The following is a 71,146-nucleotide window of genomic DNA, read 5'->3' as shown; positions in this document are numbered from 1 at the left end:
TATCTGTCATCTAAGACAAATGAGCATTTCTTTGTTAATTATGCTTAAAACACAAGTATAAATAGCTCTACCTCGACTACATAAAACAAATATTTGATGCACGCCGAAAAATAGAGATGGTATCTCAATGAGATTCCTTCGTTCCTTTTCCTTCCTTCCCTCTTTCCTTGTTTTTTTTATATTTCTCTATTTTCCCATTTTAAAAACTTGACTAAATATTTCTCTTATAATCTAGAAACATATACATACATTAGTTTAAAATTCAATTTAAAATAACATATAAACATAAACAGTTTTGTATGTAACATATAATATGCCCACATATAAAGGTAAGACAGTAAATTTTAATGATGGTTATCTTCTCTGGCAGGATAAGAACCTGTTTTTTTCCTTCTGATTTTCAAACTTCAGTGGCAACATTTTAGTACTTCTTCTTCTTCTTCTTTTTTTTTTTTTTTTTTTTTTTCATTTTAGTCCTTCTAAGTATTAAGTGAAGTAAATAACGTTTTCCTTAAAGACAGTGCTGGCAGCTTCTTTCATTTTAACCCAAGTACAGCAAGCAGGAAGTATGTGAAAGGGGCTGCTGTATGCAGGTAGCCAATAACAGCAAGTTTACTGGGACTAGGGCTATGAGTGGGGTTGTAGGATTTCTTCCAACTTTAATTCTTCTCCTGCCCACTGTGTGGCAGCTGGTTTTGATGGGATTTACAGCACCTCCAGCCTCAGGGACTGGTCCTGGTGTGTCAAGTTGATGAGGATGATGCCATTTCCCTTAGCACAAGCACTGGTTCAGAAACAGAATAACCCAGAGCTGAGCTGGTCAATGCAGGGCATTCCCCGGCCACAGTCATGGCTCAGGGGTGGTCCAATCGCCTTAGGACTGGAATTGTGTTCCTGGTTTCTGGAATAGCATTTTCTCTCACTGTGGGGATCCTGGCAGCCACCTTGAGAAGCTGGCCCTGAGGCATAACCAAAATGGGGGTTAGAACCACAGGAAAGTAAAACCAAAGTCCTGTTTAAACCTGATGCCGACCACAAGATCTAAAAGATCTGTGACTTTTCACTTACCTGGAACAATAAGTCAGCTTTATTGTTTAAGCAGAGGGAGTCAAATTTTGCAAACCTAAGAGACACTTAGTATCTCACCTGATATGATAGGAAAAATTTCAGTGTTTATATGCCAAGCATATTCTATAGTTCTCCTATTTGATCTACACAAAACTATGCTGTTACATTTTATCACTCTGATTTTAAAGTCAGGAAACTAGTGATGTTGGTAAATTACCCAAGGTCAAAACCGAGTAATAGTTTTTGCTAATTTTCATTTTTCTAAGAACATTTTTAAGAAGTACCATGTTTTTACACAACAATTTCATAAAAGGAAGAATATGCCAGCAAAAAATTAAGATGGCAATGGTCTGAGAACTAAAGATAGCCCCTTTCAAGACAATACTGTTACCATTATCATATGGATATTTTCACTGTGGACAGGTGAAAGCTCCATAGGTGGTTGCTGGGTCAGCTGCATACATCATATTCTGCTTCAGCAGGACTTGAGTAGGGTCTGGAAATGGACTTTCAAAAGTACTTCAGGTAATTCTGAAGTGTGACCACCACGGAGAACTATCATTCTAGTAGATATAAGATATGCTTCAAATGGAACAGCTGCCTACTGCCCTGCTCCCTACTTTCCCCAGAATTTTCTTTCCTGTTTCCAGGCTGCTTCTATTGAACTTCAGGCCATATTCCCCAGCCTGGCACACCCATGAATCATGTCTCTTCTGGCCCTCGGTTTCTAATGGTTAAACAGGTTTTCTCTTTTTCTTGTTTCCTCTGTGACTACTTAGTTCCATTTGACTCTTGTTTTCTCATTCAGAGCTACCCAGGAAAGAACAAAAGGCTTCTCTATGAGCCATTAACCACAAGCTTACAGAAAGGAAACATTGGCATGACTATTCCTGAAGACTGCACATATTAGATACTTACCCTGGAAGGTAGAGAGTAATTCAACTCAATTCAAAATAATGTATGATTGCAAACTTCATCAATAATTTTATCTGAATATATTGTATTACTTGGGGCAACAGAATTCCGTTGCATTTTGAAAACAGACGCAATAATTCCCATGGTCTGATGATAATGATGATGATAATATGATCCAGGTCACTACAGAACTATTCAATAGTTGACACTTTCTGTGTTCTTCTTTTTTCTTTTTAACCCAGTTTCCAAGATCAAAGGCTTCTTGTGTTAAACAGACTCTTAACTACAGAGAAGAAACTGATGGTTACCAGAGGGGAGGGGGGTGGGGGATGGATGGAATCGGTGATGGAGATTAAAGAATATACTTGTCAAGATAAGCACCCAGCAATGTATGAAATTGTTGAATCACTATATTGTATACCTAGAATTAATATAACACTCTATGTTAACTACACTGGAATTAAAATAAAAACTTTAAAATTTTTTTAAAAAACACAACAAAAAGCCAAAGACTTACTATGTTAATTGCTAGAAGTCAGCTATTGCTCACTTTCCCTTTCTCTTTTTCTCTCTCTAGCTCTCTCTCAGCACTTCTCCCTCCTTGGCACCTTGTCTCTGCTATTGACACTTCTGGCATTTATCCCTCACTCTGTTAACTTTCCCACTATGAGAAGATCAGATTATATGGTCTGTTATTACCCAACAAGATTCTGATCCCTCGGTCTAATACACAATGATCAAAACAGCAGTTTGAGTTTTACTCCAAGCATTCAGCTATTTTTTTCCCCAAAGATTTTAGTAGAGGAAATATAGCAGTAAAATCCTCTGGGGCTCCCTAACCATTGAGTACAATCTGGTTTGGCAAACAGCTGAAAAATCTCCAAGCCAGACTTAGCTAGGCAGAGAGAGAGAGAGAGAGAGAGAGAGAGAGAGAGAGCAAAAAGATATCCTAAGTAATGACTCCTCTCACTTTTCTTCTTCAAAATAGGGAGATAACAGTGTCTTCCATAACGTCTGGGTTTTCTTTGTCACATATGGAGGGAAAGCCCAGATAGGTATTTATTTGCTACTTTAGCAACCTCAGAATGAATGCCTAAAGATGTGAGAACTTGCTTCCTTGCTTCCGCACTGCCTTCATGGCACGATTCCTGCCAAACTCTGCAGTCTCTCCTCTCATTATTGTATGTGCACAGAATGCCCAGCTATATCTAATTATTTGCAGTTCTTTTTCCATACAATTTCATAAGCTGCTTTCTCATCCTTTTCAGCCTTTCCAAACTTTATTTACCTGGCCAACTTCTACTTGAATTCAAGATTCAACATAAGCATAATTCCCTTCTTAAGCATGAATGGTCTTGGTAGCCCTCTGTGGAAGACACTATTCTTTACCCATGAAAAAGCCATTCCTATTTTTATTCCTTCAAATCAAACCCCAAATTTGTTCAGAAATGACATAATGGTCCCTAGTTCTCAGGAAAAGTGGCTCTAGCAGTTGGTCTAAGCACTGTCAGGGGACCAATTTGTAGCCAATAAGATATAAAGAGGAGTCCGTTGAATGGCTTTCTCTCTGTGATTAGTATAAAAGGAGAAACTCACATGCACATACCACATCCTGTTTCCGGCATTTAAACACTTTTTAGCTAGGACAAGTGTACCAGACACATCTGCATTATAGTCAACATTTGATTTTTGAGGGGAAGGCCAGTAGAACTGCAGAGATGGTAGCCTTATTGTCATTAAGCCACTGAACCCAAATTTGTTGAAACCACCGCTAGTTGATTCTTTTGTTGCCTGTAGCTGAAAGCATTCTTTACTATTACCTCCTCTGTGTGCATAAATGCGATCACTGAAGTGTCCCAGTCATCTCCTCTGAATCAATTCTGCCTAAGAGTGAAAACATCTTTACTCAAGCCGTCCTACATTATTGACAACAGGAAAGCATCTGTAATTGGGTATATTTGGATACATATTTACTATGCTGATAAAAATAAGGCAAGCTATACTGGCAAAAAGATCTCATGTGATCATTGAGTGGTAAAGTTTAGTATAAACCCATATTGACCAGAAATTGTCTTTGCAGTATGCCTGCATACAGAAATACAAAAAGGAAAAATTTTAGCTGTGTAGAAATAAAAAATGATTTCTGGTCTAATGATTTTCAGTCTCCCAATAAGACCAAATCTCACATTATGGGAGCCAAAATCATCCATCATCAGCTATATATGTTTCTTGGTCTATATTATTTCTGTCCCAGACACTGGAAGTCTGGACTTCTCCCAGAGAAGAGAACTGTCATCCTGTCACATGATTGCAATTGGCAAGTCTTACCAAGAAAGTTTGGCAGATTCTTAGAACAGGACTAACATATGTTTTATATATGTGTGGGTAGGTGTATATATAGCCATCCATCTACATACATATATGTATACTTATTTATTTATAAGCCTTAGTTAAAGTTAGAAAAATTAATTTAGATGCATATGGATAAGTCACACAAATTAGCAGTAGTTTAAAAGGAATTAGTATAACCCTAAAAGAAATCATTCCGATTTTTTTAAAGTAAAAATGCCAATGCAAATCTTACAAGTAGAACATCATATTAATAACTTTTCTTTAGGTTATTGCTCATTTATATCAATGATTCATTCACCCATTCAACAAGTGTTTATGAAACCAATTACAAAGACATGTAAGACCAAGTCCTTGCCCTTGAGAATCTTAGGTGTAGTAGTAGGAAATAGTTCATTCATTCAGTCACTCAAAAAATCATTATGGAGGACTCTCCTATGTCTGTCTTCTATGCTGAAAATATGGAGGCAAAAAAAGAACTGCTTTCACAGAGCTTATGTATTATTGAGAGAAGAAAAACAGTAAACAAAAACCATCAACATAATACATAAAAGGGAGTGATACATGCAATATAGAGACTTCAAGTAGAATGATAGGATACGTGTGACTACTTTTAAATGGGTGGACAGGGAAGACCTCTCTGAAAAAAACTCTACCAGAGATCAAGAGACCACTGAAAGAGGAGGTAAGGTGAAGTGAGGTTCTTTTGCTGCTATTGTTATTGTTATCCTTGTTAATAGTGGTGGTACTGGTGGTGGTGGAGGTGTGTGTGTGTGTGTGTGTGGTGTGTGTGTGTGTACTTTAAAAAGGAGTTACTAGGGTTGCTTGGATGGCTCAGTCAGTTAAGCGTCCAACTCTTGATTTTGGTTCAGGTAATGATCTCAGGGTTGTGAGATGGAGCCCTACATTGGGCTCCATGCTGGGCACAGAGCCTGCTTAAGATTTTCTCTCTTTCCCTCTGCCCTCCCCTTTCCTCTTCCCCTCTCTGTAAAAAAAAAAAAAAAAAAAGGAAAGAAAGAAAAGAAAAGAAAAAAGGAGTTCCTAGAGTCCTAGAGGTGGTTTATGATAGTGGGAGTAACTGAATAAAGAGTAAAAGATTCAGGAAAAGATGAAGATATAATTGAGAAATCAAGCCTTTGAAAAGGTAAGGGGAATGGGGATCCGAGCACAACTGCAAGGGCAAGCCAGTGATAGCAGCAGAGACACTTGTTCTCCAATAAAACAAGGCAGGTAGAGAATAGATATAGAGTGAGGTAGGCAGACAGTTTTAGGTTGAAAAGGTGAGGGAATTGTTGGATTGCTTCCATTTTCTTAATGATTAATGAAGTGATGTTATAAGCTGAGAGCATGGAGAGGAAAAGCAGTTAGGAAATTTAAAAAGACAAGATGTGAAATGGTCACTTTGGAAAATGGGAACGCAACAGTCCTATGGAAGAAATAAGATAGCTCTTGACTGCTGCAATGGTTAATTTTATATGTCAGCTTGACTGGGTCATGAGGTACCCAGATAATTTGGTTAAACAGTATTCTGAATGGGCCAGTGAGAGTATTTCTTGATGAGATTAATATTTGAGTAGGTAGACTGAGTAAAGCAGATTGCCCTCCCCAATGTGGGTGGGCCTCATCTAATCCACTGAAGGCCTAAATAGAACAAAAAAGATAAGGAAGGGAGAATTCACTCGATCTGTCTATCTTGGAGTTGAGACTTCAGTCTTCTTGCTTCAGACTCAGACTGGAACTGATATCATTGGCTTTTCTGGTTCTCAGGCCTCCGGGCATGGGATGAAACACCATACTCTCTGGGTCTCTCCTTTGCTGGCCAGATCTCAGACTGTCATAATTACATGAGCCAACTCCTTATAATAAACCTATCTATCAATCAATCAATCAATCAATTGATCATGTCCTATTGATCTGTTTCTCTGGAAAATCTCACCTAATACAACTACTCATTTGAGATATATAGCCAGCACTTAAAGTGACAGTAGCCAGCATAGTTCTTGTGTCTTCATCAGTATTCAGTTGTTTTGGTGCACAGGGACTATCGGGTGTAACCAGGGTTGAGGCTTGGGCAGGTGAGAGAGGGCAGCAGAGAGAAGGGAATGATAATAAAGGGTGGAGACATCCAGAAACTGAGAGTCTAAGATATTAGCTGTATCATCCACGTGGTTTTGAAGTCAGTAAAAAGGAAGTCTGTGAGAATAATGGTAGAATAATAAAAAGACAATAATCCATGTGCTAAAGGTATCAAATAAGAAGGCAACTAAGTTCTCCGGATGACAACAACGAGGAGGGGTAGTAGTGACCAAGTCTGATGACATATACTTCAAAAATCTGGGCATTTGGAAGGATAAGGGAAGAGAATAGATTTCGAAGTGTCACTGGAAAGCAAAACAACCCTCCCAAGATCAGCCCTGTAGTTACAGAGGGTGTAAAAGAAAACAGCTTACACTGACTATAGTCTTAGGGATGATTTTAACAGGGCACATCTGGGTTTTACTAACAGTAAGAAAGCAAAGGCAACATTCAGAAATGAAGTTGAAGATGTAGACAAGTTCGCTAATGATGAACTGTTAGCTCCGGGTGTCAGAGTGGAAGGGCTTGAGGTGGCAATAGAAGTGAAGGAGCAGGTTAGATAAGTGGACATACACAGTAGTATGAGAATGAATGTATACGATAGACATCAGCAAACTTTTTCTAAAAAATGCTCCAAAATAAGAAGTTTCTGCACAGCAAAGGAAACAATCAACGAAACTAAAAGGCAAACTACTGAATGGAAGAAGATACTTGAAAATGACTTATCTGATAGAGGGTTAGCATTCAAAATATATAAAGAACTGATACAACTCAATAGCCAAAAAAAACCCCAAATAATCTAATTAAAATAGGCAGAAAATGTGAACAGACATTTCTCCAAAGAAGACATCCAGATGGCCAACACACACATGATAAGGTGCTCCACATCACTCATCATCAAGGGAATGTAAATCAAACCTACAATGAGATATCACCTCACACCTGTCAGAATAGCTACAATCAACAACACAAGGAACAACAGGCAGTGGTGAGGATATGAAGAAAATGGACGCTTGTGCACTGCTGGCGGGAACACAAATTGGTACAGCCACTGTGGAAGACAACATGGAAGACCCTCAAAAAGTGAAAAATAGAACTACCCCACAATCCAGTAATTGCACTACTGGGTATTTCTCAAAAACAAAAACATTCAAGGGATGCATGCAACACACCTCTATGTTTATTGCAGTAGTATTTACAATAGCCAAACAATGGAACCAGGCCAAGTGTCCATCGACAAATGAATGGATAAAGAAAATATGATACATATACACAATGGACTATTAGTCAGCCATAAAAAACAATGAAAGTTTGTCACTTGCAACAACATGGATAGCGCTGGACAGTATAATGCTAAGTAAAATGAGTCACTCAGAGAAAGACAAATACCATATGATTTCACTCATTTGTGGAATTGAAGAAACAAAACGAATGAGCAAAGGAAAAGAAAAGGAGAGAGAGGCAAACCAAGAAACAGACTCTTAACTATAGAGAACAAAATGAGGTTATCAGAGGAAAGGAGTGTGTGTGTATATGGAGGGGCGGAGGTTAGTAAAGCAGGGATGGAGATTAAGGAGTATACTTACAATGAAATGAAATGAAATGAAATGAAATGAAATGAAATGAAATGAAATGAAATGAAGTGAAATGAAATGAAATCATTTAAAAAAAAAGAAAACAACAAAGGCCAGATAGTAAATATTTTAAGCTTTGCAGACCAGATGGCCTCTTCAGCTATGGCATTTTTAGCGTGAGAACAGCCATAGAGAACATGTAAAAAAAACATGTTTGTGTTCCAATAAAACTTTATTTACAAAAACAGGCAATGGCCTGGATTTTGCCCATGGATAATAAAAGGAGCAGGTAACAAAGTGAGCTTGGGCTCCTGATTATGAGCTAGGTAAGAAGCAGAAATGTGGGTCAAAATAGATGTTTGATATCTTCTAAGAGGAGAACAGCCAGTTTAAGATGAAAGATGTGAGGCTACCAAGTATCTGTTTTCTCCTCAGCTCCCACACGTTGCAGTGAGAAATGTGGGAAGACCCTGACATGGAATTGCTGTGGTGGGGTAAGAAGCATTAGTTTTGCTGAGTGCATGTGCTTTTAAATGGCCCCAGTGTAACACAGGATGATAAATGGCTCTCACCTCAAGTGGAAGATTTAGGAGTACCCCTTCCCCAGGATGCTCAGTGTTGTTAACTCTGGCGACTTGACTGCAGCTCAAGGGAAAGGACAAGACAAGGCTTCACATAGGTAGAAACGCACTGACTATTTTGAAAGAAAGAAGATGCAAGAGTGGGTAAATATGGGAAGGGGCAAGGTTTTCTTACTCCACTCATATCTATATCCCAAAACTCAGCCACTAAGAGGTTTAGTTTCTTCAATATTTAAAAATGGTTCAATAGCTTTCAAACAATCAGTCTTTTAGATTTTGTTAGACATCAAATTATCTAGTTGAGGGCCTGGTATTTTCCATCAGACTCATTTAGTCACTCACTAGTCACTCATTATGACAGTCTCTTGCACTCAATCCCTGGGTTGAATTCACTGCAGATGTTAAGTAAACTCTATACCTGGAGATGGCCTCTTGGATGCTCACTTTTACTGATTCTTGAACAAGGTTTTCACTTCCATTTCTAAAGGATTTTTTTTTAACTCCCAGCCCTAATTATATGCTACAGAATTGGACCAAACATCATTGATGCTGCTGCTGTTTTGTTGATATTATTTAAAAGGTTCCCTAAATGTTTAAATTATTCCTTGATAACAAACCAGGGCACTTCATAGGGAGATATTAACTCTTTTTAAGACCTCTGGAGTGTAATTTGGTATATTTTGCTAGTAATCTGAAAGTATCTAATGTGCCTCTTGATAGTAAATGAGGCCCTCGGATACTGGTTTATTGCTTATACTTGTGAGGTTTCTGTTATACTGATGACAGAAGGGATGGGCCTGTCTTTTAAGAGAAAGCGTTATTTGATCTTACTAAAGATAAACAGAAAAAACTATTTGATTCAATTAAAATATGTAAGTGTGAAAACTAATCCTGTTTCTTTATTTGAACCATTTCTGCCTTATAGTAAATTTATATTGTAATCAAAGATATTGCATGGTTTGAATAAAATTTAATATTTATGTAGCAATTATTCTATGCAACATTTTGGGGAAACAAAGTTGAACAAGGCTTGATGCCTTACATATCCCTGTTAATTTACAAATATATATTTATATATATGTATATATCCCTTATATAGGATTATATAGAGAGACATCTACATATAGATACATACTCTATATTAGAGATGAAGAAAAATCAATAATTTAGAAAGAATATTTGAATTATATAATATCAATTACATAAGTAATAACTGCAGTTTACAATTACTGAACCCCTACTATTATTCAACATTATAGTAATCATTTCACATGTGTTAATCCATTTACTGCTCACAACACCCCTAGGAAGTGGGTATAGTATCACACCTTAATGCTAAGTAAAATGTGACTAACAGCTAGTTAGTGGCAGAGTTGAGTTTCAAAATTAGATCCATTTGACTTCAAAGCCCTTGATCTTAATCTCCATCTCATTATGCTTCAGCAACACACATTTTAAGCTGGGTAAAATCAATAAATAAAAGCCAGTTATTGTAGGATATGGATTTTTGCCACTCTTGACAGACAGAAAAATGTGACATTTCAACTTCTGGCAATAGGTCTTCAAGAGTCCCTCTTAAAATGCAAATCTATACTCCTAGAAGGATAACACACCTAAAAAATAAACATTTTCAACCTCTTAACACACGTATCCTTGCAAAATCTTTAGCGGATGGGGCAAAAGACAGGTAAGTTGTGATAAAGCTAAGGAGTGATAGATATGGAATAAGAAAGGGGCAAAGCAGCACAACAGCTAGGAAGTACTACCTCCAGGAAACAGCATGAAAGAATGGGGTATGTGTGGTCAGGGCTCCTAAATGCGACCAAGACAAAAAGAACATCAAAGATAAGATGTTATAGGTACATGATTTTACATGGAGCCATTACTGCTGCCTCTCAAAAAAATTCAACGGTAAAATAAAATCTTTAAATTTAAAAAACCAGGGGATCCCTGGGTGGCTCAGGGGTTCAGCGCCTGCCTTTGGCCCAGGGCGTGATCCTAGAGTCCTGGGATCGAGTCCCACATCGGGCTCCCTGCAGGGAGCCTGCTTCTCCCTCTGCCTGTGACTCTCATGAATAAATAAATAAAATCTTAAAAAAAAATTCAATGGAAAAAAAATTCAATGCTACACCATTGGCAAGTATGATAAAATGATTTGTATGAACTCAAAAAATTACAGTAGCTGGTTTAAGCAATGATGGAAATATAATTTCTATTGTCAAAGTGCTCATAATCAAGGAAGCATTTTTTTCCTTCTTTCACACCTATTTGCTCAGCATTCTTTACATAATGTCAGAAGATTTTACTCATGATCACTTGCAAAATATGGTTGTGAAATAGCCTTATACCCGAACTCGTCGGATGCTAATAGAATTGATTGCTAGGGATCCCTGGGTGGCGCAGCGGTTTGGCGCCTGTCTTTGGCCCAGGGCGTGATCCTGGAGACCCGGGATCGAGTCCCACGTCGGGCTCCCGGTGCATGGAGCCTGCTTCTCCCTCTGCCTATGTCTCTGCCTCTCTCTCTCTCTGTGACGATCGTAAATAATAAATAAAAATTTATTAAAAAAAAAAGAATTGATTGCTAATTAGCTCTGTTGCTCCTTTCACTGCAGTCACATTCTTTTTTTTTTTTTTTGCAGTCACATTCTTAAGTTAGTATAAGACTTGTCGATATATGACTCATTCACAAAACTTCCCTGCAATTTCAGTTAAATACTTAGTTACCATCATCGTAATGCTAATAATTATAAGGATGATGATGATTATAATAATAATAAACTGAAGTGGTTTTAGGGATAGAAATGTGAGTCTAAAAATGATATCTTCATGATCTCCGTTTATCCTACATCAATAATTTTGCATCAAATTTGCTCAATTTACAAATCAAAAATAGATTTTTCTGTCAGCAAAGATCAGTCTTGTATCTGAAAATCAAGCACAGCTTGTACATCATCATTAACCGTAAAGGCTCTGAAATCAGAACTTAGCTGCCAATTTTGTTGATGATGCATAAGACGAAATCGAGTACAGCTGGCTCTTCTGTCCTATGCTAGCTCTGCAGTACTGACATTAGTGAAAAATCTGTTTGTTTTTTGCTTCAGGAAATTAAATAGCTATGACTAAAACGAAGCAGAGGGAACAGATATATCTGGGTAATAAACAGGTGCCATTTTTATTTTTAAGGTTTTTTTCCTTGCAGATTCATTTCAATTGTTGCAACATTAATTTGACCAATTGCCATGACCTCAAAGAAAATGTATGAAACTTCTTCAAAAAGAGCACCAAGTAGAGCCCATTTTTTTTGATAAATGGGGACCAAATAACACAACTTATTTATAATGTTAAATCCATCATAAGTAAATACAATTTTCTAAATGATTATTCCTTCTAATAGAGTGTCTATAGGCAAGTTATATCTTAAAATAAATAGATTCATTTGCTGACATATCAACTGCTTTTTCAGAATGGACACTTCATGTAATTTAGGACCAAATATTAATGCCTTAGTTGTGGAGAAATAAGCCCACTTCTAACTATTACCTTGAAATGAGGAAATGTGAGAATTTTCAATAAGACAGTATTAAGTTAATAGCATAAAATTAATTTCTTTTTTTTTCAGAGAGGGAGATCAGGAGAGGGGCAGAGAAATATACATAACAATACAAAAAATATGATACACCAATGTTTATAGCAGCATTATTTACAATAGTCAAAAAATAAAAACACCTTAAGCATTCACTGACAGATGAATGGATAAACAAGCAGATTCCAAGCCCAGCATGGAGCCCAAGGCCACTCGATCCCAGGACCCTGCAATCATGACTTGACCTGAAACCAAGAGTCAGTTGCTCAACCAACTGACCTGCCCAGTTGCCCTTGGCACAACACTAAATTTTACATCTCTAAATCATTTGGAAGTTTGGTGAATCAAGGAGATACTTCTCTTTTCCAGACAAGCATTAAATATGCCATGTTAGTCCAGGGTTAAAGAACTGAACACATACATCATAAGAGTTACCACTTCAGGAAATCCTGTGAAAGCTATTTGAAAGGCATTTTTTTAAAGACACAAAAAGATGGGGAGGAAGAAATGAGATAACAGCGACATGCTTTTGAAAATTAGAAAATAGGTGGATGAAATCTGACTGATTTAACAGACCTAACAATAAAAACTAAGCTGTCATGGGAGAAGCTGGGAATTCCCATTAACACAACAGAATCCTCAGAAGGTTCAAGAAATGGTAGCACCAGATAATTGTGGAACTCAAAGTGAAAGAGGCAAGGTCAGTACTGAAGGACAGGGTAAAAATCAATGGAGAAGCAATTATCTCTTTAGATTCTCAACTCCACACCAGTAGGAGACTGAGTCTCCCAATCTTGGGTAAGTCCATGGTTCTATTTTGGACTCAGAGAGGCCAGGCACAGTTGAAGATTGGAATATTCTATCGAAAACATCCCCTCAAACCCTTTCCACAGTCAGTTCCTCCCAGGACACTGGCAGCCAGATCTCAACCCTCTATGAAGGAGATAGATGGACTTTTCTCGGGTAACCTGTCCATCCCAACCAGAAAGACTTAAAAATACTGCTAATAACGATGCCCAATACACAGCCTTCCCAGACTACCTTTACTTTACAGTAAAGCTCAAGGTCAGGAAGTCCCATATACATACATGCATTCAGAGCTCTGTATCGGTTTTCAGACTTTCATTCTTTTTTTTTTTTTTAAAGATTTTATTTATTCATGAGAGACACAGAGAGAGAGGCAGAGACACAGGCAGAGGGAGAAGCAGGCTTCATGCAGGGAGCCCGACGTGGGACTTGATCTCTGAATTCAGGATCGCGCCTCGAGTGGTAGGCAGATGCTCAACCACTGAGCCACTCGAGCATCCCTAGACTTTCATTCTTAGTCAAGAGTAGAAAATCAAAATTAAAAGACATCTGAAAAAAAAAAAAAACACTCTAACCTGGAAAAGATAATAAAATAAGCTAGCAAATAAATGCAATTTAGAAGAAATGAGTAACATGCAGGGAGATATAAATTTATATATATATGTAATATGAATATACTATACACATACACTAACATTCATATCTTTAGAGAATTAAGATTTCATAGCCTTAAAAAAAAGAACAAAATATAAGTGGAACATTCAGAAAACTCCTGAAAAATATACATAACAGTACAAATAAAAAATATGATACACCAATGTTAATAGCATCATTTACAATAGTCAAAAAATAAAAACACCTTAAGCATTCACTGACAGATGAATGGATAAACAAAATGTGGTATAGACATACAATGGAATATTATTCGGCTTTAAAAAGGAACAAAATTCTGATATACACTGTAACAAGGATGAGACCAAAGACATTATATCATGTGAAATAAGCCAGAAACAAATGGACAAATATTGTATGATTCTCCTTAAATGAGGTACTTATATTTACCCACATCATAAAGACAGAAAATAGAATGGTGGTTGCCAGGAGGCTTGGGGAAGGGAGGAATGGGGAGTTATTATTTAATGGGCAGAGAGATACCATTTTAGAACATGAAGAAGTTGTGGAGATGGATGGTGCTGATGGTTGCACAATAATGTTAATCTAATTAATGTCACTTAACTACACAAAAAACTGGCTAAAATGGTAAATTTTATGATATATATATATATAGACACCATAAAAATAAACCAAAAATTTAAAGTGCATAAGAATGTCAGTTAGGGGGTACCTGGCTGGCTCAGTCAGTGGAGCATTTAACTCTTAATCTCGGGATCATGAGTTCGAGCCCTAGGGTGTAGAGCTTACTTTAAAAAAAAAAAAAAAAAAAATATATATATATATATATATATCAGTTGGGAAATAAAGTTGAGAAATTTTCTTTAAAAGCATCACAAATTCAAATATATATACACTTGCATATACTTGCGTGTGTGTGTATATATATATATATATACATATGCATAGACATACACATACATATACATGTACTTGAAAAAGAGCAAAAGGGTAAAAAGAGCATTCAAGAGGAAATCATTAGTGAAATAATAATAATTAGTGAAATAATTCAGGAAAATTATCCACAGCTATATAACATTCATTTCCAGATTGAAAGGCCTATCCAGCCAGTGCTCAATATAATAGATGAAAATAAAATCACTCAAGGCATATCATTAGAAAATTTTTAAATACCGGTGTCAAAGAGAAGATCACAAAGGTTTCCAGAGAGGAAAAAATGGGGTCAGAAATCACAATGCCATATTATTTCTTAGCAGTAAGACTGGAACAATGCCTACAAATTTCTGGGGGGGAAAGGTATTTCCCACCTAAAACTCTATTGTCAACCAATGGGAGGGAAGAATATAAAGACTTTTCAAAAATGCAAGATCTCAAAAAATTTACCTCCTAGACAATCTTGCTCTCTGACTATTGGAAGATATATTGTGAGGGAGAGAATGTGTGGTTGTGTGTGGGGGTGGGGTGGGGGGAAGAGAGAGAGAGAGAGAGAGAGAAGAGAGTGAGAGAGAACACTAAGAAAAAGAGGATTACGTGGGCTAGAGGAGCAGGGGATCCAACATGAGAGAGAAGCCCTTGACGAGGAGGATAGGATTACAGAGTAACTGCTCTTTACCAGGCATACAGAGCGAACTCCAGACTGGATCTCATCAGACAATTTTTGGCTGAGGACAGTGCAGGGCTCTTTATAGCCTCCTTTCCCTCTACACAGAACAGATGTGCATAGAGAAAATTAGTGGAATTATCACTTTAAATGATGATGGTGTATGAGGCAATAAAAGAGCATGTTCCTAACTTAAATGGTTACACTGAATCCTTTCAGCCATTTTTGCAAGAGCCTTCTGTTCCTGGTGGACTACAGTACATAATTAAATACTAATCTGACTAAACAAATCAAATTCTCCTATAGACACATTCTTGCCCATACAGAGTATGTATGTGCCTGTGCTTCTGTGTGTGTAAAATCTCTGAAAGGATATATAAGAAGCTGGAGGCCTATTTGCTTCTGAGGAAAGGAAGAATGTGGCAAAGAGGGTATGAGAAAGACATATTTTTCAAAATGCATTCGTTTGTTCCTTTTGAATTTTTTATCACAATTCAAAAATGAAAAAATTATGTTCCTTAAAAGAATTATAACATATAGTTTTAACCAAGAAATTAAACTTCTAGAGAGTTTATGCTAAAGAAGTACCTGTCCATAGGCAAAATGATGTACGTATAGGGATACCTTATAGGAATACTTAGCAAAAGATTGGAAACCACTTAAATAGCCATTCATGTGGCACTGGCAAAATTTTATATATATATATATTTTTTCCTAGAACGGAATAGTACGCAACCAGAAAAAAATTACTAAAAAGCCTTATATGTACCGATACAACACCATCTCCAAAGTAAGTTGTTAAAGGAAAATAGACAAGCTATATGCTTAAACACATATGTGTGTTCACATTTGCTTGTATATACATAGACTATCTATGGGAGAATATAGAAACTTTTTATAATACTAGGTTAGCCCATTAGAACGGATGGCAGGGGAACACGGACATGACAGTGTTTATTCTCTGTATATAATTTTGTACCTTTTAAATTTTGACCCATTTGAATATGTTACCTTTGACAACCAAATTGAATCATAATTTTGAAAATGTGGGGCATTTTTAAATAGCCTAGATTATTTTCATCTCGATTCTTTCTTTTTTCTCTATTGCAAAGCCAGTATGAGATCTTTTATCTAATAATAACACTCTGGTTGTAGTTCTGCAATGCTTAAGAAATAAAATCTGTTACTCCTGCTGGGATCAGAACAGTTGTCAGCATATGTGGGCAGCAGTGGGTGAAGAGTTTTTGAATTTAAGGCATATCAACTAAATACCAAAGTTGAATGTATTATAACATCATTGTTGATCTAGGAGAAAATTTATATTAATGACATGTATGAAGACGTCAGTGGTGTACTTCTCCGCAATATAGATGAGGACAAGACCAGCTTTATGCTATCCATTCAAACACGACAGACAAGGCATATGAAAAGAGAGGGATAATTGGAACTCCAGACTGGATTTCAAAGCTGCGTCTGGGCCCCTTTTCAATGGCATGACTTACTGGGATGCATAAAGGGGCATATTTTCTGGCTCTTCCTCTCTCTTCCATGTGTTTACAAAATCAGCCTGCATATTAAAAAATTCAGGCATGAACTTAACTTCACAGAAGACTTTTTAAAATGCTATAAATAACTAATTTTCAGGAAATGAAGTGGGTCATGTATGCTATTAAGCCCCTGATAAAGATGAGGTGCAGAGGTGAAGAGCTCTGCCCAAGAATTAATCCACTTGTATCCAAAATCTGTATTCACTGACCCCATCACTGTCTCCATCTTATCACCATTTCTCTCCACCCAGATTCATTTAGGACTGGAAATCTTTGATGGTATTCTAGAATTGTTAAAGAAGCATAGCCTTTTGATCATTATGTGAACATTTTTCCTAAACAAAATAGACAGATTTTCAAGGACATCACTGCTTCTACTGTGGTGCCATCTGTCTCAATACTGAAAATTTGTGTAATCTTTAAATGGGTAAATCTTTAAACGGAATCCTTTTAGCATGGCAAGTGACTTGAATGGCACCTCTTACCTAAACAAATATCTATTAGTTTTGAATACCTGAGTTGCCAAAGGAAAGGTGCAACTTTTCAAAAGAAATCCCGAGGACAATAAACAGGTGAAAAGAACGCTTTTTTACTAGAGGTACTGGTGGAGCACTGGTCATGGGCCAGCACTCTTTAGAAAGATAGGCATGGTGATGCGATGTAAGGGAGGAGAACCAGACCAGAGCAAGGAAGCAGCTGGTGGCAGGAGACAACGTTGTTGTAGGTAGCTGTCACCGAAATCCAGGTAAAAAGTGATGAAAGCTGAAACAAGAGGGAAGAAATAGCCAGATTTGAGGGGAGCAGGGGAGGCTTGGTGAAGTAGTATTTCACAGTAGAATGGACAGGAAGCTCTGATTCCTTTGACAAAGAAGGTTTTTCAACCCAAACCCCCAACACCCTGTCCCCCTACCCCACCTCCATGTCTGCTCCTGAGTCATCTGCTCTTCCACAGCCCTTTTGGGATCCTTCTCCATGCTCTTTCTCAGACCACTACTCATTTCCCCTTTCCCCACTACTGCCAAAGTTGGGACCACAACACAATGGCCTTGGGGAGATGCGATGTACAGAAGGTTATAGTAGCCACTGCTGTTGTTTGCCTTGATTGTCCCAACCCCACCACCCTAGCCTGTATAGGGGTTAATAACAACTAAAGGTCAGAAATAAATGAAGAAGAAGAAAAAACAAACAAATAAAAAAGAAACAAATGAAGACAATTACAACATAAAGGAAAGATTAAAAACTGTTCACTAAACTTCCAATAGTTCAAAGGATAAGAGAAACAAATAACTTACTGTAAAATATTTACATAGAGATCCCTAAGAGCATACTCTGATTCCTAGCTTGGCTCCTTGTCTCAAGGCCCAACATTGTTGACTTTTGCCTTGGACAGCACCTTCCTTCTTTGTTGCTCTCCAGTTATAAATATTTACTGCCTTACACTCTATTAATGATAGTTTAATCTCATGGAGGGTTCATCCCTCTTTCCCAACCAGTGCAACCCACAGGTTATCATTTGCAGCAATACTTTCCCCAAAAGGTTGAGTCAAGTAACACAAGTCTCTAACAGCACAGTCCCTAGAGTGTTTGCATTTCAATTTTTGCCCATTTGTAGCAGTGAAGATTTGCCATCTCATTCTTCTTGATCACCTACTGGGTTCTACACCATACATATCCCTCAAAGGCAAATAATAATTATCAAAGACAAGTTACATTAAAAAAAGAAACACTTCCCCAAATATAATCTGTACTAAGTCTACCCGAAATGGAGACAACTAGCTACATTTTTACATAGAGTTATGTCGATTCCCACTTTGTTCATCCTCCTCTTTCTAACCATGTCCAGATTCCTATAGGTCTGTAAGAAACAGGATGCATTACTGTAACCTTTTCAAGTGACAGCAACTCTCTTCCTACACAAAGATGTTGAAATCATGGAATTATTAAAGAGTATGTCTAGGAGTGTGTGTGTGTGTTTGTATAAAGTGGGTGGAGGGTCTTTTTCCAACTGTAGTTAGCTTGGCTCTGTTACGTATCTGACTTCATGTGCTATTTGAACTGATATTTTGGTTCTTGGCCGTAATAAAATATTATCTAATCACAAATATTGTGTAGGTGTGGGGAGCAAACAGATAATGCATAGGAAACAAAACACTTAAAGAGAATAGAAAAATATTAAATTTAAAGGAGAAAGGAAAGGTAGCCAAATTTAAAGAACAAGAATTCTTAAATTTCATAATATATTGCTATATTTATGCAAAAGTAAAATAAAGGGTGCTATCATATGATGAATTCTAATGAAATTTAACATTCCACTCTCTTACAGTTTATAACTTTACAATTCCTATTATTGTGACAAATATTTTGATCACAAGTGAACTCTCAGGTCTGGGTTATAAAAATGTATAATTCTTTCTGTTTCTACATTCATTTATTTCATGTACTCAACTATTTCCACTATTCACAAAGAATAGTTGGGGAACTATTTTTAGTTGGATAGGACTGGCTGCTAGAGGCAGGGTGTAGCAATAAAGAGGTGAGAGATATATAGGGACTGCTATGTTTCATGTTCTCCTGTTTCGACCATTGAAATCTATGTTGTACTGATCGAAAGGTTTAATGTCTCTGGGGTAGGAACAGTTTCATTCTCCCTGGAAATTTAACCAACAGTGGGCACTTCCACTTGATTTTGACATGCCACTTCCTATGTGATCATATTAAGTACCCCCCCCTCCCTTGCCCTGCCCAGTAGCAGTAGAGGAATAAATTAGTATTACACGGTATGCATGCACTATTAGTCATCAGGTAACTTCTGTATTTATGTCCCAGCACCAAGGCCTTGAAAAGCCATTAGGGACAAGTGTATCAGTTGGGACTCTTTCCAATGCAGTTGACAGAAAATTCAATCTTGACTTTAGCTAAAAGTGAACTGATTTACTCACATAACTTGAGAATCTGGTGATAGGTTTAGCTCCAAGAATAGCTTGATCCAGGCTCAAATGTCTTCAGCACCCAATTTCTCCTTCTCCATCTCTTGGATCTACTTCCTCTGTGTTGGCTCTATTCTCCAGCAGACTCTTGCTGTGTGGTGGCAGTTTACATCTCTCCATGTTGAAGTGCAGAGAACAAAAAAAAGAGAGAGATCCTTCCTGGTGGCTCCCACACAAGTCCTGGCCACTCATTGTGGCTACCTGTGTGCTAATGGTCAATGGAAAAAAAGGAGTAGTATAATTCCTGGTACAGATGAGTGAGGTCCAGGGGGTATTTGTGCAATGATTTGTCTCCCATGATACACCTGGATGCTAGAAGCATGACCTCATAGACTCCTCTGCCAACTCCTGATTCTCTTCCTGGGGAACTTCTCCAGTATCATCTCCCAGCTCTGTGTTTCTTCTCAAGAAATACTGATTTAAAAAAAAAAAATACTGATCATTCTGTTTCTCTCTCCCCTTGAATTTATTTGCCCAAGAAAATCCTTCTTCCAGTTTCAAGAATATCCTTTTCCTTTTGAAGTTTCTTTAAGATATTTAGGCTATGTCCTGGAATTTTTTTCCCCTTGAAATTTCAAGATTTTATAAAACAAAGCCAGAAATACTCAGATCACTTTTGTTTGCCCTTCCTTTTGCCTCTTTCTGGCTATGAATAACGAACACCCAGAAGGAGACCTGTTTACAGGGGTGGAGAGGGAGGAGAGAAGCAGTAGTAGAAAATACAGGGAGAAAAAAAGATGTAGAGATTATTTAGATTTTGAAATATTATCCCAAGGATCCACATACACGATATTCCAAATTAATAACACAGAAAGTTTTTTCTTTCCTTTCTCTTTTCTTCTCTCTTTCCTTCTCCCTGTCTCTCTCTCTAAGATACAAGGGGACAGAGAAACCACTGACAAATAAGCTGGTGAATGAACGGGCCTTATAGAAGATGTGTGTTGTAAATTAAACCTTGGCAGGTATTATATGCCACCTCTCTTTTTAGCATGGAATTTATGTATCAGGCTCAGCTAAGTATTGGCCCTGTTCTGACTAATGAACAGTAAAACAGTTTAAAAACAAAATTTTAAGAAATTTTCAAAAATTCTTCTGAGGACTGGATCCTTCATTAGCACAATAAAAAAATTTCTAGCAAATGAAGATGAAGGAATAGTAGATTTTCCCTGTATATCAGTCAATAGTGTCTTTCACTAGGATGTATGGAGTCAGGCTTCAATCTGGAAAACAGAAACTGCTCTAAGTACTCAACACAGGGAGAATTTAATTCAAGTAATTTGTAAAACAGGTGACAGAAACAAAAAGAGGACAGTGATTTTTCAACAGGACAAAGCCACCCAAATACTAGAGGAATAAAGGGAAAAGGCAATGTTACTGGAACCCAAGGTCAGAGGTCCTGAGGCATTTGGCAGGAACGAGAGCCTGGGGGGCAGGGTGGGATGTCCCCCTGCTCTGGCTTTCCATTGGTCACACGTGTGCTGGCAGGCAGCTCCTAAAGAAGGGAGGGAAACCATAGCTGGCTGGATCGGCCCTCCTGTGCTAAAGACAGAGAAGGGGAAAGAAGCAGGAATGGATCAAAGGGCTATTAGGTCTAGGCCCTGAACCCCACACAAGGAATTTGTTAAAACTCACTGTTCACAAATCCTGCTTTGATGCTATAATTTTTACTGGAAGAAAAAAAGTTGTTTGCAATAGATGCCCATCAATGAGTTACCAAAGTGTGTGCAGTTTGGGGTAAGCCATTAAAATCAGGACAACCTTGGGTGCCTGGGTGGCTCAGCTCGTTAAACATCTGACTCTTGATTTAGCCTCAGGTCATGATCTCAGGGTTGTGAGATCAAGCTCTGTGTGGGGCTCCACACTGGGTATGGAGCCTGCTTAAGATTCTCTTCTCTCCCTCTCTCTCTGCCCCTTCCCCTCTCCACCACCTAAAAAATAAAATCAGGGCAACCTTATCAGAAGGGCTGATTATGTATTTATGTGCATTTTTTTAAACTATGTTGGGATTCCTGTTAATTTTGCTGATTTTTTTAAAACTTGTTTTAGATTTTTTTTTTTTAAGATTTTTATTTTTTCATGAGATGCACAGACAGAGAGAGGCAGAGACACAGGCAGAGGGAGAAGCAGGCTTCATGCAGGGAGCCCGATGTGGGACTTGATCCTCGGTCTCCAGGACCAGGCCCTGGGCTGAAAGTGGTGCTAAACCGCTGAGCCACCCGGGCTGCCCTATTGCTGATTAAAAAAAAAAAAAAAATTATAAGAACACTGCCTGCCTTGATTTCTTGGTTTTTTAAATTCAGAAAACACCTAGGTCTATAACTTTGGTTGTTCCTTGCCTTTCATTTGGAATGTTGAGAATCCCTCATCACTTTTCTTGCTAACCTTCTATTTATCCATTTGAAAGTTGCTGAGATTTGCGTATACTGTAACTTCAATGATATTTTCTGAAATGAATTCTATCACCAAAACTATACTGCATAGGATACGGCAAATATTTGTGCTCATTCCTTTGAAGCCTCAACCTAGCTGGCACAGTTCTCTAAATAGAGAGCAGGATTAACTGAGTAATAAGGCAAGAGTGCACAGTAGTTTCTTTAATAAAATCTTCAATACTGTTACTGTGAGGAGTCTTTTAAAAAAGATTTAACCTCAGGTAGACAGAAGTGTCAGAAATATTGAGAAATGTCCGTATTCTAAAACATCCGCTATGTTTAAAAATTGTAACAAGCTTTATGCTATCAAAGAGATCCAATGAAAGATCTTCCATATTTTCATTCTTTTATATCACAAATTTCAACGTGGTTGTTTAGGGGGTTTGTTTGTTTGTTTTTGTTTTTCCTTTTTATTTTTTAAGGAAACTGGTTGTTGCACGGTATTTCTCCTGTGTTCCAGAGCTAAGCTCCCACAGCTCCCCGCCTCATAAAATTTGGACTTGTTTCAGTTTTAGCCTAATTCTCATTCTGTTAAATTTTTAAGGGTAAGGGTAACGGAAAATGGAACTTGCCACATTAAAAAAGGATAAGAAGGGGGATCCCTGGGTGGCGCAGCAGTTTGGCGCCTGCCTTTGGCCCAGGGCACGATCCTGGAGACCCGGGATCCTGGAGATCCTGGAGATCCCGGGATCGAATCCCACGTCGGGCTCCCGGTGCATGGAGCCTGCTTCTCCCTCTGCCTGTGTCTCTGCCTCTCTCTCTCTCTCTCTGTGACTTTCATAAGGTAAAAAAAAAAAAAAAAAAAAAAAAAAAAAAAAGGATAAGGAAGCAAAAGAGTTTCAATTTAAAACTATGTGAGAAGCTAGAAGTTTCAGGAAAGTAATAGTAAAAGAAAAATACCTCTTTGTCAGCTACAGGAGAAAGAACTTCAAGATGAAATCAGAGATATGAAACATTTTATGGGAAAGAGAGACAGATGTGCTTTTGGAACCGGGAAAATACTGGTTAACTTTTAGTTGCAATCACACTTCGGTGGTGTCTACGTGAAGCAAATGTTTTGGCTCTAAACTTGTTTCTGCCTTTTTTTATGTTTTCTGCCTTCACCAACCTGGAGACAGAAGATGAAGGCGGATTCTGACAATGCTGGGGATCAAGCAGAAGAAGACGTGCCTGGCTCATAAACACCACTCACTGATAAACAAGTTTGTGTGTTTCAACTCAGAACCCCTTCCTAAAAACTATATAAGCCAGATTTGGGGGTAAAATTGGAGACAAGTGATCCTAGTACATTTAGTTACTCATAATTCATTCACTTGTGGGAGAGCACATGGTGTTGGAAAGGCCCTAAGACATCATCAGACTGTAATTATGTCTGCTGTCATGTAAATGAAGCATGTAGTGACAACTATTTTTTCCTCTTAAAATAGTTTTAATGATATAGTTGAATTCATTCTTTTTCTGAAGTGGCCCTAATATATCTTCTTTTTGAAAAATGTACAAAGTAAAAAATTGTCAGAGGACCAAATTATTGTATATTTGGTTATCTTTTTTCCATGAGACACAGGTACTCATATCAACAGCTTTATATACCTGAACACAATGTGTCCTTTTAGCATCCTAGAACATTAGCGTGGAAAGGGTCTTAGAAACCACACTTTCTCCATTTGGAAGACCAAGGAACTGAGGCGGAAGGTGACGCTGTAATTTCTGCAAGGTGGCACAGAGAGGCACAATGAAACCGAATGAAGACCCAGATTTTCTCGTCTTCCAACTCCCAGCCACGTGAATCCCTCACAACCTCACTTTGTCTTGACTGTAAAGCAACCACCATTTCCTCGGCGCTGTTAAGTCCCTCTATCCAGGCCAGGTCACTTAAAAACTTCATTTCCATCGACAAATGACATATCAGCATCCCAGGAATTTTCGAGTTCAGGTATCTGAGACCTCTTGCTCAGCAGGAGCCAGTCTAGCCGGTTAGTAGCCGGTTCCAAGGAAACAGACGATGTGCGGCGCGCGTGGGGCCGTCGGGGCGCCAGCCTCGGTGGGCCTGGGCAGGGCGGCGGGAGGGCAGGAGCCGGAACGGCAAGTGCCCGCACAAAATTTACCTAGAGAGAAAGTCCCTTTAAGTGTAAGCCTTGATGAAACTCCAGAACCTTCCACGATGGTAGACTTTGGGAAAATGCAAATGTGCTGTGTGCAAGGCCTGTGCGAGTTCGAGGCCACAAAGGCCAGCGCCCGAGCCCGCGAGCCGGGGGGCGCGCTCTTGCTGGGGGGCCCGGGCGCGACTCCAAATCCAGACAGTCGAGATGGCCCCGGCTCCGCCACCACCGCAATCCCTAAAGCCGGTGGGGTCTGAAGAAGGGGAGGCTACGATCCGCCCAGAGGGGGATGGATGCAGGCGGAAGGCCGCGGCGCGCACTCCCGCAGAGGCTTCGAGGAGGCCGCGTCGGGACGCCCAGCACGGACGGCTTCGGTTTGGCTTCGAACCGAGGATCTGCCCACAAACACATCCTACCTGTGCGAGGGCGGGTGTGGGCGAGCGGGGAGGCCGGGGCCCCCGAGCGGGGAGGCAGGAACCCGGCGACCCCGGCCCTGAGCCCGGGGGCTGCGCTCGCCCCGGCCTTCCCACAGCTTTGACATGTCAGCATGGGGGGGGGGGCGGGGGGGCGGGGGCAGGGGAGGAGGGGAGGGGAAGGGAGTGTAAGGGAGGGGAGGGGGGAGGGGAGGGAGGGGGGAAGGGGAGGGGAGGGGAGGGGAAGGGAGAGGAAGGGAGAGGAAGGGAGGGGAAGGCAAGGGGAGGGGAGGGAGGGCGGGCAGGGCGGGGGCGCGGGGCTGCGGGGCGGCTCCTGCTTGCCCCCGCGCCGCGCCCCGCGGTCCCTGGAAGGCCGCCCGAGCCGCCCGGCGGCGGGTTATTTATAGCGCGGGCTGCGCGCGTCACGGAGCCCGGCCCGGCTGACGGGGCCGCTGACGCGCTTGGCCGCGGGGCCGAGTCCGCGGGGCTGCGCGCCGGGCGCCGGCGACAATGGGCTCGTGTGTGTGCAGCTGCCGCCGCCGCTGGGGGTCGGGGGAGGGGGCGGGCGGCCGCTCCCTGCCCCCCGCCCGCCCGCCCCCGACCCTCCGGAAGGCGGCCGGCCTCTTCGGCCCCGGGCCGGGACCCCGCGCCCCCCACCAGCGGCTTCGACCTTTTTTGTTTTCCTTTGCTTCTCCCAGTAAGTGTCCGGGGCCCAGGCTCCCCGCCTCCTCCCTCCCGCCGCCCTCCCCCCGCCCCCAGCAGGACGGCCGCGGGCCTCTGCGGGCCGGGACGCGCCTGCGGGGATGCGGTGACCGAGGGGCCGGGAGCGCCTGCAGGTAACGTATCCGGGACCCGGAGCGGGGCCTGGGGGGGCGGGGTGGGGGTGGGGGTGGGGGCGCCGGGCCTCCCTCCCTGTGGGCCTCGCTGCCGCCGAGCCTCCGTCCCTGCCGCCGAGCCTCCCTCCCTGCCGCCGGGCCTCCCTCTCTTCCTCCCTCCCTCCCGGCCGCCGAGCCTCTCGCTCTCCCTCCCTCCCGGCAGCCGAGCCTCCCTCCCTTCCTCCCTCCCGGCCGCCGAGCCTCCCTCCGTCCCTCCCTCCCGGCCGCCGAGCCTCCCTCCCTCCCTCCCTCCCGGCCGCCGAGCCTCCTCCCTCCCTCCCTCCGTGCCTCCCTCCCTCCCCGCCGGGCCCGGGCCTCCCGCGCAGGACGCCAGCGGGGCTGTAACGCCGGGAGCCGAGAGAAACTTCTGCTGACGGACTGGAGGAGGCTCCCCCGGACGCCGCGCCGAGAGAGGACCGCGCCCCCCCGCCGGCACGCCCCCCGCTGCGGAAGGAGGGGGCGGGCCGGCCTTTGGGGGCGTCCGGGGCGGCGGCGCCCGGCTCGGAGGGGCCCGTGTCCGCGGCGGGCGGCGGGGGCCGCTCGCTCCGGGGCCTCGCACGGGGCGGGGGACGTGCTGCGCCTTCCAGGAAACCGCGGTCGATCTGTGATGCGGTCGCGCTAATTGGGAGTTCAAAATTAAACTTTAATAAAGCATTTGTGTCGTGTCGTGTAATCGCGAAAGCTCCCCCCGCCCTGGCGGGTCGCCTGGGAGCCTCCAGTTCCTGGCGCTCAGCTAGGTGCCCCCCAAGAGCAGTGGCGGCGGCCGGCGGCGCAGCTGGATCTCCGAGAGCTGCAGATGTTGCTAATGGCAGCTTAAGCACGGATGGGCAGAGAGCAGACGGAAGGCAACACGTTGCCATATGGTTCCTTTAGCCTTTCACCTCCAGGGACATCAATCACGTATATTCTGGGAGGAACTTAATGACTCTCCGAACGGCAAAACGAATTACCTGGTACAATTTATATCCCTTGACCCGGTACGTTATAACAACAGGGAGCTAGCATCTCGCAGGTTCTGTGGTATAAATTGCGCTACGGAGCTACATTTCAAATTCTCTAACATCTACTTGTGGCGTGAGGGGCCCGTCAAGTCACGCTGGCTGTAAAATCTGGTTTCTGTATCGCCTTCCTCGTCCCCCTCCCACTTCCGAACCATACGAAGTTCAGAAAGTCCAGCAAAACTGTTGCCTTAGGAATTGCCAGTCAGCCAACCTGATAATACTAGTTGATGAGAGTGTGGAGAAATGGAAAACAGGATTTCCGATCCTAGTCACTTAAGGTTTAGTGATACTTAGGAACACCATACTTTAGGAATCCAGAAAGTTAAAGAACTCCTGCCGGAGATATGTGTGCTGTGAGTTGTTTCTGACTCCTAAACCTGTCAATTAACTATTTGAACTTCCTTTTTAAAACATAGACTTCGATTATTCTTCAACTTCAGAAAGTGACTTCTAGGAAACAGTCCTCGGAAATATGAAATAGAAGAAATATAAGGAGCCAAACAATTCTATACACAACCTCCCTTCCCCCCTACACAGTGTGTGTGTGTACTTGGATCATCTGTGTGGTGGTTTTTCTCCCCCAACATGTCAGTGACAGCATACTAAAGTCACTGTTTAGATCCTAGTGGAATGTTTCTGTAATATTTCACAGGTCTTATTTTAAATATCCTGGTGACTAATAAAATGGTTGATTGCCTCTAATTTCAGGTTATAAACAGGGTTGTCTCTTAGTGTATCCCTCCTTTTTCTTCCACTAACGCAGGGAGGCAACACTGGAAAACAAGAAATAAAGGTAAAAAAAAAAAAAGTAAATGACTTATGGAAACATTTTTTTTTTTTTTTTACTTTTACCTATTAAGTAATATCTGAAAGCTAGGAACGTACTATCTTTTAAAATATTTTGCTTCCGGGAGCAGGTAAACCACGTTAATTCATGTGAACTGACAGACTAACAAAATATACAAGATAGACCTAGGCAATGGAAACAAGTACATATGTTCATTCATGTCACATTTCAGAAAGTTAACATTTCTGAAAGTTTTTCTGTACATCATGTCCTTTCAGAACCTTTTTGAAATTACAAGATAATATTTCTCCTTTTTTGGTCCCCTTTTGTAAAGGATGATAATGTGTTACCTAGTGCTTGGGTTAGTGCAATCATGTTGGTAATTATTATCAAATAATACAAGACCTTTTGTGTATTTATATAGCAGAAAATCTTATACAGAACACATTAAGATATGTATCTTAGTTATGGCAGCTGTTGCTGGGGGCTGGTTTTGGTAATCTTTTAATAGCTAAGCTTTTCTCTCTCATCGTAGTCAATGTGTTTTAACCCTGATCAGAAGTGAGCTTGTCAATGATGAGTCCATCTCCATGACTTCTGAATAGGCAGTGAGTGTGTCTTTTTCCTTTAATCAGCCACACAGAACTCTCCTTATAAAGCTGTTATTGTCATGAGCAGATATTGCAGCCTTTTGTCAGGCCCCGTGATTATTAACGTGTTCCTCCTTCAAAGCCAGGCCGAAAGTCCTGCTGTGCTTCATTTCAGAATTCAAGTCCATTAGTAAATAAAATCCTAAGCAGCACTATTTGCTTTTTCTCAAGTTATAACATTACACGTAGTTCATGAATGATTTCGGGCCCTTTTGTAGGCATAAGCTACGTATGTTTTTGGTATACATATACAGTAATAAAAACAAGATATGTATCTTGCATCATGACTTATTTTAAACGAAGATTTGATGGATGTCCATTGTTACTCTAAATGAGGTGGCTGGCTGCCAAGGCGATCCCTATAGCTGGAAAGTACTAGCATTGTTATTGTCTACCAGGGAATCACTCTCTATTTTTTTGAGCTCTCAACTTCACCTCCCTCTTTCAATATTGCCCTTCCATATTGCTAATCTGAGAATTAGCTTGAAAATGAAAACTTTTGAAAATGTGTTTGTATTGCCAAGAAGATTTTCACTACTGTTTCTGGTTGCCTGCTGGTTTACAGCCTTTATCTTGAGCTGGCATGTTTATTTTAACTGCAAATGAAGAAATCCTCCTAGGACAGGGTATCTTCCCCGTGTTCTATGTAATTTTAATTGTGATGTAATCCTAGCTGCTTTCTTATTTTTTACTCATGAATGTACTTTAGAATATGTAAGATAGGCCAGATTTATGTGTTTCTCCTGGTAACACGGGACAAGTTATGGATAGGCATTAGGCCTCTAATAGAACTCTGCATTCAAGTGAGTGGGGGTGGGGAGGAGAGCCATCAGCAAAGAGTATATAGTCCCACTGCACTGGCCCTGTTTGCTTTTCAAATTTAAAATCTACATTGCTGCATTGGAAACTTGTTTCTCTCTTTTATAGTGTTTCATTTTTAAAAAATTCTTTTAAAACTGTCAATCTGTAAATATTTAACCAGCCAAGCAGGAAACAGTCTTTTATTCTCAGCTATATGCAGCTTTGTTTTTATCTGGGTTAGTGTGAGTGCCATGTAAATACCACATAAAAATTTGACTTGGTTTTCCTTACTTTGACTGAAGATTGACAGGGGCTTCTTTAATTAATCTTGTTCTCTTTCATGTTCTGTATTCAGATATTGAAATACAGTATTTTTATACATTTATAAGATTGTGTTTGCATTTATTTAATTTATGTTTCTTTTTTTAAAGCATGTAGCCTTGAATGTTTGTTCTACTTTTTTTTTTTTTTTCTTCACATCATTACTCTGGTACTGCTTGATGTAACTTGATTAGCTCCCTCCCCAGTCATGATTGGTAATTAAAATAGGCATTAAAATTAGTCACTTAGCAATTTTGCTGTTCAATTGGCAATTAAATTACTTAATTGCAATTAAAGTCCTAATTTTAATTGGCAAAATGATAGATGTAGATTTAAGATAATATGTATAAATACTTTAATAAGTGTCTATATAAGGATTACTTAATTACTCAACTTCAAGTTTATGCTGTTAACTTTAGAACTTTTAAGTGAGCAATGAAATTTATATTACATCTATTCAAAGGATATGGTAATTAGATTTATTACTTATCACTATAAGGGTCCTTGCTATAAGTTACTTTTGTAGTGTTAAAATTGTAGGCTTGATAATTGCAGAATTATGATGAGGAAAAGGGCATATATGTCTTTGTCATAATATATCAGTACAGGATCTTCATTCTTTATGAAATCCAGAGGTTCCTATCCACCAGTTAGTCAGGAAAAAATCAAAAGTGGTTATTTTGTCATTAAAGGTAGAACAAAAACCAGCCAGTTGTGATATAAATACAAAGACTATGGCAAAGTGTATGTATTTTATCTAGTTAAAATGCTATATAATACTGTGATAGTTACTAATGTTATTGGCTACTTTTAGAGTTTCAAGTGTCCATGATATTTTCTTAGCAGGTAGCAACTCATTTTCAGAATTTTTAAAAAGTTCTCTATATAATGTAATGACCCTCATGTTTCCTGAAATTAGCAATGAAATCTGAAACCAAAATTACCCTCCCTTGTTTAATCAAAAAGAATTCTTATACAGAAAATATTGGTGGTTGCCAGAGGCTGGAAGAGAGGAGAATGGACAGTTATTGTTTAATGGGTGTAGAGTTTCAGTTTTACAAGATGAGTTATGGAGATGGATAGTGGTGATGGGTACACAACAATGTGTATGTATTTACCATCACTGAGCAGCACACTTAAAAGTGGTTAAGGTGGTAAATTTTATGTTATCTATATTTTACCACACACACACAAGAAGATATTAAGTGGTTAGTAAAAAGCAAGAATGTTTAGGAGATGGTTACTGAAGAGTCAAGCATTAGAGAAAAGATGGAGGATTTTTATTATGCAAAATACTTTTTGAGTGGCATGAGGCTTTACCATATGTTCAGTTTTATAATTTTAATTTGCAAGTAGATGCTTCTAGAAAAAAAGAGTGCTGTTTTCTTCTGCACATCTTTACACATTTCTAGAACTGAGTTCTGAATTGAAGTAAGAAATAATTTTGCATTTAATGTTTTTTTTGGTAAAAAAAAAATGTGCTGAATAGAACTGAGTAAAAAGCCACAACTACCCAAAATGTGAATATCAGGTAAGCAGTTGACATGTTCTGTAAGCATTTTATAGGAAAGGAACAAATGGTTGGTTGATTAGTATCCTATTAATGCAAATGAAATGGTAAAAGGAAAAAACAAAAACTTTTAATATTGAAAAATGATGTTATAGTTCCATAACTGATTTTTTTTCCGAAGTGAAAATTTCTCTCCTCTATCTCTTATGTAAAATTTCCTGCTGAATGGCAACAAATACCATGAATGCAAATTTGTCCAAATAGAACTTGAAATATATATCTCATTTTAATGTTTAAGATAGTTTCCGTTAGGTAATTTTCTTATGAAATATCTTAAAGTTATCTCAACTCCTGGAATATATAACAGATATATCTATTCACTATATCTGAATTGGAAGGGCTACTGTGAGTTCATTTTGGGAGAATCGTGAACGAAATCCCTAAAGACCCGTTTCCCATGCATTAAGATAGAAAATCCTATGGGATTACATCCATGTTTGCTTTCTAAATTATACCAAAAGCTCAGTTTTATTAAGTATAATCTGTCTAGCCATGCATAAAATAAAATACTTTGGTTTAGATGTGAGTGTATGTATTATTTATGTTGATTTTTTATAAAAATGTTTTTCTATGTATGTGTCAATATATTCTGCTTAATATTGGCTAATCTAAAAGATAATATAGTAGCACGACTTGTCTAAATGCTTTTTGGAGGTCATCTATTAATATATATTGATAGAATTAATATTTTTGTCACTTAATTTAGTTGGTTTCAAAAGAAGGAGCTCTTTATATATAAGGCCAATTTTTACTCCTATCTATTTTAACTTCTTAAAATAGACCTTCATTGGGAATAACTTTACACATTTATACATGGCAATAATTTAAAGTTGCATCCTGAGTCTGGACCCTGAAAAAACTACTGCTGTCATTTTAATTGAGTTATAGTTTATAGTCAAGAATCTATGTTTAAAAGAATCTTGAAAGGCTGCAGTCATATAAATACAAAAGTTCAGTTTCTTTTAGCCTAAAGATTCATTTTAACACTTTCTACAAGGTTGTTCAAGTCTACATTTTGATTCCATTATATGTGTAATTAAACCTCTGTGCACAAAAGCATTCTCTTATGTACTAGCAAATATACCCACAGGAATCCTCTTCTAAACTATAATTTATTTAAACATGTAATCATAGGATTTTAAAACATGCTTTCATTTTTCCAAACTATATGCCAATTTGAGCTACTTGGTGATAAAATGAGAGATTTTATTACTATTTTGATCCCCCCCCCCCCCCCCCCCGCTGTGACCTAACAGTGAGTTAAACATGGGCAGGAGGAAAAAAAAGAAAATCTATTGTGAACCTAATTTCATGTGTTCAACTGTTTCCCCTTTTAAGAAAAATAGAAAAGAATAAAAGATTTGTAGTTATTTATGAATTCCAGCACAGTTTGAATATTTGGGCCTGCAGCTTGCTCTCCTAGGGTTTGGCCCAAGTAGTAAATAGCTAGCTGGTGAGTGAGTGAGTGAGTGAGTGAGTGTGTGTGTGTGTGTGTGTGTGATCCTCCGGAACGCTGTGGAGTCAGGCCCCCTACTGACAGGATCAGTCAATTACAGACATTGGCGGTTCTACAGAGACTTCGTTCCAGCACAATCTGGTGGGGACACAGGAGTTTGGAGTTTTAAGCGGGGTCTTTTTTTTTTTTTTTTTTTTTTTTACACTTTCTGATGCTTGTGTTGCATCCTTCCCACCCGAGCACATCCGAGCCCTACCAAAAAATGCTAGCCCAGGAAATAGCTTATCCAGTAGTTGGCTTATGAGTCCTGCATCCAGAGTGTCTTCCCAAGAAATAACTTCCCAGGAACCAGAATAGGAATTCGATGAAGAGCGAGAACTCACTCGCTCTTGCAAGTTGTAGGATGCAAGGGGGAAAGTCCCCCTTTTTCTCTTTCTAATGTCGTATCTAAATTCTCCATTTCCAGTTACTAATCATTATAACAGCTGCTGTGAAAACTGCCTGAGCCTTGGGTGCACGAAGACTTGGGCGGCGGTTAAGCCCGACGCCACAGGTTGCTGTTGTAGACGAGCGCACCACCCTGCAAGGCTGCCTTCCTCCGGGCCCCCCCGGCGCCCCCAGACCGCGCTCCCGCTCCCAGGGGAGCTCTCCGGCCGTCCGCAGGCTCACCCCGCGCGGACGCCGGGGGTTCGAGGCTCACACGGGAGGAGGAGCCCTCGCGGAGGGAAGGCATCCACTTGGCTGTGCGTCTGGGCACGGAGGGTGATGGATACGCCTCGAAGTTCTCCCGGCCCCGGCTTTCCTAGGAGTATATTAAAAAATAATAAGCGCCGCCCGGGCGGGGCTGGGCCCGAGTTTCCGAGAGCCCGAAAATAGCTGCGGGAGCCGGGCCGCCCGCCGGGATCAAGGCGCGCTCCTGCCGGCAGCGCCCGCTCCCTCGCGGAAGGGAAGGCAGCCGGGCGGCCGCCGCCTGCAGCCGCTGCTATTTTGGGCCGAGCCCCGCGGGTGCGTCAATGCCTGCGCCCCTGCGTCACCGCCACCCCCACCCCTTCCCTTCTCCCCGGTCTCCAAACTCTCACTTTTTCCCTTTCGTTCGCGTGGAATCGCTCCTGCCCACGGGGCGCTGACGCTACCGGGCCCCTGCTAATAGGCTATTCCTCGCCCCCCCGCTCCCCCTACTCACACCCTCACTCGCGCAGCCCCCCCCGCGCACACGCGCACACACGCGCACACACACACTCGCACACACACTTCCTGGTTTTATTTGCACTCGGGCCGCTGGGGCACCGCCGAGCCGCGGAGGCGGCGGCGGCAGGCGCCACATCTGGGGGAAACTTAAGGTGGCCGCGCAGTCCCCGGAGGCTGCGGCGCGGAGGAGCCCGGGCCCCGCAGCCGGGACAGCAGCGCCGGGCGGCGGGCGGAGCTGGGGCGCCCAGCGGAGCCGAGCGGGCCGGAGGGCGGCGGGCGCCCGGCGCCCCTGGCCCACCCCGGGAGCGGCAGGATTGGGGGCGGGAGTCGCCCAGGGGTTCCCGCGGCCTGGAAGCGCCCCCCCCCCCGCCTCCGACCGCGCCTCGGGACCGGGTCTGGGAGGCCGCCGTGCCGGGGCCGGGGCAGGGGGGGGGTCGCCCTCGGGCCAGGCGGCGCGCGCCTCAGCCTGGCGGGCGCTCCCGCGGCGCGCCGGGTCCCTCTCCTGGGAGGGCTGGCACACAACTTCACGCTCGTGCAGCGACCCCCCTGCGCCTTCTCCCCACGTTTTGTGTCTCCCTCTTGGCTCTGAGGCTTCGAAAGCGCTGTGCTCGGAGGAGGGCTGTTCCTTCTCTAGCCCGTGTTAGGGTAGTGTCGGCGGGCGCCGGCAGCCCCAAGGACTGAGGGTTGCCCCGCGGCGAGGTTAGAGCACCTTTCTGCGGAAGGCGCACCTGTTGCCTGCTGCCTGGCTGTAGTGTCCGCGACCGGAGCGTGGGCGGCGGCGCGCTCTGACTTTTGGGAGCCCTGACAGGCTGCCGGCCCCCTGCCCCCTGCCCCCTTCCACGCACCGCGTCCTCCCCTGCACGTGGGCGCTGCAAGGGAAGAAGGGAGCCTTGCACATGGCCCCACGCCCCTTCCACCTGGGGCTGTGCGTGTGCGTGAGGGAGGCAGCGGGGGGACACACACCGGGAGGTGCCAAGGCCAAGCCGGAGGCCGCGCGCGGCAGGGGCAGGAAAGGGGTTCCGCGTCGGGCTAGGGAGATCCCGGCCTGGCCGCCTGAGCCCCGGAGCTCCTCGGGTCGTGGGACATCGGTCCGCGCTCCCGCCAATGGGGGTGACACTTGCGAGAGGGTGAGGTTAGGACACCGCCGGGCACGTCCGGCCCCTCGCCCGTCCAGGTGCTGGCCACCTGGCCCCTGCCGGCGGTCCCTGCCGCGCGGGCTTTTGTTGCTCCCTCCCCCACGTGCGGGCGGCCGGGTGGGTGGGGGAAGGCGAGGTGACAAGTCGCGGCCGCCCGGGCCCGAGGGCAGAGGTCGCACCTCTTTCGGAAAAAAAAAAAAAAAGAGAGAGAGAGAAAGAAAGAAAGAAAGAAAAAACCCCAAGCTGGCGACCAAGGTGAACCCAGAACGGTTCCCACCTTAAAATCTGCCCTGCTCGTGACGTCAGGTCGGAAATATACCAAAGCGAGCGGCGGCCAGGAGTCCGGGGAGCGCGGCGGCGCGGCGATTGGGCGGCGGGCGGCTGACGCGCGCTGACGCGCGGGGACTTTAGGTGCATGTTGGCAGCGGCGGCGCGAGCCACATAAACAAAGGCACATTGGCGGCCAGGGCCAGTCCGCCGGCGGCCGCGCTCGCTCGCCGTCCCGCTCCGCCGCTGCCCGCCGCTGGGGACCTGCGCTGCCGCCCGCCGCCCCGGCCCGGCCCCGGCGCGAGCGCCTCCCGGGCGGAGTTGGAGGAACGAGGAGAGGCGCGGAGAACTCCTGAGTGAGTAGGTGCGGCGCGCCGCTCCGGCCCTTCCTGCCTCGGCGCCGCGCTCGTCCCTCGCCCCCACGTGCGTGGCGCGGGCGCTCCGGCGGCGGGCGCGGGGCGCGGGGCGCGGGGCGCGGGGGCGCGCGGCCGCCGCGGTCGTGGGTCCGGGCGCCGCCGCCGTGGCCCCGGGGCGCGGGCTCCCCGGGCTCCCCGCGGCGGGTGGACGCGGCCGGCGCCGCCGACCCGCGCGCGGGGCCCGAGCCCCAAGTTTTCTCTTAGGGCGGACTGGATTGCGACCACGGGTCCGAGGGGGGGCGCGGGCGCGGCCCGCACGGGGCCGGGGGGAGGTTCCTCAGTGTACGTGTTGCTCGGGGACTGTGCCCCGGAGGCCGGCCGCCGCGCCGGGGTTGCCCGGGCACCACTGAATGAGGGGCGGCGCTGCCGTCGCCGGAGCGTCCTGTTACTAAGTTGCCTGAAATTTCTGGTTTTGACACATGCCGGGCTTGGGTATGTGCGTACGTCAGAGACACAGACACAGAGACAGAGGCAGAGCGAGACAGAGTAGAGCAGCCCTGAAGCCTGAAGCCGCCAGGTTGCCCGGAGGCCGAGGTCCGGCACAGGCAAACCTCCTAAGGGCTGTGGTCGTCCTGGGTCTCCTCTCCCTCTACTTTTTCTGATTAGCCTTCCTCCCCGGGCAGCAAGAGGACGGGGAGGGGAGGGGAACAGACGGGGTGGAGGTCTGGCTTTCTTTTTCATTAGTGCTGAGATTGTCTGTGCTCTAGAATGTCTTCCAAGTGGAAACATCTGAAAATTCCTAGGGCGCAGGAATGCCTGGCTCTGGCAAGTAGGCAGACTGTGGCAGGCGGGATAGGCAAGGTGTTCGCTGGGCTTCCTGTGTCGGGAAGCGCCTCCAGCCTTGCTGCCAATACCGGATAGCAGGGCTTCTCTGCCTCTGCAACTGACCTAAGGTGCTCCTGGAAGAGTAGGGTCTCCTCTTCCCACCCCTTGGCCATCAAAGATGTTGAAAGGCAAGTTTCCCTGGAGAAGTGAATGGCAATTCACCTGTATCCTCAATCCCAGGGTTCTGTCAAAACCACTTAGGAAATCCAGATGCTTCCACTCAGATTGCCTCCGGGGCTGCCCAGGCCTTGCTGACATTCTGTAACGCGTCGGGGTGGAGGGAGAGATGGGGTTTTCATATTATGCTTTTGACTTCTACTTTCTTTACCCCTCCCCAAAGAAAAGCTAGCTTCACCACAGAGAAATTTAAGATTCCAATGCTATATTTTATTTGACTCTAGTTTATTCTTGTTTGAGTCTGAATGAAACTCAAATGGAAACGACACTACCCCCAGCCCTATCTCCACCCCCACCCCAGCCCCCCCCATCTTAGCAAAGGGTCCAGTTTATTACATCATAAGTCATAAATAAGTACTCCTTCAGAACCCTCTGTCTGCAAGGATTTACACAGTGCAACGGGGGGCATTCCGCGTTGTTTACAGTCCTCTCTCACACACTCCTTGTAACTGCTGAGTTTGGTAAAGGCTACACACCAATTTCCAAGGAAACAATCAAGGAGGGCAGAGAAGGGCTTGCCTGGGGACTCTACAGATGCCCGACTGAATCTGTCGGGGAAAGTCACCCTGAAGCTTCCTGTGTCTGTATTTCAGGGAGGAGATCCGACAGGCTGGACTCCCCATTGCTTTTCTAAAAATCTTGGAAACTTTGTCCTTCGTTGAATTACGACACTGTCCACCTTTAATATCCTCGAAAACGCCTGTAATTCGGCTGAAGGTTAGTGCAACTTCATTTCTTTCTTTCCCTCCTCCGAGTTCCCTGAACGTCAAGACACAGGGCAATGCGATCTTCCTCAGCAAACTCTGTAACTTAAGGTTTTCCCGGGCCAACGTCTTCAGGGAACAACATTCTTCTCATTGTGCAATTCAACCTCATTTCTAGAATGAGCTTGCTGCACCCGAGCTTCAGAGGAAAGGCTCCTCTGAGCGGGACCATCCGTGTGAGGGGCTGAAGGGGAGGCGTCTGAAATACCCGGGAACAGAGACCCTCCCTCGATGGCCTTCTGGCTCTGGCTCTTCCCGGGGGGCCAGCCCCCCGGGGCCAGCCTCCCCAGGCCAGCCTCCCTGGACCAGCCTCCCGGGGCCAGCCTCCCTGGCCAGCCTCCCCGGGCCAGCGTCCCTCGGGCCAGCCTCCCGGGGCCAGCCTCCCCAGGCCAGCCTCCCCGGGTCAGCCTCCCGGGGCCAGCGTCCCCAGGGCCGCAGTGTCTTGCTCCGCAGCACTCGCGCTCTGCACCCTTCCTCTCGCGGCCCCAGGCTCCCTGACCGCCGCGGGCTGCCGGTGTAGCTCCAGGTGTACCCGAGCCCGGGAGAAAGTGTTCGGTTGACCAGGCTGAGTGTGTATCACCCTGTTTCATTTCCAGCCATGCCTTGTGTTCAGGCGCAGTATGGGTCCTCGCCTCAAGGAGCCAGCCCCGCGTCTCAGAGCTACAGTTACCACTCTTCGGGAGAATACAGCTCCGATTTCTTAACTCCAGAGTTTGTCAAGTTTAGCATGGACCTCACCAACACTGAAATCACTGCCACCACTTCTCTCCCCAGCTTCAGTACCTTTATGGACAACTACAGCACAGGCTACGACGTCAAGCCACCTTGCTTGTACCAAATGCCCCTGTCCGGACAGCAGTCCTCCATTAAGGTAGAAGACATTCAGATGCACAACTACCAGCAACACAGCCACCTGCCCCCCCAGTCCGAGGAGATGATGCCGCACTCCGGGTCGGTTTACTACAAGCCCTCCTCGCCCCCGACGCCCACCACCCCGGGCTTCCAAGTGCAGCACAGCCCCATGTGGGACGACCCAGGCTCTCTCCACAACTTCCATCAGAACTACGTGGCCACCACGCACATGATCGAGCAGAGGAAAACGCCCGTCTCCCGCCTCTCCCTCTTCTCATTTAAGCAATCGCCCCCCGGCACCCCTGTGTCTAGCTGCCAGATGCGCTTCGACGGGCCCCTGCACGTCCCCATGAACCCGGAGCAGGCGGGCAGCCACCACGTGGTGGACGGGCAGACCTTCGCGGTGCCCAACCCCATCCGGAAGCCCGCGTCCATGGGCTTCCCCGGCCTGCAGATCGGCCACGCGTCGCAGCTGCTGGACACGCAGGTGCCCTCGCCGCCGTCGCGGGGCTCCCCCTCCAACGAGGGGCTCTGCGCCGTGTGCGGCGACAACGCGGCCTGCCAGCACTACGGCGTGCGCACCTGTGAGGGCTGCAAAGGTTTTTTTAAGGTGAGCGAGGACGGGGGCGGGGGAGGCAGGTAGGGGCCCCCTAGTGCCGGGAGCCTCGGAGCGCGCGCTCCGCCGGGTGCCGGCCGCCCAGCCCCCGCTCCACCAGCGGCCGGGTCAGCCCAGGCTGCCCTGCGGGCGCCCACCGCCCGGGGCGGAGGCCTCTGGGTACCGGAGGAAGGGAAGGAGCGAGACCCGGAGACCTGGGGTCGCGTCGCCCCTGCGCGCAGCCGACCCCGGCAGGCCCCAGCCCCAAGTTGCAGGAGCCGGAGTAGGAAGAGGGTCATTTGCATGTGCTGGGAGCTGTCTTCTCTGTTCAGATTGAAATTGGTTAGGACAGAGAACCGTGTCTGAGCTAACCAAGTGGAACAGAATTCCCTATGGTCAAATTAAGTGATCTCTTTATTTCGCCATCCTGATTGAATAATCTTATCATTTTAAATAGAGAAGGTCTCCAAGGAATGTAAATAATATGAATGCCCACGGATTTGTATTTACTGAGCGTCTCCTTCTCCTTCTCTTGGCATATAAAACACAGCAAGGAGCGGCAAGGTTAGCTCAAATGTTAACGCTATCAATTTTCTCCTGTTAAATGCCCTGGGGGAGGAAAACGAAAAGAAAGAAAAGGAAAAGGAAAAGGAAAAAAAATTAAAAGGAGTTGTGTGTATGTGTTTGTTTGTGGGGAGGGAGTGTAGATCGCAGCCTTTCAGAAATTGTTCCTGGATTCCCTCCCTGGGTTGTTGGATTTTCAAAAGAAAAAAAAATCGGTCTATGTTGTCTCCTTTTGCAGCGCACGGTACAAAAAAACGCAAAATACGTGTGTTTAGCAAATAAAAACTGCCCAGTGGACAAGCGGCGCCGGAATCGCTGTCAGTACTGCCGGTTTCAGAAGTGCCTGGCTGTTGGGATGGTCAAAGAAGGTAGGTCGGGCCGAGCAGCCCACTTCGCGGGAGCCCCCTGCTCCTAGCCCAGTCCCATTTTCCGCCTCCCAGAGCCGGGGGCCGGCGGGGTTATCCTCGGGTGCCCCCCTTCCGCGCCCGGCCTCCCTGCCCGGCAGCCGCCTGCTTGCGCATCCTGCCCTGGGGAAAGCAGCCAGGCCCTTCTCGCCGTCAACTATACGACCCATCTGGAAGAAGACATGAAACAACCCCACATTTTTTTTCTTTTCTTTATTTTTTTCTTTTCTTTCTTTCTTTTTATTAATGTTTATCGTCAGTAAAGGCTTTACAAGCAGTGGGACCCTGCGCGCCGGCCGGGTGCCCGGGGCTGCGGCCTTACCCCTGGGAGGGGCCGAGGCGGCAGCTGGGTCCCGCTAGGGGGAGCGACGCTAACCTATTTATGCCTTTGCAGTGGTTCGCACGGACAGTTTAAAAGGCCGGAGAGGTCGTTTGCCCTCGAAACCGAAGAGCCCACAGGAGCCCTCTCCCCCCTCGCCCCCGGTGAGTCTGATCAGTGCCCTCGTCAGGGCCCATGTCGACTCCAACCCGGCTATGACCAGCCTGGACTATTCCAGGGTAAGAAGCTGGCGGCGGTAGCATGTGGACAAACCCACGGCCGGGCAGGACCCCTTCCCACACCCTTCACTAACCCCCAGACTCAAGCAAGGCTGTGGCTTTACATCTCTGGGCAGAGCCGCAGGAGACAGAGCGACAAACAAACCATGTTGCTGGGAGTGTAGACACCGGGGCAGACAGAGGAAGGGCGGACAGGCCACGGTGATCACCTCTCTGGGAGCCCTCCTTCTCACTGCCATCGTGCACACATATACTCATGCACTAATGCCTCTCATGCCCAAACCAGAGGCTGTGCAAAAATGCTCCCCACTTGCGTTTTATCCCCAGCCTTCCATAGAGATGCTTTAATCCTCATCCTCTGTGGCACTGTCTGGGCGGGGGGGATGCCCGCTTAGGGGTCGGGGAAGGGAAAAAGAAAGGTATGAGGAATGGCTGTGGCATGGGGAATCAAGTGGTCAGGTTCCTTTTTTACCCCAGCTGTGAGAAATGTGTGGGCTTTAATTGGAGGAAGTGTGTCGGGCAAACCTAGAAGCCACTGCAATTTTATTAAGATTTGCAAAGGGCGTCTCTGCTCGAGACCCACTCTGGGACTGGCATGAATACTAACGTGTCAATTGTTTTGTGGAGATAAGAGTGAACGTTTCCCAGGGCTGGATGGCACTGTATTTAGTCTGTATGGAAATGGTAATTTACATATTTAAAGCAGCGACCTCATAGCACCATCCCTAATTGAATTAATTGCCCCGGAACATCTAATTTCCTTACTGGTCAGAGAGAGGTTTAATTGTTATAAAAACCTGGCTCCCCTACTAGAAGCGGGGTTAGCAATTTCACGGGTTATATATTTTAGAGAACCTCATTAAGTGCTTTTTAAAATGAAATTCCAGTTCCAGGCGAACCCTGACTATCAGATGAGTGGAGATGACACCCAGCATATCCAGCAGTTCTATGATCTCCTGACTGGCTCCATGGAGATCATCAGGGGCTGGGCTGAGAAGATCCCGGGCTTCGCTGACCTGCCCAAAGCCGACCAAGACTTGCTTTTTGAATCAGCTTTCTTAGAACTGTTTGTGCTTCGATTAGCGTACAGGTAATGGAGGAGGCAATCCAGGGAGGCTGGGGGAAAGGAGGAAGAGAGGGATCAAGAAGGAGAAGAAAGAAGAAAGGGGAAATAAAAGGGGGAAAGAGAAAAGGACAGAACAGGAAAATGAAAGAGGGAAAGAAGAAGGAAAGGATAGTAGACAAAAGGAAGAGAAGGGAAGGAGCGAGCCCAGAAGCCTTGGATGAATGGAATGGAAGTGGGATAGGGGGCGTTCTTCATTGTTATGAAATTAAACCCTTTCAAGGTCTACTGGTCTACATTTTATTAACTCTTCCGTAATTAGGTACCTCTTAAATCCCTCATTTATTGCTCTTCAAGTAATTAGTTGTTTAGCTTTTCTCTCTCTCTTTTTCTCCCCTCTCTCTCTTTGGTATTAATTGCAGGTCCAACCCAGTGGAGGGTAAACTCATCTTTTGCAATGGGGTGGTCTTGCACAGGTTGCAATGCGTTCGTGGCTTTGGGGAATGGATTGATTCCATTGTTGAATTCTCCTCCAACTTGCAGAATATGAACATCGACATTTCTGCCTTCTCCTGCATTGCTGCCCTGGCTATGGTCACAGGTCAGTACCTCAAGTGCAGGGCATTTCTCCAAAACTGCCCAGCAGGATTTGTCCCGGTTTTCCCTTGCCACTGATCCTCCCTGGTCCTGCCAGCTAGCTAACTGCTTTGTGTGTTCCTCTTTTGTTTCTGATTGTGTTTCCTGCAGAGAGACACGGGCTCAAGGAACCCAAGAGAGTGGAAGAACTGCAAAACAAGATTGTAAATTGTCTCAAAGATCATGTGACTTTCAATAATGGGGGGTTGAACCGCCCCAACTATTTGTCCAAACTGTTGGGGAAGCTCCCAGAACTCCGTACTCTTTGCACACAGGGGCTACAGCGCATTTTCTACCTGAAACTAGAAGACTTGGTACCACCGCCAGCAATAATTGACAAACTTTTCCTGGACACTTTACCTTTCTAAGACCTCCTCCCGTGCACTTCAAAGGAACTGCAAAGAAATCTAAAACTATCCAGAGGGGCAAGTCACAAGGCAGAGATATCCCCTTGAGCTGCCTCAGCTCTAGCCGGCCCCCACCCCATCCATAAAACCCCAGTCCCCTGATCCCTAAAGAAAAAACAAAACAAAACAAAACAACAAAAACTGTTGCTATTTCCTAACCTGCAGGCAGAACCTGAAAGGGCATTTGGCTCCGGGGCATCCTGGATTTAGAACACGGACTACACACAGTGCAGTGGTATAAACTTTTTATTATCAGTTTAAAAATCAGTTTATTGTTCAGAAGAAATATTCCTAATGTATGATGGGAAATGTTTGGCCATGTTTGGTTGTTGCAGTTAAGACAAATGTAACACACACACACACACACACACACACACACTCACACATTGTTTGGGGACCCACAAGTATTGCCCTTTAAAAGACTTCAAAGTTTTCTGCTGTAAAGAAAGCTGTAATATATAGTAAAACTAAATGTTGCGTGGGTGGCATGAGTTGAAGAAGGGAAAGGCTTGTAAATTTACCCAATGCAGTTTGGCTTTTTAAATTATTTTGTGCCTATTTATGAATACATATTACAAATTCTAAAAGATAAGTGTGTTTGCAAAAAAAAAAAAGAAAAAAGAAAAAAAGAACTACACAAAAAAGGGACAAGCATGTTGATTCTAGGTTGAAAATGTTATAGGCACTTGCTATTTCAGTAATGTCTATATTATATAAATAGTATTTCAGACACTATGTAGTCTGTTAGATTTTATAAAGATTGGTAGTTATCTGAGCTTAAACATTTTCTCAATTGTAAAATAGGTGGGCACAAGTATTACACATCAGAAAATCCTGACAAAAGGGACACATAGTGTTTGTAACACCGTCCAACATTCCTTGTTTGTAAGTGTTGTATGTACCGTTGATGTTGATAAAAGAAAGTTTATATCTTGATTATTTTGTTGTCTAAAGCTAAACAAAACTTGCATGCAGCAGCTTTTGACTGTTTCCAGAGTGCTTATAATATACATAACTCCCTGGAAATTACTGAGCACTTTGAATTTTTTTTGTTTTTTTTTAATGTCTAAATTGTCAGTTAATATATTATTTTATGTTTGAGTAAGAATTTTAATATTGCCATATTCTGTAGTATTTTTCTTTGTATATTTCCAGTATGGCACATGATATGAGTCACTGCCTTTTTTTCTATGGTGTATGACAGTTAGAGACGCTGATTTTTTTTTCTGATAAATTCTTTCTTTGAGAAAGACAATTTTAATGTTTACAACAATAAACTATGTAAATGAACAGAATTTTGTCTTTTTTTTCTGGGTCAGGAAAAACATGATGACTAAACAGCAATATACAATACAGCTGGAGATTGATTTAGGATAGGTCATTTATTCATTTGAGTTTCAAACTGACAGCCTAGATCTATTCTAGCAAAAGAACCTGGAGAATTGAACTAATTATCCAGAAAACCCAGTACATTTTTCCTCCATCAGAAGTTTTGAGGGTGGCAACCTGCCTTTATCAGAATCAATTGAGAATACCTTAACTCTTTCGTTAACTTTGCTCTTAAGTGCAGCTTTCCGAAGAGAGGTTCAGGAGACCAGAGATGGCTTTTGAACTTTTGCAAAGTCTCTGAAGTCCTGTCAAGTTTTTATCTTGCAGAATGTTTAGGGAGTATCTTTTTAAGACTCAGGAAGTTAACATGGATTTGAAGCGTGTTGTACATTATCTCTGATTTTTCCAATTCCTCTACTTATTGCTGTTGTAAAGCGTCTTGAAAGAAGGGCCAAGCATTTTGTGCCCTCTGGGCTTTGGGTCAGTGGTCTTGGCACACAGCAGAACTCAGTAGGGGCATTTCTTACAGCTTTTTGTTGTCCTCCTTCACTGGAGAGTGATGAGGTACACTTGACACTTTTAGCATCATGTTTTTAAAGTTTTTCAGGTAAATCATAAAATATTTCATTTGTCAGATTCTGGGTCTAGTACAAGTGAGTTAATCCACAGCCTCTAGGATTCCAGGCAGCATCAACCTTTAGCAAAGGAGCAAGCGGTGCTGCGGCCGCGGCTCAGCCCCGGGCCCTGGGCAGTCGGGGTCCTGCCTGCGTAGCTTCAGGCCCGCGGGGCCTGCGGGGCGCAGGGTGGGCACCGTCTTCCTCGCCGGCCCTGGCCGCTTACGGAGGCCAGCGGGTCGCTGAAACTTAGAGACGTATTGTTTTTAAACCCAAAGTTAGAAATTGCCGGTGAACTGCCACAAGAGTTCTTAGGTTGTTCTTTTTTACTTTGCTTCCCTCCCCCCCCCCCCTCCTGTTTTTATGGGGAGAAAAGAGAGAAGGCAGGTTCCGTGATAACTGAAGCTCATTTTAAACAGGTGGGTTTCTCCGCAGGTATCTCCGGGGGCAAACGCGGGTGGTCACAGAAAGGATTAGATAGTGAGCGAAGCATCCAATTTCCTGCCTTTCTTGAAAAGATGGGACTTGCCATTTCCTTTTCTTTTCGCAACTTCCAGCGCAACCAAAGCCTCCCGCTAATAAGCCGAGAGAGAAAGGTCTTCAGAGAGGCCGGTGTCTGCGGAGCGCCCGGCGGTCCCCGGTGCTGAGGCCCCGAGGCAGCCACTCGGTCCCCGACAGTCGAACCCAGAAACCGCCTCTCCCGCGGGTCCCCCCTGAGGAGGCTGCGCACCCCGAGGCCGTGGCGCTAGGTAGTGCGCCTCCCGGTCCGGGTCCCGGTCCGCGTCCGGGTCCGGGGGGGGGGGGCGGGGGGCGCAGGGCACCGGCTCCCGCACGCTCGGCGGGGGTCTCCAAGGGCCCGGAGCCGGCGCCTCCCGGGCTTCGCGGGTGCGGGTCACCCCGCCGCGATCCCGCGCCCCCCGGCCCCCCTCCCCCCAGCTGCGGACCCAGCCCGCGGGGCCACCGACGCGCTGCACCGCGGAGCCCGGACGCCGCGCGGGGCTTCCCCAGGAGGACGCGGGGGCTGCAGGGGAGGCGCCGTCCCGGTCCCCGTCCCCGTCCCCGTCCCCGTCCCGGTCCCCGTCCTCCCCCCGTGGGTCCCGCGCCCCCGGGGGCAGCTGCCGAGCCCGGCACCCCGCGCTCCGCGCCGGAAGGGCCCGTTTTGGGTCTGGGCGCGCGGGCGCCTTGCGGGGCGGCTCCTGGCGGGCGGGTGGGCGCTCTGGGCGGGGGGCGCTGGGCCCCGCCGGGGACGACCGCGGGGGTCGTCCTGGGGCCCAAGGAGCTACGCCTGAGCCCCGAGGGCGGCAGCGCCCGGCGGCCGCGGCGGCCCCGCCCCCGGCGTGGTTCCTTCGGGTGCGGCGCTGCGGCCCGAGGCAGCTGGCGCCCCCGCCCCGAGCGCCCCTCACGTCTCACGGGACAGGCCCGCCGGGAAGCTGCTCTCGCCGCGCAAGGACGTCACCCGAGGGCTCCATTTCACTTCGCCTTGGGCCCTGGGGCTCGCCGCTGTGGGGGCGTCTGCGCCAGCGGGAGCCCGGCCTGGGCGTGCGGGCTGGCGGCCCACGGACGGGCCCGCGGGAGGGACCGGACCTCCCCGTGCGCTCCCGCCGCGGCAAGGCCGAGCCCCCGCCCCCGGCCCCTTCGGTCCCCCCCAGCCCCGCACGCGCCTCCCTTCCCGGTGCGCAGCGCGGAGGGGGCGGCGGGGCGCGCGGGCCGGGGTCTCCCGCCGGGTGTCCCGGGCCTCGCCTCCCGGGCCCGAGCCGGCGGAGCCCCCCGCCCCCCGACAGCGTCCCGCAGGGCGCGCGCGGCCCGGAGCACGTCGCGTACTGAGGCTTTCAAAACTTCCTTCGTGGTGTTTCGGGGCCGCGCGGAGGCCGGGGCCGAGCAGCTCCCTCCGAGGCCCCCGGAGCCCCCCCCGCCCCCCGGGAACAGGAACCGTCGCTCGGGGGCGCGCCCCGGGTTTCGCAGCGCCCCACTCCCCGCGCCCGGGGCCCCACGCGGAGGCCGGGGTGGGGTCCGGGCAGCTGCCGCCCAGGCCTGCGCGGGTCCAGCCTCGGGAAGGGGCGCCCCCGCGGCCGCGGAGCTTGGGGCCGGCTCGGCCCGGGCCGCACGGAGGGCGCAGCGCCGCCGGCAGGTTCCCGCGCGGGGCTCGGGCCGGGCCGCTCCCGCCCGCCGACCGCACGGCCGAGCGGGCAACGCCAAGCAGCACACCGTGCTGTAGTGATTCGTTTTTAATAGTGAAATAGACACAAACATCCGCCTTTTTCATTCCTACTTTTAAGTTTCTCTAGAAACCCTCCTGGGACCCCGCGTGTCCGCGTCCCGGGGAGTGAGGCCGCTGCGTGTCCCTCCCGAGCGCGGCGGGGGCGGCCGCGGGGCCCGCAGGCTCCTTCCTCCCACGGGAACCGGCGCGTTCTCCGGGCGAGTCCGGCCGGGCTCGGGGCGCCGCGGGCGGGGGCGCGGGCGGGGGCGCGGGCGGGGGCGGGGGCGCGGGGTCCCGGGGCGCCGGCAGCGGCGGGAGGGCCGCGGGGAGCGAGGCTGCGGCCGCCGACTGCCCCGCGCTGGCCCCGCAGGCCCCGTCGCGGACGGCGAGGCCCGGGACCGCGGCAGGCCCGGGGAGGGGGACGCAGGGGCCGCCGCTGCCCCTGCGCTCTGGGGCGGCCGGACACGGTGCCGAGGGAGCCGCGCTCGCCGGGGTCCCCGTAGGTCCCCCGCCCCCGCCGCCCCGGGCTTTCCCGGCGGCTGCGGCCGCGTCGCCTCGGGCCGGGGACCCGGCGGGTGCGGCGGGGCGCGAGCAGGAGCGCGAGCAGGAGCAGGAGCACGAGCACGAGCGGCCGCGCGCCCGGCTCTCCCCGCACCCGCCCGTCGGGGGCCGCGCGGCTGGCGGGGCGTCGGTCCACACCGCGGGGCAGCACGGAAGCGCGCGGCGGAGGCGCGTCCACACCGCAGGCAGAGCCGCCCGGAGTCCGTCCGCACAGCCGCGCCCCGCGCGTGCCCCGCACGTGTGCGCTCCCCGCCGGGCGCTGGAGCCGGCCCTGAGCCCCGGGCCCTGGCCCCGCGCGGTCTGCGGGCGCGCTCGGCGGCCTGGACGGGGCGCCCGACCGGGACCGACCGGGCCCTCGGACAGACTGACCCCCCCTTCCTTCTCCCCCTCGTTAATCTCTCTCACCCCTACGTCTTTGTATTCCTATCCACACTTGGGCCTGGAGACCCTAGGGTTTCCCGGGCCGTGCCCCTGCTTGGTGGCCACGGGGCCCGGGTGCCCGCAGCAGCTTCCGCGGGCGGGACAGGGTGGGCGCAGGCCGCAGCGCGCGTGACGCCCCGAGGGGCTGCGGGGGGCCTGCACTGGCCCGGACTTTCCGCCTCTGGAAGCTTGCGTGTGTGTGTGTGTGTGTGTGTGTGTGTGTGTGTGTGTGCACGGTCTCCCAAGGAACTGGGCTTTTAAAAGGGCGCGGAGGTAGACAGCGAGGGGAGGCTCTTGCTCGGGGGCTGCAAGTAGGCCAGTGTTTTTCAAACTGCGGGTCCCAACCCACTAAATGGTTTGTAAAATCAATATAATGGATTGTGATCAGAGTTTTCTTCCAAAGAAATAAAAGAATAACAATAGAAATCATGAGTGCTTTGCACAGAGTATGAAGAGCTTCTCTTGTTTGCTGAGACTTCTCTCGTCTGCGATATAAAATGTACTTATGTGCGTGAGTCTTGGAAAGTTTGGGAGCCTCTGCTGGTGGACCAGATGTGCCGGAAGTGAAGGGGAGGACATGCCTGTACTGAGATGCTGATAAGGGGAGTTGAGCAACGTGGTGCTGGTTTTGATCAGTCCTCTCTCTCCTGTATTTTTTTTTTTTTTTGCCCCCGAAGTCCTCACTGCCCCCTCACACCGCAGTGGGATTCCACACCTCTGCGGCCCCCTGCCTGTTACGTGCTTGGAACCCTGCTGGGCATTATGAGTAAGGGCCAAGGAACAAGCCCGTAGAGCCACCCCCTGTTCCTTTCCCTCAGCAACCTGGAGCCTGGGAAGAGAGTGAACAGTGAAGGTCACTGGGGAAGCTTCACAGAAGGGAGGGGAGTCAACGCCACGTTGTCTGCCGGTTACATGCCAGGCTGTCCCATTTGTATGCTATTGCCCAGCACATGGAAAGGAGCAGAAGCTTTTGAGGGAAATAAAGATGGGGTGGATAAAGATAATGAACCAGACCGTGGGTGCTCAGCTGAGTGGGGACTGAGGAGATGGAAGAGGAGGGGGAGACTCGAGATATTTAACCAGAGTGTCAGAGTCGTAGGCAAATAGAGATGGGAAGGAGAGGACCAAAGTGCCCTAGAAATAGGGGATTCTGGGCACCAACAGTAACGTGGATGAGCTTAAAGGAAAATGAGGAGATAAAGGAGATCAAATAAAAAGGGTGCAGAAGGGATACTGGGGGGAGGTACAAGGGTGTGTCTGTGATGAAAGTTGGATGTGGAGGGGATAATACAGAGTTATGTAAAGAGAGGGTGGCTGCTTTAGGTGTGGGAAGCCACGGACCCCACAGAAGTTTCAAGTTTTGTCACAAAGGAATTAAAAAGAGCAAAACAATTTTCAAGAAAGGTGCCTCTCCTGTCATTCCTTTCTAGCTGGAGGGATTGGAAAGCAGGTTTGTTTCCCTAAGGAGTGCTACGATTTTCAAGCAGGGAGATGTGGGCTTCCTTCCAAGAGTTGGACCAATAGGAAAGGCCGAGCCAGGTGGCAGGTGAGGCCAACCTTGCATGGTTTCAGAGGTTCCTCCGACACAGTTATTCTACCTACCATCTGTGGCAAGGCTGGATCTCCTCTCGCGTCATGCTCTCAGCTCCAACCTATGACATTCCTATTATTACTTCCATTTTACAAATGAGGAGATGAGGCTCAAAGGTATTGTTGAGTATCTTGGCCGGTCAGTACATGGGATAGCTGGAATTTGAACTCAGAACCGAGACACACAATTCCAACTGCCTTCGGCCCAGAGGGACTGGGTCTCTTCCACAGGGATTCTGCCGAGTTGAAGAGGTTGCTTCAGGTGTGTTCAGACTTCCAGGGGGGACCATTGACGTGAAATGGTAGTGAGCACAGGGATGATAGTATATCGCTCTAGTCTTCCCTTCTCTTCGATGGGATCATTTTGATTGCTTTTCCTCGTTAGTACACGAAGGAGTTTTGAGTTGCTTGCTTTGCTGCCCAAGAAAAGATTGGGAATGATTGCTGCATGTGCTTATGTCACCGAGGAAGTGATATTAAAGGTAGTAAAGAGTAAAAATGTTTTTCCTCCTCAAGCTGTTTGCATTTCCTTACATTAATCATTTGATCTTTAGCCAGCTTCTACATTTTCTATCAGGAAAACCAAACTGCACATCAGTAAGTTCACTTTAGTCCCAGCCCTGAGCACACCGCTTTGTAAAAACTGGCTGAGCGTGAGCCATTTACTCTTTCTTCTCTTTCTCTATTTGTGGTCTACGGGGTGTTTAACTGTTATTAACATTTTCTTAAAGCTACTCTCGTAGTCTGCCAAATGGTAGAGTAGATTTTACTTAGAGTGTCAAGCAGAGAGTAATATTTCTTCAGAAGACTATCTGCATCTAGCTTGGTGTGGTCAAAGGGTTGCACAGATAGTCTTATTATATTACAAAATTTATTGGAATATACACAGTTGACAAACAAACTATGGTGGATTTAGGTCAGCTGTTTGCTTATATGATAGATTTTGTTCGTCTTTGACATTTAATTTAAGCCTCGCTTATCTGAGGGCCGGGAATAGGATAAGTATGTTCTGCATGCGTTATGCTTCTTGTTTTATAAAACTGACTTGTCTGCAGCTATCCGGAAATAATTCATAACCAGTGACTTAAGGACAAGGAAGCCTTGTGACATGTTCTGAAAGCGCCTTTTTGAGATGAAGTTCTGAAAAGTTGAATTATGGAGACCCTAAGAGGGGTTTTTATTTTGGGGAATGAAGATAGCTACATTTGTTTTCTTGATCTTTTGCTTAATTATCCTCCCTGCATACTGAATTGATACAGCTGAAACCAAGCTTCCAGAAATCCATAATGAATCCATTCGATGCTAAGAATCTGTGTTGTGTGTAATTGCCCTGCTCTCAGCGGCGGTGGGCAGGATGTGCATGGGCCACATGTATGGAAACGACATCAAAAACATTTGACACATTAGTGACTTATTTTTCATATATCGGAGAAAAAAGTCTGCTGCTGTAAAATCTGCACTTGCAGATGTGTTAGCCCTAAATAACCTTTAAAATTGGTCGTGGTGTGGTGGGAGATGTTGGTATTCATGAGTGTTTTGACATGTTTGACATTTTATGTATGGTGTACTGCTCTGTCTGTCTTGCATTTTTTTCCCCAATAGTGCATGTTTTGTTACTAAAATGCAGCTTTTGGTGTTTATATTTGGGATCTATAAATCTGCTTTTTGGATAAATGATTCGTTGTTATTTATGTAAATGACGTTTTAATGAATTAGGCTATTACTGCTTTTCATGTTATGGCCATAAAAAGAGGGCTGTGTGTGGAAGAGATAATCTGATTTTTTACTTTTTATTATTTCTTTTCTTTTTAAAAAGATTTTATTCATTTATTTGACAGAGAGCACAAGCAGACAGACAGGCAGAGACAGAGGGAAAGGGAGGGGGAGAAGCAGGCCCCCCGCTGAGCGGAGAGCCTCATGCAGGGCTGGATGTGGGGCTGGATCCCAGAACCCTGGGGTCATGACCTGAGCCAAAGGCAGACGTTCAACCGGCTGAGCCACCCACCCAGGCACCTCTGATTTTTACTTTTTAAAGAAAACATGTATTTGATACACGTGAGATACCTTACATTTGCTATAGTCCTGGATTAACAAGTAAGGAAAAGCAATTCTGTGGAATGATTACGTGCTCAGAAGCCAAGGAATTTGTGTACCAAAATCTGGTGTGATGAATAGAGGTTTTGAAACCAGTCTAAGTAGTATTTGGAATTGTCCTCTATTCATTTATTTCTGGGAGGGTCCCTAGGAGGGAATTGCCACTTACACTGAGAAATCCAGGTGGCCCCGACGAAAGTATATTATAAGGAAACACATACCTACATCAGAGATTCAGCAGCCTTCTCTGACTAAAACACGGATTTGGCAGAGTGGTTGTCTTCCCTTTGTACCATATTCTATGTTATTTCTCCAGGTAGAACTGGGTAAGTGAGTACACAAGGTTCAGCTAATCTCTGGTGAGGCATTTTTCAAACCTAGGAGTAGCACGTTACTAAAAGAAATACTGTTTGTGGTTTGAGTTTTGGAAAATACAACAAGTTTTGCCGCCTCTTTTTTGCCTTGCGTGATAAACATGGTGCTACACCAAGTCTATCCTAGTGTCTGCTCAGATTATAAGGATGGATTTAGCTGCGAGTCTTAGCATTCAGAATCAGTTACTCATTGCCTTTCCCCTCTTTAAAACTGATGTTGCTAATAATGTGGCTTCCCTTTAAATGTTATTTTCTTTAAGACTGTAACTGACTCTAAGGCTTTGACATTTTTTTGTCCTAGATATTTCTCCTGTTCTTAATCTCCACCTGTTGTCACATGCCAGGACGGCACTCTACCTCCAGGTGGAAGGACAAAGGGGCAATTTTCTCTGTCTGGGGTGTCAGGACTGCTTTTCCTCTGGAGTGGAAGTTTTCTGTGCACTTTTCCTTTGTACCCTTTCCCTGGGGACTCACACTTCACCTCCATGACACACACAGCAAATGTGGCCTGGGGCTTGTAAGAATACCGCAAGTTTACTTTCCGCCAGCAGATGTATTGAATGTTGCATCTTGCAATTTACATGGTGTCACCAACCTGCACAGACTCTTGACTCGTATCTTCCCAGTTTCTCTTCTTGACTAACAGAGCCTTAGGACTTTTACATCCCTTTGAGGATCTTCCCGAGCGAAATTTCATTCATAAACTACAAAACAACAGAAAAGTCTAACATCGAAGGTGCGATGCTGGTTTTTAAAAAATATATTATTTTACTTTGTAGAGCAATGTGAATGATTATAGTCTGATGCTAACAAGCTTGTGAATCTCATTTCCCAAGTTATGAGTTAGGAAAAAATGTGAGGCTTTTCTTGAATGTGCAGTGTTTTGTATGCTGAACATTGCTTTCATCAAAATATGTACTGTTGATTCATTCATTACATTTCTTGTATGTACTTAACTGGAAAGCAAGAGAAAGAAAATCAAGTGCTTGTCTTTTCTTGAGTTAATTTCCCTTAACATGTATTCAAAATAAGCATTCCAATGTAGAATAATATAAAATAGTTATGGAATTTGATGATTATAGGAAAGTTGGTGTGGGTGAGAAATGCATCATTCATTAGATTGCAAGCAGCAATGGATGATAGAGAATAGGCAAGGTACTATAAACAGGAAGCTGTAAATAAGCATTTTTTTCCTTTCTGTAACTAGAATACAAATACTTGCATTATGTAGACATATTCATAAATTTAGATGATAACTTAGTGAAACAGGACCATAAACATGAAACCTAGGCATATTATTAAATGTGTATGATTTTGCAATGAACGCTTATTATTTTTAAAAGTCTATGTTCCTATGGCTTTCACTTAGAGAATTCAATCTCCCAGTACTGTGAATAGTCTAATCATTTTTTTTCCCTCCAGCTAATAACAGTAACTTCCAAAATTGAGGACTGAACCACAGCAGTCAAACTTAACAACCCTTTGATCAAATTACAAAACTGGTGACTAAAAGGAACATGAAACCTGTGATCCAGTTTTGCAAAATCTTATTTGAAATCTTATTCAGATTAACAAGAACAGTGTCACATGTGCTGAAAATGGAAAGACCGTAAATAAAACAAACTGTTATCTAACAATAAGCTGACTGGTGTTGTGTGATTCGATGGGGGTGCTGTTATAAGGTTTTTATTTAACCTTGTTACTAACAATCCTTATGATGGCAAACATTGTATTAATCACTCTCACAAATGGTCGTGAATGGAGAACTTGGTGAGACTGGAAAAATACAGTGGCACAAAGAGAGGTCAGGCATACAGGGTGAAAATAAAGCGCTTCTAAGCTGAAAAAGATGAAAGCAAATATATCCAATACATGTCTCAGCATTACAGATGTGAAATACGGAATATGAGTGCAAGAGAAATATTTGTAAAATGCTAATGCTTGGAGTGAAGGCTAGATAAAAAATTAGGTCGCAGTATTCCATGTAAAATCAGAGCAGAAAAGCTTATATGCTTTTTAAGCTGCATGCCCAGGGACTTCTCACCATCAGAACAAGAGAGATGCTAATCCTTTTCTGCAGAAAGCATTGACAAGGCAGTGCCGGAATCCTGCATGCAGTCCTGAACTTCCCAGCACCAGAGGGATGTTGACAAATTGGACAGATTTCAGAGAACCACAACAAAAATGATTAAGGGGCTGGAGCAATTGACTTATGAGGAAAGATTAAAAGGACCAATTATATATTGCTTACCCACACAAGACAAGCAGTAGAGGGGAGGAGAGACAAGAAAACCATGTATGATTATTTGAAGAGTGTAAATACCAAGGTAGAAGATGAATTGTTTAGATTGGTCCAAGATGGCAATAACTTTGAGGTAAGGGGAAGAAAAGAAGTAAAGAGGAATTTGGTAGATTATCAGGAAAATAATTTGCAGTGATGCTATTTGTAAAATAATGGAAGCAATTTGGGGGGATTAGTAAACTATATGGCTCTTATTAATGCAAAAGAAAAAAAGACTGCTTTTTCACTGCAGGAAAACTTTGAGATGAGGGGGAGGGAAAGGAAGAAAAAGCAGTAGTTTACTTCAGTTTAGAATGTGAAGAACTTTATATGGAGTTTAAATTAAATATGACACATTCAAATAAAGGTCAGAGCGAATCTTAAATGAAGCTGTCCTAAAAATAGGACCACTCCTACTTTCATAGGTCTTCTTAGCATGAGAGCTGCTCTCGACCATATATTCTATAGTAAGGTAATCTTACCTTGGTCAGTGTAATAGGAGGATCTTAATGTTTTCTTTTAATAAAATATTCTTCTCCTGGCATTGTTCTCATAATGGAAGTGATGTTGATGGAACTCAGCCCAGTATCAAATTGATAAAAGAACTAAGAAGTGTTCCTATTTGTCTTTTATTAGTATTTTTTTCTGGCATGCCCCTCTGAAACTTGGCTCAGCTTGGAAGGGAAAAGAACGAATGGAATGAAGTGGCCACTTGAAATTATAATAAGCCTGGAAGTGAGGGAAAGGATTTTACATAGCATCCTCCTCTAGAAGCCAAGCAAAGGAAAAGATTTCTTCCAGTGTCAATGAGAAATATAAATGGATCTAAAAACATTAATGGCAAAAAGGAAAAAAGAAAAATTAAATGAACTCAAGGCTCATAAGAATCTCCTGCTTTCTCTGTCTCAGTGAGAGAGTGCTTTTCCTGTGCTAGAAGATGCAGCCTGTGAGGTAGAGGGATGCAGAAGGAGAATCTCATTAACGTGAGCTCTCCACTCCCCATGCACTTTGAAACTGCCTGCTGTCAGGCTGCAGAGAAGCCAACATATGCAGGCTTCCAGGGCGTGCCTGCTGCACAAGGCTGGGTGTAATTATTTCTGGATAGGAGCCTACGTATGATAACACTGACTTAGAGTCTGTCTTTATTTGAACTGATATTTACTATACGTATAATTTAAGCTTCTAACAGTGAGGTCTCATATTGGGGGAGTACCCAGGTATTTCCCCTTGAGCTATTGTAGTCAGTTGATATCTGAACTTTGGAGGATTTACTGTGCTAATTACGAGAGAGAGAGAGAGAGAGAGAGAGAGAGAGAGAGAGAGAGAGAGAGAGAGAGAGAAAATGGGAACCAATCAACATTTGTTTTACTTTTTTGGGTGGATGGTGTTGTTCATAGCTAGTGCATAATGGCTTGTGTTGGTTATAGCCAATCGGTTTTTATCGGAAGTATCTTTCGATTTCTAATAGGAGTGTTTTAGACCCAAACTTGCCACATAATTTTAGTTTCAAGATGACATGTAAAATGTCTGTATGGTACCTTCTTACTTCACTGCCGGAGATTCCAAGGGTTTTTCCTTATTATTATTATTTATTAGAAATAGAGTTGTAGTGGAACTAATATAACACTGCACGTCAACTATATTTCAATAAAAAAGGAGAAAAAGTGATGTTTTAAAAAAGGCATTGCCCTAATAAAAGTCGATGAGCTATATTTACTAGACAGTTTTATTAAGTGAAGAAGGTGCTGTAAGATTTCAGTAGATTTTTTTTCATTTTGTAAATGGTTATCATTTAAGTTTTTATTTTGGCAAACTCTTCAGCCCAGAGATTTAATCATTTTTGCCTTAAAAAGCAAGGAGAAGGGATTACACAGGTAGACAGACTGTGCTGTAAGCAAACATTTCTAATCGCTAAACTGCTTTACTTTTGTTACCGTGTTAATGATTTAGTGGGAAAATGACCTTATTTTGCACAAAAGAAATAATTAGAGTAAACAGAGCTACGATCATTGACTTTTTCTTCTAAACCTAATGATAAACTTTTCTAACAAGAGCATCTCTGATGTGACTATTTGTGCATTTAAAAATACCAATGTGGATAAGGAAGGGGGTTGTTTTTTGTTTCCAGTTTTATGATTAGCTTATTTCAAACATTTTAAATTCTTCTGATCATTTAAAGGAGTGTTGGATTTTAAATTATTTTGTTTACAGTACTTATACCTTGGTTCTAAAACTATTTAATGACAAGGTATTTGTATTATCTTAATTTGTTCAATAACCAGGAATTGTGATACTGAGCTTTTTTTTTAAAAAAAATTGTTTCTTTTTCCTTTTTTTTTTCTTTTTAGTTTTGTCATGGCTTTAGGAGACTCAATCCTAACCCTTTAGTTTGCATGTTAATCATCTTATTCAGGGTTGTTTTTTTTTTTTTTTCCCTCCATTTTATTCACTTTAACCCTTACATTATTTTGAGCTCTGTTTTTTGACCACAAAACTTCTAAAGTGATTATGCAGTTTTATTTTTCTTTCTGTCCTATTTGTGGTTTGTCGCTGTCTATCTCTTGAAAGCATAGGACAAGTCCAACCAGGGTGGAGTGGCCATGTCAACGAAGCTCAGAATTATGCAATGAGACTGTGTAAATGAGTTCTCTAGATTTTTTCAAATTCACTACATCATTGCACACCATGTGAATTTTCCGTGGGTACAAGAACATTGTTATTAGCCATGACATAACTTGTGCAGTGTTTATAATGTCTACTTGGTGAATTAGATTGATTTTTGAGGCAGTTAACATTTGTTATCTTCTTAGGAAGATAAGCACTGTCCGTTTATAGAATTGTAAAATGGCAAAGCTTAAAGTGGTCTCACAAGCTTGACTAAGGCCATCTTTCTCTCTCTTGGCCAGTCTTGTCTTGTTTCCCTTGCATGTGAAAGATAATACCCCAGTTTATTTCCAACTGCATAAAGGATAACGTCATGGAATGAGGATTTGAAAAAGAAATTTTATGAGCACTTTAATATTTAGATGCTAACTATTTTGAATATGTCATTAAAAGGAATGATAGATTTATCCTTTAATGAATTTCTGGGACCTAGTGAAAATCCTTAGGCACTCAAGTGTTTTACCCCATAGTGCATTAACACATTTATATTCCAGATAAACGGCTCAGAAATGAGTGTTTTTAGGCCCACTCTGGGAAGGGCATATTTTGCATATAAAATATTATGATACAGTGACAGAGTATTATAGCATTTAGTGAGTGATTTCGTGAATACTCTCCCAAGTGTTTCTAGGATGCCAAGTGTATCTAAATTACATTATGTACATTTGGCTTACTTATACAAAATGTATTTATTTATAGAAAAAGTATTTTTTTGAGATGATTCTTTAACATATGTGAATAACTTCCATTGATTTTTTTCCAAGGAATGAGATGTCTTTGAGTTGGTACGAACATGAGAGTAGTTGACAATGGTTAGCTTTGTTGCTTAACACTTTCTTTGTGGGTTTATAAATAATGACTTATGTTCTTAAGACATATAATGCAGAGGAAACGCTGGAGGCAGTAGACATATTATTACATATACAGACACAAAATTGCTCTGACACTAATTAGGGCATAAATAATGGCATACCTAACCAAAGGCAAGTAAAACATTTGTTTAGTAATTAAAATGAAACTTATTTACTTGCAGGTTCAAAATTTGTCTGTTTAAAACAGATTAGGTCAGATAGATAACACATAAGCAAGCAGATAGTTACACAGTGCCCAGTTTTGCATCATTCTGAGCACCTTGAACTTACAATGAGTTTCTAGGATCTGGAAGCATGTGGAATTAGAAATTTTGACATGCTCAATAGGACGAACCCTTGTCTTGGAGCTTTTTATTTTCTGTAGGTGTATATGAGACTCTGCATACATCCTGCTCCCTGTTCTTTTCTATTTGTAGTATTTAGAAAAGAATTAACCTAGTTTGTGCTGATATCAGGAACCCTTCAGGAATTAGATTAGTTGCCCAGTTTAAAGCTATATATTTTTGAAAAAGAAAGGGAAGAAGCAGGCTCCAGTGAATGGTAGCTTTAGATTCTTTAAGGAGTATGCTGGGGAATAGTTCTGAATATTTGGATATATAAATGTGAAAGTTGACTAAATGCAAGATAATACTTATGCTTCAGAATCCAGTGCATTTTATCCTGTACAAGATCGAGTGAGATTCCTGGCACTTTCTATGAGCATTGAAATAAAAAAGCAATCCTTGGTAACCAACCAAACACATTTATTGAGCATTGCCAGCTATTAGCTGTGTTACCTTGAGCAATTTACCTAGCCTATCTGTGCGTCAGTTTCCTCATCTGTCAATGAGATAAAAACAGCCTGGGCCTGGGACATTATTAATCCCCAGTAAGGTAGTGCTATATTTATTATTTCTCTTACCACTATCTTACTAGGCTCTGAGAATTCAAGTACTTTTTATTTCAATTCCATCTTCCACTCATTACTTTGTAGTTGTATTTGGTGGTTTATAATGTTGTTCATCATGAAGGGCCTTGTTCGGGTTCTTTCATTTGACCAATCTTGACTGCAAATTCTCTATGTGCTAGCATAGAAATAAGAGAAATACAAAGAAGAAAATCCATCGTCATTGCTCTCAAGTCTCTTAGAGTTTAGTAAGGAAGACATACGTGAAAACAAACACTTTTAGCATAATATGTTAATAAAGCAGGGGCCTGCAAGCCATATGTTGGGATGGAGTGCCCATGAATGCCTGGGAGCATCCTCTCTTTTGCAGAGAAAGGAGACATTTACTTCTAAGGCAGAGAGAGAGACAGAGAGAGAGAGAGAAATATAAAAGGCCTTGGGTTTTCTGGAAATGATGGCATATAAAATCTGAGGAGGGGACATTAGCAGGGGTTAGAGCAATAATCAGAACCTGGATTCTGCAAAAGGATACAAAAGAATTTATATTTTATTCCTTCACCAATATGCAGTAGGGAGCAACAATTAATAAAGCAACGAAACTTCAACTGGGAAAGGAAATAATCTGATTAAATTTTTTATAAAGATCACTCTGGTTATGGCATTCTGGTTACTGGTTTTGTTTTTAGTGGTGCTGGTGATTGGTTGGTTTTGTATAATGCCCTCTTTAGGATCTTCTTTTTAACTTTATTATTATAAAAATTTCCTGTGTTGTGGGTTCAGTGGGCCATCTCAATCTAGAATGCCATTCCTTTTGAGAAAATACCCTCAGTTATTTCTTTCAAATTTTTCCCTCTTTTTTTTTTTTTTTTTTTTGGATAATTTTTCTCTCTCTCTTGGCAACTCCTGAGGAAAAACTAAAGCTTTTGGACTTTCTGAATTAATCTTTTATTACAACAATTTTTCTTTTTTGCTATTATTTCTAACAAGCAATAATCAGAGACCATTTTTTAAAACTGTAAGTGGGTAAAATATTAAGTGCGCAGACAATATCCTTTGTTGGTGAGGATGAAAGGAAATGAGCCATTTCCTAAAATTGTTGATGTGTGTGTAAATTGGGATAGCATTTTTAGAAGGTGACTTGTCAATACCTATGTAAATACGCTCCATAATTAAGTATCCTTCCTAGAGGAATTCTCCATAAGGGAAAGGATATATGCTTATAGATGCTTAGTGTAGCATTGTTTGTAGGAGTGAAGCTTGAAAACAACTAAAAAGCTTTTTTAGGGAAATCACTAAATAAATTTTTATCTATCCATTTAAAGTATAGAATATAGCATAATTGGTTAAAAATATGGGTAAGATATATAAACATGGCTATGGTAAATCCCTAAGAAATGTTGTCAAGAATAATTTTTATAGTTATGTAGCATGTTCTTATGGTTTGGTGCCAATTCCAATGTGTGCAGAAGTTCCCCACACCAACAAGCTATTCTTGTATTCCAGTTGGGTGTCTTAGAATTCAACTCAATTCTGACATCAGATAGCTTTAGATCCTGCAGGGTAAGGGCTTAGTTGCACAAGACTACACTCCCAACTTCCTTGAGACACCAACCACAAACCTAAGCTATTATCTGTGCTTCTGACAAACTGGTCAGAGTGGAGGTTCCAACAACTCCCTCCAACTCAAGATGACAATCCATCACAAGCCTGGGCAGATACCTATACTTTTGACTTACTGGCTGGCTATAAATCAAAGTTTCCCAAGACCTCTTCCTCAGGTTGTATTAATTTGCTAGAGAGCCTCACAGAACTCAGAAGCATTTTGCTTACTAGACTTCCAGTTTATTATAAAAGGATATAACTCAGGAATAGCCAAATGGAAGAGATGCTTAGGGCAGGATATGAAGAAAGGGTGTGGAGCTTCCATGTCCTCTCCAAGAGCATCACTTTCCATGTGTTCACTGCTCTGGAAACTCTGAACCCTGCCCTTTGTGTGTTTTTCTGAAGTTCTATTATATAAGCCTGACTGATTTAATCACTCACCATTGGCTATTGAACTCAATTTCAAGCTCCTTTACCCTGGCAGAGGTGGGGGAGAATGGGTCTGGAAGTCCCAATTACATGGTTGGTTCTCCTAAAAATCAGGCAAGATTCTTTGGTGCACCAAAAGTCACCTCATTCATATAACAAAAGATCTTAATCGCTCTCACCACTTAAGAAATTCCATGGTTTTAGTTCTATGCCAGAAATGGGGACAAAGACCAAGTACACGTTTCTTATTATAAATCATAATATCATACATATATGATATGATGTATGTATAAATACAATATAGGTATTTTTAAATAAGATCGTTATATAGATGTTACATGTAATACTTTATGCCTAAATCTAAATGGCCCAGACAACCTTCTGGAATGTTGCAAATCACTTAATTTTTTATTACCTTTTTTTCAGCTTTACCGAGAAATAATTGACATATATCACTGTATAAGCTTAAGGCACATAGTATAATGGTTTGATTTATATATATCATGAAACGATTACCGTTATAGGTTCAGCTAACATCCTTCTTCTCATATAGATAAAATAAAAAGAAAGAAGAAAATAAAAAAGGAAAAAAAAACCACTTCACCTGTAATGAGAACTTTTAGGACTTACTCTCTTAACAACTTGCCAATGTATCACGCATCAGTGTCAGTAATAGTCATCATGTTGTACATTACATTTCTAGTGCTTATTTATCTTATAACTAGAAGTTTGTATCTTTTGATCACCTTCCCCTATGCCCTGCTTTTGGTAATCACAAATCTGATCTTTTTTTCTATGAGTTTGGATTTCTTTTGTATTTCTTTTCTTTTTTTAAGATTCCATATGTAAGTGAGATCATACTGCATTTGTCTCCTCTGTCTGACTTATTTCACTTTGCATAATGCCTTCCGGATCCATCTGTGTCATCACAAATGGTAGGATTTCCTTTTTTTATGGCTGAATAATATTCATATTATTCATATATATATGTTTCATAACATTCATATATATAATATGTTCAATATACTCATATTCATATATATTCAATATATTCATAATATTCATGCATATCACAATATATCTATATATCACTATATATAGGGATATTATATGTGATACATCTATATATACCTATATATGTGATATATATATATATATATATATATATATATATCAATCACAATTTCTTTATCCATATATTCATCAATGGACACAGACTTTTTCTGTGTCTTGGTTATTGTAAATGATGCTGCTATGAACATGGGGCTATAGATATCTTTATGGGTAAGTATTTTCATTACCTTTGGATATAGTCCCAGAAGCAGAATTGTTTGTTCATGTGATAGTTCTATTTTTAATTTTTTGAGGATCCTCCAAACTGTTTTCCATAGTGGCTGTGCTAATTTACAATCTCATCAACAGTGCACAGGTTTCCATTTTCTTTATATCCATGCCAGTATTTGTAATCTCTTGTCTTTTTGATGATAACCATCTAACAGGCATAAGGTGATATCCCATTGTGGTTTTAATTTGCATTTCCCTAATGACTAGTTATGATGAGCATCTTTTCCTGTACCTGTTGGCCATCTGTATATCTTCTTTGCTTTTTTAAAATTTTATTTATTATTATTTTTAAAAGATTTTATTTATTTATTCATGAGAGACACACACACAGAGAGAGAGAGAGAGAGAGAGAGAGAGAGAGAGAGAGGCAGAGACACAGGCCGAGGAGAAGCAGGCTCCATGCAGGGAGCCTGATGTGGGACTTGATCCCAGGACTCCAGGATCACGCTCTGGGCCAAAGGCAGGTGCTAAACCACTGAGCCACCCAGGGATCCCCCTGTATATCTTCTTTGAAGAAATGTCTGTTCAGGTTCCATGCCCAGTTTTAATTTTTTTTTTCCTTTTTTGATGTTGAGTTGTATGGGTTCTTTAATGTTTTGGATATCAATCCATTATATAGTATGCAATTTTTTCTCATTCCATAGGTTGTCTTTTTACTTTGTTGATCATTTCTTTGCTGTGTAGAAGCTTTTTAGTTTCATGTAGTCCCACTTGTTTTTTATTTTGTTGCTTATGCTTTAGATATCATACCCAAAAAAAACATTACCAAGACCCATCTCAAGGAGATGTTTTTGTTTTGTTTTGTTTTGTTTTTTAAGATTTATTTATTTATTTATTTATTTATTTATTTATTTAATTTATTGAGAAGGAGAGTGAAAGAAAAACAGACTCCCTGCTCATCATGGAGCTGAATGTGGGGCTCTATCTCACAACCCTAAGATCATGACCTGAGCTGAAATCAAGGGTCAGTTGCTTAACTGACGGAGCCACCCAGGCACTCCATCAGGGATTTTTGTTGCTATGTTTTCTTCTAGGAGTTTCATGGTTTCAGGTCATTTAAGTCTTTATTCCATTTTGTGTTAATTTTTGTAAGTGGTGTAAGATGGGTATGGTTTTGTTCTTGTACACGTAAATATGACTTTTGGAAGATTTCACAACAGCAACTTTTCAGGCCAGGAGATAAAGGGATAATGTATTCAAAATATTGAAAGAAAATAAGTGTCAAGTAAGAATTCTATACCTAGTGAAGCTATCCTTCAGAAACAAAGATGGATAAAGATTCTCCTGAACAAACAAAAATATGAGAGAGTTCATTACCTCCAGATAGGCCTTATAAGAAAAACTAAAGGGAATTCTTTGAGTGGAAGTAAAAGAAAATTAATTAACATCAAAAGGTACCATAAATCTCACTGGTAATGATAAATATATAGTTATAGTTAGGTTCTGCAATATGGTAATTGCAAATAACTCCCAATCCTAGTTTAAAAGCTTTTAAAATGTAACAAAAATAACTGTAAATACAAAAATTAATTAGTTGCACAATATAAAAATCATGTAAAATTTAACAGCAATAACCCAAAATGTGAGGGAGAGAAGTAAAAGTGTAAAGTATATGAATCTCTGACTTTATCAGTTTAAAGTAGAGTTTTAGAAGTTTAAGATATTTTATGTAGGCCTCTGGTAACTACAAGGGAAAATGTAATGATTAGACAACAACAAAAAACACAATAAAAGAGTCAAAGCCTGCTTTGATATCAAAAGACATGAAAGCATAGGAAAAAAAAACAGTAAGATAAGAAAAAAGAAATACTAGATTTAGAAAACAACCAGGAAACAATTAATAAAATGGCAATAGAAAATTCTTACATATCAATAATTACTTTAAACATAAATAGGGGCACCTGGGTGGCTCAGTCAGTTGAGCATACGACTCTTGATCTCAGCTCAGGTCTTGCTCTCAGTGAATTCAAACCCCATGTTGGGCTCCGCACTGTGTGTAGAGCCTACTCAATATAACAACAACAACTTTAAACATAAATGGATTAAATACTCCAAAAAAAAAAAAAAAGACAGAATGACTGAATGGATTAGAAAAACAGATCCAACAATATGCTACCTATAGAAGACTCATTTTAATCTTAAAGACACACACAGATGAAGAATTAAGGAATTGAAAAAGATGTTTCAAGCAAATGATTATCTAAAAACATCAGAGGGAGCTATATCTGCATCAGACAAAATAGACTTTAAACCAAAAATAATGAAAAGAGACATAATAGGTCATTATGTAATAATAAAGGGGTCAATACATAAAGAAGATATAACAATTATAAATATTTATGCACCTAACATCAGGTCACCTAAGTATGTAGAGCAAAAAGTACCAGAGCTAAAAGAATAAACAGCTATACAATAATAGCTGGAGCCTTTAATGCCCCACTCTTAGTGATGGATAGATCATCTGCACAAAGAATCAATAAGGACATAGAGAATTTGAACATTATAGACCAAATGGACATAACAAACATATACAAACATCCTATCCAACAACAGCATGATACACATCCTGCACAAGCGCACACGGTACATTTTCTAAGATAGGCCATATGAGAGGTCACATAAAAAGTCTTTGCAGGGGCACCTGCGTGGCTTATGGTTGAGTGTTCGCCTTTGGCTCAGGTCGTGATCCCGGGGTCCTGGGATCAAGTCCCTCATCCGGGTCCCTGCAGGGAGCCTGCTTCTCTCTCTGGCTGTGTCTCTGCCTCTCTCTCCATGTGTCTCTCATGAATAAATAAATACATTCCTAAAAAAAATCTTAGCAAATTCAGGAAGACTAAATATATACCAAGTATCTTCCCTTACTACAGTGGCATGAAATTAGAAATCAATAACAAGAGGAAAACTAGAATATTTACAACCACATGGAAATTACACAAAACTAAAAAAAAAAAAAAAAAAAAAAAAAAGGAAATTACACAAAACTCTCCTGAAAAACCAATGGATCAAAGAAGAACTTAAATGACAAGTAACAAAGTTTCTTTAGACAAACTAAAATGTAAACACAATATACCAGAACTCCTAGGGTGCAGCAAAAGGAGTTCTAAGAGGTAGTTCATATAAGTGCATATATTAAGAAGTAAGAGAGATCCCAAATAAACATCCTAACCCTGAGCCTTAAGGAACTAGCAAAAGTAAAACAATCTGAGCCCAAAGTTAATAGAGGCAAGAAAATAATAAAGATTAGAACACATAATTCAATGAAATAGAGAACAGAAAAACAATAGGAAAGATGAATGAAACTAAGAGTTGGTTTTTTAAAAAGATGAATAAAATTGACAAACAGACTAATCAAGTGAAAAAGAGAATCAATCCAAATTAACAAAAATATGTGTGAAAAAGGAAACGTTACAACTGATACCAAAAAAATGCACAACTCTATGTCAAAAAACTGTGCAGGCTGGAAGGAATGAACGTTTTTAGAAATATACAATTTACCAAGACTAAATTAGGAAGAAATAGAAAATCTGAATAGACCAATTACTAGTAAGGAGATTAAATCAGTAATCAAAAATTTCCCAATGAAGAAAAGCCCATGACTAGATTGCTTTACTAGTAAATTTTATTAAACATTTATGATTAATACCAATCCTTCTCAAACATTTTCAAAAAGTGAAAGAGGAGGGAACACTTCCAAACTTATTTTGTAAGACCAGTTTTATCCAACTATCAAAACCAGAAGAAGCTATAAGAAAAGAAAACAATGGATCGATAGCCCTAATGAATGTAAATATAAAATTTTCTTTTTCTTTTAAGAATTTATTTTTAAGTAATTTCTATAACCCATGGGGGCTTGAACTTACAACCTTGAGATCAAGAGTCACATGCTTTACCCACTGAGCCAGCCAGGTGACTCATAGGTGCAAACATTTTCAATACAATATTAGCAAATTGAATTCAGCAACAAATCAAAAGGATCATTCACCATGATCAGTTGGGATTTATCCCTGAGATTGGATAATGGAAATGAACTCAAGAATGACTTATGTTGCCAGCGTGGTGGTGTCATTCTCCTCACTTGTTTGACAGTTGTTACTTATGGAGAGGCTATAGGAATGTGAAAGAGGAAGAAACGTTTTCCATTTTACTATATAGACTTCTGCATTGGTAATTTTTTCCAGGGATCATATACTCATATATAAGTTTGGTAACTTTAAAAAAAAGACTAATTTATTTTTCTCACCATTAAATAAAATTAAGCAAGAGGCATCCACTCCTCATATTAATCCTGTTATTTTAGAATATTTTCTATGACTGTAATTCATACCTTAAAAGTTGTGAATATCCTAGCTTGAGAAGTGGTTTTAAAATAAAACAACAACTATACTTTATTTCTGATTTTTATACTTTATTAATTGAAAACATATTTCCACTTACTATTTCCTAACATTTTCTGCCTTTCTTGAAGAATACATGGAGTACAGCGTACAAGGAAAATCATCTATCAAGACTGGTTCAACAGCCTTTGGCTGTGAGAGTCTCAAGGAATGACTGATAATTAGTTTTCATTAGTGAGAAGAAAGAAGCAAAGAAGAATAAATCAGTTACCATATATGTGAGTCAACCTACGATCAAAAGTTTCAATTTTACCTCCACATGAATGATTTAGTTTTCTTTGATTTTCATGCTGCTGTAGAAAAATAAATAACATATGGATACTTCAAATTTGTAACATCCCTGAAAATCTTATAAAAAGGAGAAAATTTTCTCATTGAAACAGGAGCCATATTTAAACTAGAATATGAATACTGCTGCAAAGAATGCAAGCTTATTGCATAATGGGTCATGGAAATAGTACCTGTTCTTCATGACTTATGTGTATCCAGAAGGCAAGGATTTTTTTTTTTTAAGATTTTATTTATTTATTCAAGGGAGACAGAGAGAGAGAGAGAGGCAGAGACACAGGCAGAGGGAGAAGCAGTCTCCGTGCAGGGAGCCCAACGTTGGACTCGATCCTGGGTCTCCAGGATCACGCCCTGGGCCGAAGGCAGGTGCTAAACTGCTGAGCCACCCAGGCTGCCCGAAGACAAGGATTTGGGTGGATCTTGGTATTCTTTTTTGTTGTTGATTTTCTAAACATTATTATTTCGGTACACAACATAATGATTTGATATATGTGTATATTGCAAGGTGAATACATATTGATATTCTTTCCTCTTATTGATTGCTTATTGATAACCCATGGTTCTTTGAAAATGTTGCCTGGGTTCTTTAAGAAGACACTCATTCAGGGGTGTCTGTATTACCTCTGAGCTTCAAATTCTAAGTTTAGATTCAGGTTTGTCATGTATCTTGCTGCTGACAAATCTTATGCAAAGGGTAACCCCTGAACCACAGAGTGATGATGTGTTCTGTTTTTAAAGGCAGCTTCTGTGTGTCCAGGTCACATTTCAAAGCATCAAATTGCATGGTCCACTTGAAGGCTATGAATTTTTCTATAGACAGATATTTGTGGAATATGACCTCTTTATATTTTGCGTGTTGTGATTGTGCCTTTGAAGTTTCTCTAAAGGTAAACAAAAAATCAGGGGTGTTGGCTATTGGGGGAGAAAAGTCATTGTTATTCCAAAGCTATTTGACTTATCTATTAAGAAATGTTCCCTTTATGCCTTTTTCAAGTAGGGTAATGTAAATGCTCAATTTCTTTGAAAGAAAAGAAAAACACACACACTCTAAGAAAAAAATCACATATCTAAATTATAATCTTTTCTGTAAGGGGAAGAGTATATAAATTTTGAGCATAAAATATAGCTCATATTAAAAATAAGCATTTATTTTTCAAAGAATCAACACAATAGAATTAGCAAAAGTAAAGATGTCATCCTTTAAAGCAATAGGTCTTGCATAAATCACTATTTTATGGAGGTGTGTGCAGTACCATATATGGTTAGAAAAATGCAAATATGTTTATGGAAATCATATACTTTTTTTTAAAGATTTTATTTATTTATTCATGAGACACACACACACAGAGAGAGAGAGAGAGAGAGAGGCAGAGACACAGGCAGAGGGAGAAGCAGGCTCCATGCAGGGAGCCTGAAGGGACTTGATCCCGGGTCTCCAGGATCACACCCTGGGCTGAAGGCAGCGCTAAACCGCTGAGCCATCCGGGCTGCCACCTAAATCATATACTTTTTATATTTTATTTATGTCTTATTGGAAATATATGGCAAAACCAAATGTAATGACTATTGTTAAAAAATCATGTTTTTGCAGCTGCCCATGTATCTATTTCAAGGTTATAAGTATTTACTAAAGAAAGAATCAATCTCTAATCAAAATAAATTATAATTCAGGAGCAAGAAAATACCATGCTTAGAGCTCAACAATAAAAAATCAGAGAAAAGAGCTATCCCTGAAGCCCCTGTAGAGTAACCCGTATTCTTTCTTACTGATTTCAACCAGACAAAGGCTTTCTAACCTAAAATTATTATTTTTGGATAATAGGTTAACTAAAGTCTTGAAGTTTTTCTTTTTAATGCTCATGGAGAATTCTCAGTTAGCCAATTCACACAGTGCAGCTCACTTGTAGCTCAAGGGATATGATGAAGTAGGGAATGACAGGAGAAGGGTCTGGAGACAGGAGCAGGAGCAAATCACCCAGGACCTTATGAGCATTGTTCATGACATTGGCTGAGGGCAGTGGGTAGCTGCTGACACAAAATACCAAAATATCATTCTTAACTGGAAGATGATGATTTAGATAAAGGTGACTATTCTCTGGGGGCGAATGTTCCTAAAGAAAAATTTGCATAGAAAATAAGGTATTGACTAATTGATTAAACAAATAGTTATTGGGTTTCTATTATGTACCAGACAGCAAGGGGGATATACAACTGAAGTACACGTGCTTAGTCTAATGGAACACGCAAAGTCAACAGAGACACTCCGGGGGCAGCAGTACTAGAAATATGCACATTGTGTTATGGGAACACAGGAAGAGGCGTGTTTATTTCATATTGAAATAAAAAAATCTGGGTGTGTGATTTTTTTCTAGACAAGTGAAGCTTATGGAAATTATTTAAAAATACTTCAAGTGTGGGACGCCTGGGTGGCTCAGCAGTTGAGCGTCTGCCTTTGACTCAGGGCCTAATCCCGGCCTGGGATCGGGTCCCACATTGGGCTCCCTGCGTGGAGCCTGCTTATCTCTCTGCCTGTGTCTCTGCTTCTCTCTCTCTCTGTGTCTCTCATGAATAAATAAATAAAAATTTTTAAAAAATAAAAATACTTCAAGTGTTTGTGTGTGTATATGAAATCTTCAAAGATGTAGAAGACTTTTCTTACTTAGGAACAATACCGTACACACGAGCTTGATGTGGGTTTGGCATCTCCCAGGAGGGAGGTTTGAGTTGACCTAAAACATCTCAGACTTTAATATAATTTAATGTGTAGAATAACTGTATTACAAACCTGCTACTAGGAGAAATTACTGAGACAAATATAAATTTACTGTTTTGCTTAATCTACTCTGCTACTAAGACTCTCAGTGTTAACTCATTTAAAAAAGTATTGAGCATCTAATATGTGCCAAGCAATATGCAGAGCCAGAAATTAAAATGAAAAAGAAAGACATACTCCTGGCTCCTACAGAAGGTACAATCTCTGGGGAAATATAGGTAGCTAAACAGACAATCCCACCTTGTTGTGTTTTTCTAGTTGGTGAATTTTTTCCTTCTTCCTCACTGGTAGCTGTCACTTCTCAGTATTGAGTCATTTCAAAATCTAATTTAAGATGATAGTAATTAGTAGTTATGGATGAGTAACACTGTATTACTTGCTCAGGAGTGACTTGCTTTGTTTATTATTTCTAAAAAGATAGCATCATAAAAATGGAATTGGTTTACATATATAATGTCTTATTTATTCAGTTGGCTTGTTTAAACCTTTTGGGAACAAGCCAGTTACAGATGAATGAATATTTCCAACTGTCATTGATGGAGTGCTTACTATGTATTTTTTACATGCATTAGCTCATTTAATCATCAGAACAACCCTTAGAAAACAGTGTTATTATATCCTACATTTTATAGATGTGGACACTGAAGCACTGAGAGGTTAAGTAACTTGTTTAAAGTCACACAGCCAACAGATTAGAGCCAGGATTTAAACTCTGGTAGCCAGGCTCAGAGCAATTGCTCTCAATCAGTAAACTGTACTGACGTCAGAATGCATCGATACATAGATATTCAATTATATACACGAAAGCGTTTTAATGCTGCAGTCCTAAATTATAAAGCTTCGGTTGTCATTGATCATGATAAAATCTGAGAGTCACAAAAACACCAGCGCTTCAACAGACCTGCTGGAGAACCTGACAGTTCTACCAGAAGGATTATTTCTTTGATATGCGATGGATATTCTAGCGGGTTCCTCTAAAGCAAATGGTTATTGTGCTAAGAAACGGTAACGTTGTGGAATGCACTATTGCACCAGCATGGACTACATCGCTAAATAATCTTTAGCTGTCTTTTAAACACGTTTGAGGACCTGCGGGGATAGCACAACCCCTTAAAGTTTTGAGAGAAGGATAAAAGTCTTGGAACCCTGCATCCTTCCAGCGGAAGATAGCACCAGTGCCGAACTGCACTGGACGGCCTGCTAAGGCTCAGCACAAGAGGGGTTGAGGCCTTTGAGGGGAGCTTGGCACCCCTGACATCCTCAGCCCTCTGGGCAATTTGCGGTAGTTTACTCTGGGAAAGGTAGTTTTTCCTATCCTCTTATTTATAAACTTGACTCAACTCAGCATTTTGTCTTGGAAATGAGATAGATTTGCTCTTACCCATCCAGCTTAGATTATGTTTGAGGACTCGAAGAACCACTGAAACCCTTCTGATCACTGATGTAAATGTAATAACTCCCTTCTGGTAGTTCTCAGCTGGGGTATCCTGAACCTGCCGTGGGAGGGCTATCTAATTTTAATCAAATATTTGCTATGGTATTAGAATAATTACAGTCTTATTTGTCAGAACTGCGAGTGTGTTTCTTTTTAAAGATTTTATTTTCTTAGAGCACTGTAAGTTCACAGCAAAATTGAGAGGAGGGTGCAAAGATTTCCCATAATCCCCCTACACTTACAGATGCATTCCTCCTCCCATTACCTACATACCCTACCAAAGTGGTATATTTGTTATAATTGATGAATCTACATTGGTATATCATTATCACCCAAAGCCCTAGTTTACATTAGGGTTCACTTTTGGTGTTTTGCACATTCCATGGATTTGGACAAATGGATAGTGTCATGTATCCATCATCATGGTACCACACAGAGTATTTGCACTGCCCTTAAAATCCCATTTTTGGCTCTGTTTATCCCTCTCTTTTCACCCAATCCTTGGCAACCACTAACCTTTTTACTGATTCTATAGTTTTTTCCTTTTCCAGAATGTCATATATTTGGAATCATATAGTATACAGCCTTCTCAGATTGCCCTCTTTACTTAGTAATATGTATTTAAGGTTCCTTCATGTCTTTTCAAGGCCTGCTAGTGCATTTTTTTAAGCAGTGAATAATATTTCATTGTCTGGATATATCAGTTTATTAATCCATTCACCTACTGAAGGACATCTTAGTTGCTTACAAGTTTCAACAATTATGCATAAAATTGCTATCAACATCTATTTATGTGCAAGTTTGTGTGTGGACATACATTTTCAACTTTTGGGGGGTATATACCAAGATGTGCAATTGCTATGTCATATAGTAGTATATTCTTAAGTTGATTTCCTAAGAAATCAGCAAATTGTCTTCCAGAGTTACTGTACCATTTTTTATTTTGAGCAGTAATGAATGAGAGTCCTTGTTGTTTCACATCCTTGCCAGCATTTGATGCTTTTAGTGTTCTAGATTTTGGC

The 71,146-nt window shown here is 42.9% G+C and overlaps 2 protein-coding genes and 3 long non-coding RNA genes across 12 annotated transcripts; 3 read left to right on the top strand and 2 right to left on the bottom strand.

Moving 5' to 3' along the window:
* Positions 1-17,302: 17,302 nt before the first annotated feature.
* On the bottom strand, positions 17,303-24,790 carry LOC111094232. The gene is made up of 3 exons (XR_005384555.1): positions 23,743-24,790; positions 19,673-20,134; positions 17,303-17,495 (listed from the first exon to the last, which is right to left on the bottom strand). It is a non-coding gene; the product is annotated as an uncharacterized LOC111094232 (long non-coding RNA).
* A 635-nt stretch (positions 24,791-25,425) lies between these two features.
* On the top strand, positions 25,426-43,267 carry NR4A2 (nuclear receptor subfamily 4 group A member 2). 8 transcript variants are annotated; one of them, XM_038584538.1, is made up of 9 exons: positions 34,961-35,072; positions 36,728-36,851; positions 37,495-38,360; positions 39,148-39,277; positions 39,708-39,871; positions 40,759-40,961; positions 41,357-41,373; positions 41,478-41,535; positions 41,682-41,908. In XM_038584538.1, the coding sequence occupies exons 3-9, from the start codon at positions 37,497-37,499 to the stop codon at positions 41,767-41,769; spliced, it is 1,524 nt and encodes a 507-aa protein (XP_038440466.1). In that variant the 5' UTR covers positions 34,961-35,072; positions 36,728-36,851; positions 37,495-37,496; the 3' UTR covers positions 41,770-41,908. The 8 variants fall into 8 exon arrangements, 7 of the variants coding, with proteins under 7 accessions (XP_038440461.1, XP_038440466.1, XP_038440465.1 ...); XM_038584533.1 differs by lacking the exon at positions 34,961-35,072 and adding an exon at positions 25,426-25,500 and having other exon boundaries at positions 41,357-41,535; positions 41,682-43,267; XR_005384553.1 differs by lacking the exon at positions 41,357-41,373 and having other exon boundaries at positions 41,682-41,765.
* LOC119867809 lies at positions 32,303-33,293 on the bottom strand. The gene is made up of 2 exons (XR_005384554.1): positions 33,205-33,293; positions 32,303-32,927 (listed from the first exon to the last, which is right to left on the bottom strand). It is a non-coding gene; the product is annotated as an uncharacterized LOC119867809 (long non-coding RNA).
* A 310-nt stretch (positions 43,268-43,577) lies between the features above and the next one.
* Positions 43,578-47,231, top strand: LOC102151535 (collagen alpha-1(I) chain-like). The gene is made up of 4 exons (XM_038585082.1): positions 43,578-43,599; positions 44,478-44,669; positions 45,036-46,126; positions 46,488-47,231. The coding sequence occupies exons 1-4, from the start codon at positions 43,578-43,580 to the stop codon at positions 47,229-47,231; spliced, it is 2,049 nt and encodes a 682-aa protein (XP_038441010.1).
* A 650-nt stretch (positions 47,232-47,881) lies between these two features.
* Positions 47,882-52,770, top strand: LOC119867790. Its single transcript, XR_005384481.1, has 3 exons — positions 47,882-48,644; positions 51,783-51,892; positions 52,579-52,770. It is a non-coding gene; the product is annotated as an uncharacterized LOC119867790 (long non-coding RNA).
* The last annotated feature ends 18,376 nt before the right edge of the window (positions 52,771-71,146 follow it).

The sequence above is a fragment of the Canis lupus genome, chromosome 36 (genome assembly GCF_011100685.1).
Source record: "Canis lupus familiaris isolate Mischka breed German Shepherd chromosome 36, alternate assembly UU_Cfam_GSD_1.0, whole genome shotgun sequence".
NCBI classification, from domain to species: domain Eukaryota; kingdom Metazoa; phylum Chordata; class Mammalia; order Carnivora; family Canidae; genus Canis; species Canis lupus.
Note: the sequence above shows the minus strand (reverse complement) of the source record. Positions and strands in the feature narration are given on the sequence as shown.

Coding starts and splice junctions, on each gene's coding strand:
- NR4A2 (XM_038584533.1), top strand. CDS start 37,497: ATGCCTTGTGTTCAGGCGCAGTATGGGTCCTCGCCTCAAGGAGCCAGC. Junction 38,361..39,147: donor GCTGCAAAGGTTTTTTTAAG/GTGAGCGAGGAC, acceptor CTCCTTTTGCAG/CGCACGGTACAAAAAAACGC. Junction 41,536..41,681: donor TGCCCTGGCTATGGTCACAG/GTCAGTACCTCA, acceptor TGTTTCCTGCAG/AGAGACACGGGCTCAAGGAA.
- LOC102151535 (XM_038585082.1), top strand. CDS start 43,578: ATGGCTTTTGAACTTTTGCAAA. Junction 43,600..44,477: donor GGCTTTTGAACTTTTGCAAA/GTCTCTGAAGTC, acceptor CGCAACTTCCAG/CGCAACCAAAGCCTCCCGCT. Junction 44,670..45,035: donor CCCCGAGGCCGTGGCGCTAG/GTAGTGCGCCTC, acceptor CCCCGGGGGCAG/CTGCCGAGCCCGGCACCCCG.